The sequence below is a fragment of the Chiroxiphia lanceolata genome, chromosome 3 (assembly GCF_009829145.1).
Source record: "Chiroxiphia lanceolata isolate bChiLan1 chromosome 3, bChiLan1.pri, whole genome shotgun sequence".
Classification (NCBI taxonomy): Eukaryota; Metazoa; Chordata; class Aves; order Passeriformes; family Pipridae; genus Chiroxiphia; species Chiroxiphia lanceolata.
The window spans coordinates 22,794,376-22,866,196 of record NC_045639.1 but is presented as its reverse complement, the minus strand read 5'-3'; the positions used below and the strand labels follow the sequence as shown (position 1 = coordinate 22,866,196).

Sequence of the window (71,821 nt, the reverse complement as noted above, 5' to 3'; positions counted from 1 at the left end):
TCCAACTACTTATTTAATTTTTAAGCTCTGTGTCAGCTTGGTTATGAAATCTTTTATCCATGACATTGATATAGTTCAATCACATCTACGGACTCATATTACTTCAGGCAATGATGATACCCTGATTATATAAGTTTGCACTTTGCGAGATTCTTATAAGCCCATAAAGCTTGCTTAAGGAAGCATGGTACAAACACAAAGATGAAGCCAACCCGTCTTTAGGCAGATGAGACTCCTATAATTTTCTAGCTATCACACTGTTTTATGATTAGCCATTAAAAAAAAAAAAAAAGTAAGAACTTGACTGCCCTGAATTAATCTCTATTTTTTTTTCTCCATCCGTACTGGCAAATTAAGCACCACACTGTATGGTCCTGGTCATAAAGATCATATGTTGTGTAGTCAGTCATCAGATGAAGCTCCTATTTTCTTCAAACTCATTCAAGGTTATTTCAAGTCAACATTTACCAGACTGACCTACTTGGGTTTTGGTCAACTCTTAACATCAAGTCAATGTTTGTAGATCAAACCCTAAATAAATACTTATCACTGTTATTAAGATGATTCTCACACTTAAATCCCTAGTGAACAGCTTGTTATGAAATTAAAGAGGTATTCAGACTACTTTATCCTTCTTGTGTTTGTTGAATTCTATATCACTGTAATCTAAAATTAATTTTGATGTTTCAGGAAAGTGGTGTTTTTTCTAGTTGAAAAAGAAAGTAAAGAGTCCAGTGTAACAAAACCAGCTGCTTTTGTGGGGGAGTCTATTTGTCCATGTGCTGAATTCCAGTGACTTCAAACAGCACTGTGCAAAGTGCAAAGGTCCATCCCTTTTGAGCTGACTGAAGAACTGGGGGCAAACTATTCAGGTCTGATCCAAGGTCCACTGTACATTTCCAGGAAATAGATATTGTAAAATAAATACCATCATTGAAAATCGATCAAGACAGAGGTCTAGGAAAAAATTCATCTTCCCTCCCCCAGTTTAGCACAGCACGCAACCTCCTTGTCTTATGATGCCATGTGCAGCTTTGCAACTGTTTGCTGAGCTTCCTCAAGACTATGTTTAACTTGGTTACCAAAAGAAGGTCACGAATACATCCATGTTGCAAGTTGGTTATGCAGTTTTTGCACAAGCTCAAGCTGACTGAAGAAATAATGCAACACTGGGAAATCCAAAAGGAGAAGTTACACCATAATTTGCATTTAGGCTGCCCACATCCTCTGCAGTCTCACTACCTGGCTGAAAAACACTATTGCTGTCCCCGCTGAATGTAGAATACTGATGTCCAGTGTTAACAGCAATTAATCATTCCTTTGGGAAAAGTTCAGTTAAAGCTACTGTTGGCACTGGCTAATGAGTAATCAGTAATTAAGGTTGATAACACTATCAGTTATGCATTAAAAGGTATCCTATGTTTTTTTTCTTTCCAGAGACAAAGATCACAGAATGGCTTGGACTGGAAGGAACCTTAAAGATCATTTAGTTCCAACTCTCCTGCCCTGGTCAGGGAACTTTCCACTAGAGCAGCTTGCTCAAAGCCCCATCCAGCCTGGCCTTGAACACTTCCAGGGATGGGGCATCCAGAACTTCTCTGAGCAACCTGTTCCAGTGTCTCACCACTCTTACAGTAACGAATTTCTTCCTAATATCTAATCTACTCTCTTTCAGTTTGAAGCCATTTCCCCTTGTTCTACCATTACATGCCCTTGTAAAAAGTCCCTCTCAGTCTTTCTTATAGACTCCCTTTAGGTGCTGGAAGGCCACAATTAGGTCACCACAAAGCCTTTTTTTTCCAATCAAGGTAGGAGGAGGTTGGATTCCAGAAAACCCTTATACATCTCAGTTGGAGTTTCATATTAAGTTTATCATCCTAAGCCAGAGACAGCCCCAATGTGCATCAGAGGGAGAGGAAGGGAGGAGGCAGTATTACATCTGCCATGTCATACGATTGGTATCAACAATAAAACCCCTTCCCATCCTCCCCACAGCAACTCCCAGCTAGTCCACTTTAACCTGATTTACACTAGCCAACAGTCGTCATCAGTCAAAGAGGAACTTTAATCTAGATATGAAAGTAATGCTGTTATATACTTCTTACCACAGACATCCAAGATCAGTTTCCTTAAGTCTGTGCCACAGCACAAACATGTTTGTAAAGGACAAATACTCCATATTTTCACGCCACAGAGTCAAGCGTTCCCCCAAAAACTCCATAAGTTGGCATGTGCAGTAAGTGCTGGAAATTGTTCTTCCTAAAATACCACAATTGTTTATCATTAGTGCTATTGATGCATTTCAACTTAATAAAATGTTATAAAATCCATTACACCATTGTTAACTGTGGCTAAGAAAAGCAGTCCTAATGGCATGGATGAATCCAGCCAGACCACAAGGGATTACATAGTTTGATTTGCTTAGCCTAGGTCTCATTTCAAAAAGGCAGAAGGAAACTAAGGTTTTGAAATTATAGATATAACAGTAGTGCTATTTTTGCTTAGATTTATTAATCTACTAAGTATTTAGAAAAAAAAATTAGAACATGTAAAAACACAACAGAAATGCCCTTTATTAAACGTAAGTGATGCAAGTGGAAAATACAACCCCTTTCAAACATCTGCTAAACTATTACCCCTTTTTCTCCCCGTACAAATACTGTGCCCTCAGTAGTTCCAGTTTCACTGAGCTTCTCTGGATACATCTCCCTCGCCTTCTTGATCCATTTGGCCCAAGCTGTAGCTCATCAACCCACCAGTGTTTTATGCATAGTGCCTCATGCTGTCTCAAATGTAACGGTTTCACTGAAGTCCCAGCTTTCCCCTCTCCAGTCTACAGCCTCAAGGTTTCAAATGGAAGCTGGAGCCAGAAGAGCTCAGAGCAGGAGGAGGCAGAAGAGCACGACCTGCTCTGATGGCCTCCTTGAGCAGGACACAGCACCTGTAGCATACTTATCCCAGGACACTCATCATGGTGTTCAGACGGGGATCCATCCCCAGCTTTGAGGGTTAAAAAGCATTATTAAATGCAGTTTTGAGACTGATAAATAAAGTCTGGTTATTGGTATAACTCAGGTCTTTCTGCTTGCTTCTACTTATAATTGTCAAGACTGAAAGACAGCAGCGGAAAGCAGTGGAAGCCACTATAATTAGATTTTGGGCAGGGGGAGGAGAGAGAAAAGAAAACAGGCTGATGTGCTAAGGTTCTGAAAAATTATCAAGCAAGATGTGCCTTGTGTTAATGCTGAATAAAATGATACATCACAGCAAATTCAGTATCATAGAACCATAACTGCTTATCACACTCAGCTGTGAGAATTTTGTACTGACTTAATTGAGGTCAAGAATTAATAGCATGTCTTTTAGATAACACTTCTAAATGGCAGCATCTGTCTAAAGAGAAGACATTAATTCAAACCTTTTAGGCCAAAAATTTACAGAGAAGCAGAAAGTTCCAGCCACAGCCAGAATGTAAAATGTTATCTTGTCATAAAATGTGTCTTGATTGGCAAGCTATAAGTATGGATCAAAGCTGGAAAAACAGCTAGACACAGCAGAGTGTAGGCTTAAGTATTTAACTTACTATTTAATGTTCTTTTTCTGTACTTGTATATTGCAGGGAAACTTGCCTCCCAAAACCACCTTCGCATCCTCTTTTCCATTGTTAATACTCAGTGATGACTCGAGTTAGACCCTTACTAAAGCAAAGCTACTAAAGATGAGATGAACACAAAAATAAAATCTACCAACAGTTGAAGAACAAATTATGTTGGATTTGTTACAACATGTTAGTAAGGATTCTCAAGCTTGATTGGTGAAGAAACAGGACATACCATGGGGTGGTACTTTAATTCCAGACTATTTTGGTGCCTGAGATTACCAGATGACAACCTAGTAGACAGCAACCCAAGCCAGGGCAAGGTCTTGTACACAAGCATCTGCAGGAGTATCTACCAGGCCCAGCGATAAACTCTTTCTTTCCCTGAAGGAAGGGAGTAGTGGGAGCATAGACTTGACACCTTCCAGTTCCACATCAGCTATTGCTGTCTCAAGTTGGGGTGGAGGCCAGTAATTTGGACCATGTAAATTATATTGCACATTCCACTCCCTGCAACACGCACTCATTGTGGTAACTTCTGTCTCAAAGTGGAGGTAGTATAGGAGTAGTTACATTCCTTAAATACTGATCATCTCCTCCCTAAGGATGTGGTATACATTAAGAAACAAACAAACAAACAACACTCCCAACCAACTAACCCAAACCAACATCAGCCATTTGATGAGTCCACAAAAACATACCCTGGGCTCCACTCTCCTGGACAGCAGCAGCAGTATCTAGGACTGCAAGCAAACATAAATTACACGTGTCCAAATCTATAGCAGAAAGGCTTACATTCCAGGTGAGGAATCTCTGCTCTTCATTATGCTGCCAAAGCACCTTAACACTTGCTCCTGGCCACTAAATTTTCCCAGTGAAATGTGAGCAAGGAAGAGAGCAGCCCTAACACAGGCTGGTCAGGCAGAGGCTGTCAGTGACAGTAAAGCAACGAGGGTGATCCCTGCTGCTGCCCCACCACACATAGCCACAGGATTTCGTAGCTCATTCTGCTCCTCCTTCTCTCTGACATAAACTCCAAAGTATCACAACTTTTGTAGAGATAACTACAAAAAGAATCACTAGGTATACTTGGAAGGACTGGATGTGCAGGACAACCTGTTAGAAACTACGGATTATGTCTCAAGGAGATGGATGAAAAGGTGCAAGTTAGCAGCTGAATGATGACACAACTGAGTAGAATCCACTTGTGAATTTGCAGAATGAAGGCAGTAGATTGCAGGGAAAAAAAGTTAATGAAGTGTTTACATAAGATTGCTCAAACACACTAAATAATACACTCTGAAGAAGGTTAGACCATTGCAGGAAGTCAGGAAGATTCAAAAGTCACTACTGTAGCCAACACACCCAGAAGTGGTCATTCCTCACCAGTATTTGCCAGAGGCCTTGGAAAACACCACTACTTGACTTTATTATCAAAACAAAAAGATAAAACCATTGACTTGCAACTTGAGTCTTGCAATTCTGTAGCTCAGAGATCAGCAGATGCCAAAACCTCACACTGTCTCTGGTCACCATCTTTAAAAACAGATGACAAATGAAATAACTGTACAAAATACAACAGATTATTAGTCTGTTCCAATAGAAAAAGTGTTGAGTACCACAGAAAAACTCTCTGTACCCTTGTTCACAAAAGCTCTTTACCCCATGAGCTGTGTTGCTGAGATCCTACCAAGCCTCTTAACAATTGATCTAGTCCACATTGAATTTCAGTTGAACTGTTATAAAAATCCTGCCGTGTTTCTACAAAAGGCCATCACAATGTATGCAAATGCATAATGAAAGGATAGAAATGAATGTACAAGATAAACAATATGAATTACTCATTAAAAACAGTTCATCTGAACCTAGGTATTGTGTATACACCGAAGATAACTTTTTGTATCATCTGATCATACTGGTCAGAGAGTTCATTATGCAGGGAAACATGAGCTGGAATACTCAGATTTTTCAGTGCCAGTCTAGAGTTTCACATATAGAGCCATTTGCATGCATTCAGTTCCAGGCTAAGTCCACTCCTAAGTACATCCGTTGTCTGCAAACAAAGTTCAACAGAGCTGCCTATGCAAATGCAAGAAAACCAAATTTTGAATCTCTGATACAATGCTATTGGATTGGCCATTAAAGAAAGTAACACACAAACAAGCACAGAAGCATTTAAATTCCAGCTATTACTATCAGCTAGATTAAAAACAACGCTCACGGACAAGGTTCTAGTTTTAGCAATTCAGAAGAACAAATTCTGTTAAACTAGACTCGATCATCAAGAACATTTAAATTAGTCTTTAATCAGTAGTTTCATTACTTAACGTGCTATTTGAGTGCTTTTATGAAATGCATGGTTAATATTTACCCCCCACCAAAACTCAAATACTTCAAGGCCCTTCTCAAATTCTCTTTTAGAATTCATCTTTAATCTTTGCTATTACAGAAGTATAAGTTTGTCCAGTTTCTCTTATCTTTCATCCCCTTTCAGAGTATCAGTTGCTTACACACACACAGATACTTTAAAGGCTTAAATTCTTGAAGAAAAGATACAAAACTTTCATGCATTTCCAACATACTTTAGTAAGTAGAATGCCCATGCAACTGCAGTCCCTTCTACTCCTAGGTTGTCAAAATAATTAAAGAAAATAATTAAATAATGACATTAATCACAAGTAGCATCCTTTGCAATTACTGGATTCTTTTGCCATTGTCTGGATAACACAGATAAATATTTTACTGTATCAGGTTGTGTATCTTGCCAGGCTTGGAATTGAAGTGGTCTGAAAGTTTAATATTTTAGAGAGGCACAAATGAGTCATGGTCTCAGCTGCCTCTGCTGAGCATGAATTATGTACCAGAAGTCCAATACAGAGCCATGGCAGAGATCCTGTGCCCTGTGTCAACCCTAGTACAGCCTTAAGGGCATTTGTCCTACGATTAAGGAAACTTCTGTCCACATTCTGTTTAGAAATCTGATTCCTGTGAATGGCTTATGAATCCATGTAGACTGTTGAGTAACCAAATCACTGGTGAATAAATTATGTCTCAGGCAGCACTGCTGGTCTCTTGCTGGACAAAGGCCTTTCTACCTCTCTCCTGTAATTTCAGCCGTCAATTTTTCATTACCAACAGCACAACTGGAACTAAGAGCAGGTACAAATGAATCACTACTCAAACAGGTAAACTCCTATGACTAACCCAGGCTCCACAGCTTCTTTAGAACACTACTCAGAGTCTTTCCTGAAGTAAAGGTAGAAGACAAAATCAATTATGTTTTTATTCCCAGTTATCTCAATATTGCTATATTGTAGTTTACTAAATAAGAAACTTTATTAGTTGTAATAATTTCAGTGAGCACAACCAGAGGATGCTGATTTTTTTTTTTACCACTTCCAAAGGGTGGAGATGAGAAAATAAAACAAGTGATAATTACAGTGATACATTTTTAAATCACTAACTTGCCATTAACTTTTGTCAACTTGCAAGTCACACAAGTGCTGCCCAACTCCCACCCACAGGTTAAGTGGACACTTGGCTTGTAAACCTTCTGTTGAGTTCCTATGCTGATGTTCCTTTACTCCTTGAATGGCCAAATATGTCAGGCACAGTCCACCAAGACTGGGTATTTAAAGTCTAAATCAAAGCTAATTGAATTGTCTAACAATATTACTGAAAGGACAAATTTTTTTGGAAGGACATATTTTACTGAACATTTGGTTCTTTATTTTTTTTAAGCCACACTTCCTGGAGTCAAGCACTAAAAATAAAAATGAGGAATGAGATTATGCTAAACATGATTTATGGCTATCATGATTGTAGAGAAGCAGCTGAAAGTAAAAGCTCAAAAGTGGCATTTTTCAAATTTATTCAGACTGCATAGCAGAGTATTTGAGGTAGTCAATGCCAGCTTCTCCCTGGGCTGCCTTGGACCTGCTGGAAGTGGCCAAAGATTTACAGCAGGAAGAGGATGTCAATCTCCCAGCAGTTTTTCATAGCAAAGAATATTTTCATCTCTGCCAGCAGGAGGTAAGTGGTCAGACATAGGTGAGAACTCATGAATCAGAAAAACTACATCACAGGTAAACAGTGGCTGACTTGGCAGTAGATGTCTGAAATCAGGACAGCCTGTGTAAATGCTGTTATTAGCCATGACTGTAAGGGCAGTGCCCAGAAAGCACAAAGCCCAAGGGATGCAGAAAGGCACATTTGAGGTGATTAAGCAGGGCATCACAGAGGGCTCTCCCATCTGTCTTTTCACAGGAGGAGCTCACTGTATTTGTACTACAGAACAGGCTCCACTGAAAACAAATTTTAAATTCCATAACCCTCTCAGTAAGCTGTTTTCTGGTGAGGTAGCGTTTAATATATACAGAAATATATTCAGTGAATCATCAACATTCCCATCTGCCATTTAGTACACTCACATCATTAAGGGACAGACCTGAACATGAGTACCTGATCTGCAATACTGGTTTTTGTTGAGAAAAGTTTTGTTGGGCTTTTTTTGTTTGCTTGTTTTAATTAAAAGATCGATTAATCAGCATGACATTTAAATTTTTTTTTTCTCAAAAGCATTAATCGCCATCTAAGTTCTGATCCGGTTTTGTTATCTTGCCAAGCTGAACTACTGGAGGCATTGCAGCACAGTTAAGAGTCATGTGTTGTGTCCTCCTTTTTCCTATACAAAAAGAAAAAATATCCCTCCACAAAACAGCACAATATTTTTTTATAGGACCAGTGAATTCCTAAAACTCTGAAAGCATAAGGAATTAGAGTTTTGAAGCTTGTTGTTGTTACCTGGTTTTGTTTTAAAAAGGAAAACCAACACAACTAAGTGCTCTTTTTACAGTCAGGCTGAAATATCAGAAATAGAACTAAATATACAGCCTTCAAGCTATTCTTATGGTTCTCCTGTACTGCCCTACTCCCTCTAAAAATGAAAATCAGTGCATATTTTTGTTCTTAATCTAATTTACTCAGGCTAACAGAAATACAAACCTCTCCAGGGGATCTATTATGTGGGTTGTACTACACAGATGCATTTAGAATTAATGCTCTCAGAAATTCCTACCCAATTCACAAAGACTTTGTCCACACTAACATGCAAACCCTTACAACAGGAGAAACAAGAAAAGGTTCTGCGTCTCTCTATCAGGGCACAGAAGACTGTCAGGCAAACTTTTACCTTTGCAAAAGTGAAAATGCATATCAATTCACTACTGGTGACAGAGAGACACAAAGGAAATAAACTATAAGAGTTCGTACATTGCAGGCAGGATCAGTTTACTGCTTAGGAAAAAACATGTCAGAGCAACAACTTCACTAATGAGTTGCAATAATTAGCATAATTAATTATAATTGCTTTTGTTCCTCCCTCATTAAATGAGGGAAAGACCTTCTGAAGAGGTCATACAACATTTTTTGTCAATTATTACAACTCCTGAAATTTCCTATATCTCTGAAGGGGATGACTAGCTCTGAGAGGCATCCATCCCTGCTGCTTTTCCACTCTACTCAATGATCTAGTTTGGACATCGTCATTTGCACAGACCAGTTTCTGCAAATATGTACCCATGAAACTAGTGCCAGTGTATTGAAGGCTAAGTGATAAAAGCCTGGCTTTAGCCAAAATTTTCAAGTGTTCATGTAGGAATAACACCATGTTCATGTAGGAAAAACTAAAACACCTGAAATCAGAACCTTGACATCTGCACGCTTCAGGATTTTGTGAAACAAGATCTAAGTCGGACAGCCGTCATCACTCCCAATTGCCAGCTGCTGCCCACATGCACTGCTGGCAAATCAGGAGGTATTCAAGCACCCCTCACCTACTCAGAGCAGAGACTGACACCACAGGCTTGGCCTCAGCCACGGCTCCACAAGGGCATTCCTTCCTTTCTGTCACCTCCCTCGTGGGTGGTGACTCGCAGCAGACAGGAAGGCTGGACAGCTGGCTGGTAACCACTGCAGTGATCCCTGCCCTCCTGAGCTGGCCATGCAGAAATGCCACAGTTCAGATGCATGATTATTGCCTGAACAATGAGATGAACAGATTGTTGCCTCCAGACTCGTGTTAAATATGGAAATACACAACAGATGTAGGGTCAGTCAGTCCAACAGTTGATTATTACCTCTGGGACACACCATACGTCTTACCCAGCACTTTTCTTGTACTGATTTCGTTGGTCAAGTTGCTTTATAGTTAGTCAAGACAAACCTGCTGATTCAGCTGAAAAAACACCCTAGACAAATGGAACTGTTTTAACTGGATAAACTTGTGATCTGATCCAAAGAGCAAAGATGGAGTCGGGAATAAGCACAAGAGAGTCCCTTTCAGCAATGCCACACACCTAGACTGTGTTAAGTGAAGCATGAAACTGTACCCTGAGGATTCACCTACCCTCTTTGGCGAGTCCATCCATCCACATACCATTCAGTTTATATTTATCACAGTCTCTTCTAGCTCAGCTGTTACTCCTTGGTTTTGTCCTGTATTTAGAAGCTGCGTGTTAAGTCTCTAAATTTCACATTAACTGCATTCCTAAATTTAGTGCTTCTAGAAAGCAAGGAAGGGCTCCATAAAATGGATTGCCAACAAGCCACATACTTAAAACTGTTAGGCAAAGGTATTTTAAATCAGTCAAACCACACGAGTCTCTTATTTTATTCTATCTTCTTTGGAGCTTTGTAGTCACCATTGATACCCATTAAAAAGACCTTCAAAACAACTGCTTTTATTAATCACACTTTCAAAAGACTTCTTGAGAACTCCACACTCAAATCTGAGGGAATGTGAATGTTCCCTTCCTATTGAAAAAGAAGGAAGTTTTAAGTCTGTGAAATGGCTCTGGCCTATGTTTTATATCAATACAATTAAAGAGCTTCAGTATCTCTTTGTCTGCTCTACTGGGTTACTGGTTTAGCACTGGAAAGAAAAATCACAAAAAAGAAAAATCAGCTTTTTCTATTTAGGTGTCCAGTAGATTAAAGTGTTTAAGACATTGTCACAGGCTCTTTCTAATCTCAGAAAGTTTTTCCTCTCAAAAGTCACTGAACTTACCTTGGCTAAGATCCTCGGATCAGGAGGCTGAGGCTAAGTGTAAACTTCACTAACATACAGCCAAGCTGTCCTTAATTTTGATAGCATTGCTTTGAGGTGGGCAAGGAAGAGGTAAAGACTTTATTCTAAAAGCAAATGAGAATACAAAGAAGGTACTTCCTCAGCTGGCTGTCAGCAGATCAGAGCAACCTTCCAAAGTGTGCAGAAGTGGGATGACTGCTCACTGAAATACACACAATCTGTGATTTCAGCAGTGAATTTGAGCAGCTGCTGTTTGTCAGAGAGGCGTCCCTCGGAGTGCAAACAACCCAGGAACTATCTAGGGTCACCACTAAGATAGGCTTGTTTCCTGGCAACGCAAAACAGCACCTGGCTTAAAAATCCACACGGGGAGAAGGTAACTGCAATACTGCATAATGTGCCTTGTAAGAAAAGCAATATAATATTGGTTTTCCTTTGATTTCAAAAAGTGCTTTTGTCTCTATCACGCTCTTCTTGGGGAGATCAATAAGCCAAGGTTCTGGATAAGCCTCTTTTTCCTTAGCATTTAAGGTTGTGTCCTCGAAGGCATCTACATGGGTGAGGCAAGAGCAGCTCCAGTAGTGCTGGACACAGAGTAACAGTAGTCAAGCAGAAAGAACTACCAGTTCTTGGGCTCCACTCAGAACTGCTTTGAGAGCTGGCAGGGCTCCTAGGTTCCCCCCTCTATCCTCGATTTTCCCCATCTCCTCTTGGTCTGCACAGTGCAGATACCTGAATACACCTGCACAAAAAGGAACAGATTGTTCAGAGAAGATGCTGGCAAGAATTAAAAGGACACATGTGTAAATATGCTGACCAAGGAGACAGCAAAGCACTGTAGGTGAACAGAAACACAACAGCTAGAAAAGAAATGTAGCTACTTTGAAGGCAAGATGCTTCCATACTGTGGAGGAAGTATGAGAGAGTACGACCTCTTGCATGAGATCTCTCTTTCTCTATATACATACACACTGAATATCATTCAAAGGAAATTTTAGGAATTCAATATAATTCATTCAAATCCTATAAATTCTTTCAATAAACTGGTGTATTTTTTTTTAACTAACGTTGTGACATCACTAAATAAAATAACTCTTTAAGTTTATGTGTATGTTTAAAGAAACATTGAACATGCTTCTAGACCTGTCCAATTCCTGCACAGTTTCACAGGATTAAAGTCAAAGATATACATACATCCATTATCAAGTAATAAAAAACTTAGCTAAATTAAGGCATTTCAGTACTCGGGTAAAATAAGGGTATATCCAAGGAAACAAAAACAGGAAGGGAGGTCTAAGATGCCATGAATACCCATGATGAGTGCAACTCCAGGGAATCACTTATGAAACACACTTGAACGACCTTAGCAGGAGATTACACTCTGAATTCCAGAGGAAGTTAGAATCTGACAGGGGAAATTCCTTCCCCACTCTGTGTTGAGCTCCACATAGCCTTGAGCAAGGGATTAGCCAGGAATCTAGAAATGACACTTTCTGGTATGCCTGAGCACATGTTCACAAGAATGTGAATAGTAAGTACTTCAGAGAGTAACTGGTTACATCACCTATGGAAAAGTCAAGTCAAATTATAGAGCCTAAGCACCAGTAACTATTGTCATAATGCAGAACTGCACATTTTATCAATACCTCCAGTCATTTTAATTCAATCACCTTCACCCTTCCCCAGCCCAACAATTTATCAAAGCTAGATGAAAGCATATCTTAATGATTAGGACCAGATCACGATTCAGCTTTCTGCATAAGCCTTTCTGTTGTTTGTATTCTTAGCAGCTGCCTCAAAACCAATGTCTAGCCACTGAATATTTTCTTTCTTTTGCCAGTAAGTGAAACAGATCTGAATTGTCTTCCATTATCAGGGTGCAGCTACGCGTAGAGATGAAGCGACTGTTTTGTTTATTGAGAAACACTAAGGAGATTTAACTTGGGTCTGTATCATAGAAGTACTTTCCAAATACTTTGTTGCACATCTTCAAGCACAGGCACCAGAAACACAACGCAGGATTCAAGCAAGATAACCTCCCTGCTTCTATTAATAGTCAAGGATCACATTCACTGCTGATAGCTCCAACAGCAGCTTTCTGTATATTGCTGTAACTCTAACACCCTTCCTGACTTCTCTGTAGGTATTTTGAGTCATTGTTTGCTATACAAATCGTGGTTTCTGTTTGCCAAGTGTATTTCACTGTGTATTAAGAATAAAAATACACAATGTCAGAAAACAAACAAATCACACACCCAAAGAATTAACCTCACTACAAACCCCACATAAAGTGAAACACTGTGCTTACATAAAAGGACAATTTATTAACAGGTCCAGGGTCTTTCCTAATCAGCACACACAAATAACTAACCTGCAAATGAGCCAGCATAAGAAGTCCTTCAGAGTTTGTTAGAAATACAGATATTTGCACAGCAAGTGACCTTCCTATACAAGCTAATTTCCAATAAATAGTACTTGCAATTTGCCAGAAGACATTTACCCTCATCCTGCAATCAATCTCCCATATCTAACATCCAGATTTTCAGATTTTGTTATTTCCTGGCTCCAAAAACTGATACAAGTTCTTGGAGTTCTAGAGGCCTCTCAGATCAGGCAAGCAAACTTGTTTGGAGAAGGAACAATTTTTTCAACTGTAGCAGGGTTAATCTTACCAGCTCAGAGACAGTTAAGCCTCAGGCCAGAGGAGAGCTCTCCCTAGATAAGGGTTTTTTCTACTAGGCTCCTCCTAAGTTTAGCTATGCACTGTGAATGTCACATGACTTACAAGAAAGTTGTTCCCCAGCATGGAAATGTCCTGTAATTTCTGAGTTCACAGGTTTCCAGCAACATGTTGGTCAATAAGAGAGGAAGAAACAGACATTCATTATGCAGAACGAAAAGCTCTGTGGTTTTGGGGTTTTTTTGCATTACAATACTGAGGATTTTGTGGTTAAGACACTGATCTACAGCTTTAATGAAAAAAACCAACTAACCACAAAAAGTTCAGATCTTCAATCTGACAGACTGCATACACAAACACCAGGTGAATCTCTCTTTCTGGACCATCTAACTAGATGTAGCTATACAATCACAGAATATGCAAAGTTGGAAGGGACCCACAAGGATCACTGAGTTCAAACTTTAGCCCTGCACAGGACCATCCCCAAAAGTCACATCATGTGCCTGACAGTATTGTCCAAACACTTCTTAAGCTCTGTCAGGCTTGGTGCTGTGACCACTTCCCTGGGGAGTCTGTTCCAGCATCCAACCACCCTCTGAGGGAAGAACCTTTTTCTAATATCCAACCTAAACCTCTCCTGATACAACTTCAGGCCATTCCCTCGGGTCCTGTCACTGGTCACCACAGAGAAGAGATTACAAGGAAGTTGTGACTGCAATGAGGTCTCCCCTCAATCTCCTCCAGGTTGAACAGAACAAATGACCTCAGCTACTCCTTACACGCTTTCCCCTCAAGGTCCTTCACCACCTTCACTGCCCTCCTCCAGACGCTCTCTAATAGCTTAATATCCTTCTTATATTGTGGTGCCCAAATCTGCACACAATATTCAAGATGAGGCCACATCAGTGCAGAGCAGAGTGGGATAATCCCTTCCCTGAACCAGCTGGTGATGCTTTGCCTGATGCCTCCCAGGAACTGGTTGGCCCTCCTGGCTGCCAGGGCACTGCTGACTCATATTCCCCAAGTCCCTTTCCATTCCCTAACCTGTACAAACATCCAGGGTTGCCCCATCGCAGGTGTAGAATCCAGCACTTTTCCTTCTTGAAATTCATACAGTTGGTGACTGCCCAGTCCTCTCATTTGTCGAGGTCTCTCTGCAGGACCTCCCCATCTTTGAGGGAGTCAACAGCTCCTCTGAGTTTTGTGTCATCTGCAAACTTGCTTAGTATCTCCTCCAGTTCTGCACCCAAGTCATTTATGAAGATGTTAGATGTTACATGTACGTATGTGTGCATACACAGGTATATGTATACACACACACACAAAACTACAGGCATAGAACCACAAAAGTGGGGATAGAAACCACCTCTTGAAAGGCTTGAAAGGCAGTGGTAGTTTCTGCTTCCTGCCCAAAATAAAAATCGGATTTAAGAAGGATGCTGGTGAATTTTTCACCAACTTTGTGAGTCTTCTATTTCAACCTTGCATCTCAATTATCTTTTCTAGTTATGATTACAGTCTGACCAAGATATTATGACATCTAGCATGGTCCCTTCCATTTTTATTTTTTTGGTTAGTCTCAAGCCAAGAGGAAGAAAGTTGATTTCTTAGGTAACTACTATGGGAAAACACAGAAAAAAATTCTTCATTCATCTATGCCAAGGAAACCCTAGCTTACAAAATTCATTATTATATTCTCTGAATATAAAGCAGGCAAAATCTCTAAGCTCCAGCCAGCTTCTACAGCGTAATCAATTTGAACAAATAACATATAACAAATTTCTACTGCAATGAGGGAGATCCAACAATTTACTAAGTGAAGTCTATAAGAAGTGCCATCCCTCCTCCTCTTCACTCAAGTGGGTTCTACTTTCCTGCCGATCGAAAAGCAGAGATTATTTACGAGGACCAGGTGAAGGTCATGCTATGTGATCTATTGCCTTTGAGTCTGAAGACAGACAGAGTTTCAACATGAAAACTATGTACAAAGCAGTGTATTTCCAAAATTATTATGAATCAACTTCTAGTATTGGCAAAAATCTCTTTCAAGTCATACTGCAAAAGTAACAATTAAGATTAGCAAATTGGTCAAAGAGTACACAAGATGACAAGGCTTTGGTATAGAAGATTCCTTTTAAAAAACAAAGCAGTTAAAATGAATGACCACTTGCCAGTTAACTTCCCTCTTAAAAGAATACCCCCTCCCCACCAAAACGAAAGGCTTCAGAAATACAGATGCATGAAAATCTAAAAACAATGTAGTAATATTTTCTCTATCATCTCAGAAACAGTCACTGTTCCCACCTGTAAAACTCTGCCTCTTGCAGACCTCTCCAGACAGCAACCCCTCAAGCAGTCTCCTCCCTCTTCAACGACTGGGTATGAGAAGTGAGCTACAAATTTTTTTCTTCCAGATGCATGAATTAAGTAGTGCTGATGAATTGTAATAACACACATACAACAGCCAAATACTGGAAGCTGCTATTAAAATGTCAGAAATAAAAGTCTCTGGATATTCCTGCCTATTCCTTCACATTAAAAGATACAACCTTGGTATTACACTCAGTTCTGTATAACTAGCCAAAGTGTTTACTGATGTTCTGTAAGCCTAACATTAGAACCTATGTACTTCAAAAAATGACAGCACAGAAAGTACACAGTCAAAGAAGCTCTTAAGTGTCCCCTGCTATCATAGTTTGTAGAACCTGCTGGAACAAGTTTGTAAACAGAAGTTAAGAGATCAGGTAGAAGTTCTTATAGTAAGAGCACAACTCCAAATACGAACAGCTGCCTCTGCTGAATCGAGTTCAAATTTACCCCAGATAATTTAAAAAGCAACAAATTGGCATCTGGGGCTTTCTAGGAGAAGGTTACAATTGTAGGTCTTCAAAAAAAAAAAAAAGAAATTCCAAGAAAAACTGCAATACCAGCTGACCAGTCACTTCTGGGGATTAAAACCGTGAGTATGCAGTTCTTTGCTGTTGCTGCTGGGACGGCGGCTGTCCCTGCTGTTGCTGGAGACGGACCTGCTGGGAGTATGGATCCTCAAGAGATTTAACAAAAATAGTTGTTTTAGGCCCAGTTTTCCAGACAATACCATTTGAATCTATTACAGAGGACTCTACTGTGATGTTGTGGGTGCCAAGTATCACAAAGTTTAACAGAAACTGAGTGCTGAAGTAGTCGTTGTGTGGTTCCACCCTCTGCTCCATTTCATTGGTCATGTTGTCAATAGGAATCTGAGAACAGAGATGGAAGGTTAAAATGTCACTTCATATAAACCCGTCAAAAATAAGTTTTCTGCTCTCCATTTGAGGGAAAGAAAGAAAAAAGAGATAAAATTTTGTCCTCAATTTTCCTAGACCACTGGAATGGTGGTGCATGTTTGAGACAGCTTGACACGCTTTTTCATCGATGAGTTTTTACACCGACTCACAGAAGCAAGGTAGCCAACAAGTTTTTCTACCTGAGGTTCTAGTTTTCCACAGAGTAATACAAGTCAAACATTACACACTTCCTAGTTCTGTTTTTCATAAGCAACCAACCTTCCCCTTTCCCCCCCCTCAAAGAACCCCAACCAACCAACCAAACAAAAACCCAAACCCAAAACCCACCAGAACAGGCCTTTCACCAAATGCCACACATCAGCAGAACCTAAACTCCAGGCATGCAATCTTCAATAAAACTGTTGAGTTAAATTTAATATGTATCTCCTCAGATGCCCTTTAATTTGGACAGTCTGTCCTCACGATTTCCATAAACAAAATAAAAGAACCTTAACATGATGACAAATAAGTTCTAGAGACTATGTGGTAGAGAATAGTCTGCTCCTGGTTTTTTTTGTCCTGTGTAGTTCCATATGATATATACTTAGGTTGAGTTTTCCTGATCTCAAGCAGATGCCTAATGACTTGTTCTGAACATCACAAAGCCTCTTTCTTTGGAAGAAAAGTTGTTTTTAAAATGGTATTGGCATATAGCAGATTTGAAAATCCCAGATCCCTTCCAGGCACTATGCCTGGCTCTGGCCAGTGCTCGAATGTCAACTGTCAGGAGTGAAAGAACAACAGAACCACCCATTTGTTTCAACCTGAAAATTCTGCTAACCAGAGTCAAACAAAAGAACAGGAAAATACAGCAAAAGAGCTTCAGACTCCTCCTGGCTCTATTCTATCCATACCTTATAGTCTTGTCCAGATTTGCTCTGCAGCACTGAAGAGACATTTAGACAGACTGACTGGATTTTGCGGAAAAGGCCTGGTTTAGATCCATGCTGAACCACTCCTTCCACCTTTAGGGCCAATTGCTGATTGTTCTGTACTGCTATAGGTTCTGCTGGGTTCCTTGGAGATGGGGATAGAGCAAGCTGAAACACAAGTAAACAGATCAAAATGTAATTATAAGCCTCCAGAAAAGCAAACACGATAGAAGCATGAAACAGGACACCTTCATATAGAAAAATTTCCAAGGAGAGGTTCGTAAGAAAACCAGTAAATGGAAAAACAGAAGTTATCTGAGACCCTTTATTATATTAACTAATAAAAATCATCAGCAATACCAGATATTGTGTTTATATCAGTTTCATTTACTATACTTCCACAAAAGATGTGGAAAAAATCTTCCCCAAAAATAGCCACAAGTAAGTATATTAAGCCGAACAAAGAAGTGAAATGCAATAAGAATAAATATAAAAAACCTTAAGGTTTTCATTTTTCCCCCCAAAAAATGAGCACTTAAGTAAAACAGAAAAATATGCCCATAGTCATATATAGTCATTCTTAGTCAGTCAGTTGATACATATCACAATTTTCTTCAAGATAGTAAACCTTGCTTTTTAAAGGAAAAGCTGCCTTCCTGGGACCAGAACATTATTTAGCTTTGCAGACTCAGAATCAAGAAAAATTCCAGCAACATTTTGCCTTTAAAGCTTTGCAACCAAAGAACTGAATCCTACTTGCTGAAGTCCCAGCCTAGTGGTTCTCAATGACCATACATGATAGTATTCAATTTATTCCTAAGAGATAAACCCAAATGCTATTTGCAGTTAAGTATCTTCACTAAAAATACTGAAGCTTTGTGCCTTCAGTAGGGCTTCTCTCATGAAATAAAGATTCTGGAAAGAGAAATTTTAGGCCATGTTTGAACAGTACTTACTTTGATACTTGTAGACTGCAGCTTTTGGAAAAAGTACCTTTGAAATGAAAGGGGTACCTTCAACAAGGCAATGACAGCATTGCACAGACAAGCTGTATGCTGCAAGAAACAGAGCCAGAACAATTGAGAAGAAAATACCATTCACAGTATAGGAAAAAGACACATACTTGAGGTACTGAAACAGCAGTAATTTCCACTAGAAGTCCAGAAATATATTAATACAGTCATAGAATAACAGCCACTATGATGACAGTGATTACATTCAGCCTGTTTACGTTCTGCTTTTTATGAAGAAGGTATTCTGCTCTGGAAACAACAAGGAGGCCAAGAAAAAGAAAAATACAAATCTTTCCAGTCTTAGTGTTAAGAGTCAGCAGAGCAGGATCTGCTTGAAACACTCGTACACAAAATCATCACACACAAACTCCCCTCCAAGCAAACAAGACTGGTATCTATCACAACTTAATACAATAATTAAGTTTTAAGCCTCTTGACCACTCTTTCTTTCCCGGCTGCACTATACCACCCTTCTGGCTCAGATGAAAACAAGCAGTGCTGCTGAAGCCACGCAGCTGCCTTGGTACAGAGCCAGTGACAACTAAGTTTACAGGGTTTACCTTTGCTACCGTTTATGGGACTCATTCTTCAATTCTACTTGGAATTGGTAAGGACTGTTGAATTTAGAAACAAGGCAAACAGAAGTCAGGCATGATAAATAAACTACCCAGTTCCCATTAACATGCACTTCAGCTTTATGATGTTCACTAACAGTAAAAGACAAAACCACAGCAGCCCTGCAAAGGGGCATGTTATCACCTGGCTGTTTGCACTCAGCACACTTTACCTTGTGTCCTCTGATGACCTACACTGATAAGAGAAAGGATACATTCACAAAACACAGCATTAACCACCAACAGCTCTGGGACCAAAGCTAGGCTAGTGCTGGACCCTCCAGCACTGCGTGTGGTAGGGGGAGAATTCCTTCACAACAAGAGCATGAACAGAGAGAATGCGCTTCAGTGTTTGAATGTGAGTGTGGCGAGAGGTCTGACAGAGTTGACAGTACTTTCAGTTATCTTATCAGCATCTGCTATGCTCTAAGTATCAGAATTTTTAAAAGATTATTTTTAATCATACCAGTAAGGTTACAGGTGTCTTATCAAAAACAGTTTTGAAGTATTTTTGAAATAGTGTGTCTTTGTAGAGACCATTTGTGCCAGTTAGAGGTTGTGCTAATTAACTGAGTGTGCTTTTTGGTTTCTTGGCCATATGCCCATAGATATATGGAGTTGCCAGGTTTTTGGCAACCTTTGCCTACAGAATATACATTTAAAATAAAACTGTTACTTGCCAAGTAAGACACAGGAGCATACTTCCTGTTGAGGGATTCCACTTCCTCTAGTACATGATTAAATACAGACATCATTCTTCTTTCATATTCACTTTCAACATGAGCTGTTCCATTCGAGCTATATTCCTGGAAACTAAAAAAATAAAACTTTTTATTGTGTCTAACTTACTTTCCTCATCATAATCTGGAAGGCACACTACCAAACAGACCCAACAAGACCATCCTCTGTTACAACTTGAAATCCATTAAGGGATATCTTTCAAACTGTTTACTCTGTTTCTTTACTATTTTTTCACTGTAAGACTTGCTCTTTACATTTAAACCCTTCTAAACTACAGTTTAGCCACCATTTTCTGTCCCCACCCTCTCTCACTTGAAGCAGTTACAGGTCTAACAGACTCAGCATGCTTACTTCCCCTGGTTTTTATTTAAGCCTGCAGTGTTTATAACATTTTTAAACACAAAGAAAAGCAAGAATGCCAGTCAGAATTAAGACTAAACCTGGAAGTTTATAATCTCACGACTTGAATACAATTCCATCTCCTAGACACCCAGCTTCATATGAGTTTGATTAATACACCTTCTAAGCAATGCTTAATTCATAATGAGTAGTACAGTCACTTAGGCTGCTCACTTTTATTGCTCACTTTGTGATTTACAAAGTCACTAAGAGGTTTTATCCACAGTATTTTCCATTTAATCTCAGCCTGGGAGTTTACAACACTGATTCAATTCATGGGTACTTCAATGTGATTTTCTAGTGGATATAGGTTCACTGTTAGAAAAAGAATCAGAGGTGAGAAATTTGAACTAATTTAGTGCATATATTTTCACAACTGTGAAGGAAGCTAAGGTACACTCACAAGTGCAAGCAACAGGTAGGGGAGCTAACACAGGATGATACAAGATAAAATAGGTGGTTAAAGGAGAGATTAAAAGTCTTTTTTACTTTAATGCAAGACTATATTCAAGACAAGTTCAGTATAGTGTTCTCGAGCAAAATCAGTGCAAAACGCAGAACTCGAAACACAGTCCCCAGCCTGCCAGGTATAGCACAGAAGCAACAGATTCCTTAAGCCTGCCCAAAGTATAATTAGAAGGGTCTACTGAGAAACTTTCCGAACATTCTTTCAATTCCAGCGCTTAAAGCTCCAAGGATTTAGAAATAATCATAAAAGGAGCATGAAGTTAACTATCAAACCTACTTTGCAGATTCTGGATCCAAAATCAGAGCTTCTACTGCATGTGAAATCAAAAGGCAGCTCTGCTGTTGTCTGATATTAATACTAAGGAGTTGAAAGGCTTAAAAAGTTGGCACCTAAAACAAGAAATGCAGTGTATTTAGTGGCACTTTTCCTTGTTTCTCTAGCTTTTGTGAAGTAATCCTACAGTCATTACTTGTTTAGTAAACATGGAGCAAGAACTATGGAATTACCAAGTCTTGTGCTGCTCCAATTTTTGTGTAATAATTTGTTCATGAAGTAATTCCAAACGATAGTGTGGTAATGTTTATTTTCAAATAGGTTTTGAGCAATTGGTACATAATTTTTATGTTATTAAGTGCTTCAAAATGACTTTGTGGCAGTCTACAGAAAAGAGGATTGTTAAGCTTCAGGCTGTCTACATGAGAAGGCAAGTGGACAAATTATAAGATTTTAAAAGGATACAGTTCTACATTCCTTAGAGTTGCAGAGTCTGCATCAAAAGATGACTGATACAGATCTCCATATCGCGTAGCCAAGTTTCGGAATTCCTCCATTGAGTGTTTCATCTACAGAGACAATGTTACTAGTCAAGAACACAAATCAAACAAACAAAACACCACACATTCAGAATACCAGTACACTATAACATACAATACTGAAGGAATAAGGTAACACACTCCACCAAAATATATAAAGTTCTTGCTTCTTCACACAGATGAAAATTACCAAAATGACAGACTGTTATCCACGCATTAAAGCGACATTTCTCCTGTAACAGAACACCAACATACACTCCTTGGGTTAAAAATAAAGCAAAACAAAAGAACTCCAGCAACAACCTCCTCCATTCCCTACTGGTAAATCAAACTGCTTTAGCTTTCAAAGGCTATCCACTGATTCCTTCTTGCAGACTACATGCTTTTTAGAAGCAAACCATCTCGGTGTTTTTCATGGGATCAAAGCAGTTGCCAACACTCACCAATAGGAGTTGCAGTATGATCCTAAGGTATATATATTCTTCTGCAGTGTAATCACAGTACCTGAGGTGTTTTAAGACAAGGTGTGAAAGGCCTTGCTGCAAGTTTGAGCGGCTCACTACATGCCCACCCTTGGAAGCTGTGCATGTGAGTGTATGAGAAAATATGCGCACACACTCAGCTTCAGAGTATGACCTGCTACAGGAAGGTCATATTAACAGGGCAGGCATTTTTACAGCTACAGGTGAAAGCCAAGGCCCACTATTCAGCAAAACACTTCACTGCTACTTTTCATTTCTCCTGAAAAATATGATTGCTGAGAAGCAGAATTGGTACCCGAGTCCTAAACAGAACTGCGCGAGAGTGGAACAAGAACACGTGCCTGGTTAGAGATGCGTCCACACCTCTGGAGATCGTTTCCTGATGTCATAGCAATCGTTGTGGCAATAGCTGGTGGTGGGCTTGTTTTTAGGCTGTTGCAGGTACAAATAAGTTGAGAAAAAGCTTGCAGAAGGTCAATCCTGAGTTTCACAAATCCACACTGAAAGCTCAGAGGATTAAGTGGAGTACTAGCAGCCTGAAACACAGTAATAGCAACGTTGGCAATCTAGGTCAAAAGCAAAAAATGATAAAATAACATTGCAGTGTCACTGAACTGTCTCATCAGACAACTAAAACCTAAAGTTCAAATTCTAAAAGCTTTTTTTAAAACTACATTTAACAGGTTTGCTCAATTTAAATCATACTAAATATAAATGACACAGAAGTTACATAATTCCTAAGTCATATTGCAAGCATCCCACCCTTGTAATAAATGTGACTTAAGCTGTTACAATGCTATTAGGGCACATATTTCCTCTTTTTCCAAGGCCAAGTCATAAGGCTTCAAATGACATTAGCCCAGATAGTCTTTACTGTAAGAGAAAGTACATTGAACTGCATGTCAAACAGAAACACAAGGACTGAAAAAGTGATTCTCTACATCAGCCAGAAGAGAAAGAATTGGCTAAAGTTACCCAGAGCAAGAGGAAGGGTTGATAACCTTTGATTTTTTTTGGACTGTGAAATGGATGGGAACATTATGAAAGCCCTGAACCCTGCATTTGACGATGGCCAAGAGACACGATCCAGGGATAACTAAGGACAGTAAATAACAGAACTCCAGGAGGGTAGACAAGCCACTATTATTTAGAAAATACAGTTCTGTGAAACTTTGCTCCCTAAGAGCTTATATGACTTGTAGAAGCATCTGTGACAGCTTAGGACACCCAGGAGAGGCTAAATTTGAGCACTCAAGGTTTGATACTAGTTAAGCCAAAAATCCACTACTTATTTTTCTTAAACTCTTGGATTTTGAGAAGAATACACTTTTTTCTTTGGGAGGGGGAGGAAAGTCATCTGCAAAACAAAGCACTGGGACTTTCTCTTACTCAGAGAATGAAAGTACGTCAAATTCATGCATATCTTCCCCAGTGCTTCTTATTTCTCAGCATGTCACTTCTCAAAGCAAGAAGTTGTAAGCCATCCCAAAACCTTACTAAGAACCATTTCTTTGCTGGCAGAGAAACAGCTAACTTGTGTCTCACAAAACATCACATCATCTGAGAACGGGTCCACTACTGATTAAAGCGAGGAAACATAGCTGACTGCAGCCACTTTAAACTGTTGAGCTAGATTTCAACTGAAGAAATAAGATTATTTCATCACTTGAGCCACTCAGCCTCTCTTATCTATCACTTTGCTTTCCCTTCTCCAAGGGCACAAAAAAAATTCCTTTTGAATTGAAAACGTTTGGTTTATTCTGCAGGGGTAGTTTCAGAAAACCCTCTGTGGAAGAGGGCCTACTGCACTGTAATCGCTCTACAGAGACTACATGCTTTTAAAGGGAGTAAAGTACCAGTACTTGTATCAGAAAATCCAGACATTTTTAGTAGCACGAATGGGACTTGATTCTTGTAAATGGAAATACAAGCTTGTCTCATTAATACTGCAATTACCTTATCTGCTATTCATATAGCCATGGGCAATAAATGAGTCACAATTCTTTTTTAAAACTGACAGAGTTCTTTAGCTCAGTCAAATTCCTTGAACACCATCACTAGCTATCAACATATTTGGAATTAGTGCCACTTAACCAATGGCTGTACGAATGCTTAGTTCAAGTTTTGTATCTTCTCTAGATTACCAGCAGTGAAAAATAAGCACAAAGTTTCCAATGAGACACATGTTCCATGCCAGAAAGAGCAGGTCCTATTCAAACCTTTTGATAGCTCTACAAGCAAATACACAGCAAGATGGATGAGGACTGAGGTCAATATGCTCCATGACAAGTCCCTGTCCTCCCACATACAACTCTCATCCATAAAGTAATGGGACTACTTTCCCTCAAGCGCACTAAGTCAGATGTAAGAACATTCTGCATGCAGCAATGCAAGACAGTTGTATGTGTATCAAGGAGGAATTGAGAAATTTTCCGACAAGATCAGACACTGTCTGAAAGCTTCATCATTGCAAAACTGCGCTGACTAAACATCTGCAACAGATTTACTGGCACAGTGTTTTCCAGCTACAAAGAGGAACAGCTACACAGGGTTCATCATACACACCACTGGTTTGTGGTACCACTAGTGCTGAGTTGTGCTCTGCACTGAAACAGCAGCACCAGTGAAGCTGAAGTCAGGGGGGAGAGACCGCAAGTCTTCAGCAGCAAGACTATCGTGCACTCTGTGCACTTTGCTCCCCTTTGAGATGCTGAGTTCTACAGATGCAAACAGCGAGTGGCTCCTTTTACAGCTGATACACTCAAGCAGGTTGGGAAATTGTCCAGAATGATGCAACAAGTCAGCAACAACCAGCAATAACCCCAAATTTTCTCTCCTCTAACCCTACAAAATCTGTACTTTCTCCTCTGGACCACAACCACTCAAAAGGAAGGTACTGCACCCAGAAAAGCACTATGTGCAGCATGCAGGAAGTGAAGTCAGAAGAGACGAAGACAGGAACCCTTCAACAGAGAAACAGTCTCAAACTCTAGGGAAAGGGTAATTAAATTCCTGAATCACAGAATGACTTATTTAAGCAAGTTATTTTCCTGCCTGTATTAAATATTTACATCTAATTAGATGAGGTCCTCCCCTCAATGTCTTCTCCATGTTAGAGAAATCTTGAAATGCTGAATTAAAAGCCTTATTCACTCAGCCAACAGTTAAAGACAGACACTTCAGGAATAATGGGTCTTTCAGAGGATAACAGTGTAAAATTTATGTCCTTTCTGCTTATTCAGGGACATTTTATTATTAAATAGTAATATCTGAACTTTATTAAACACTTATATGCGAATTGTCATGACCCAGATAGTGCTAGTAACTAAAAAAAGAGAAAAAAGCAGCTTCACTGAAGATACACAAAGAAAGCTGTCTGTAAAGATTTCTTCATGGAAGCTAAAATAAGAAATAAAGCATTGTGTGAAGCTGGATCATCTTTAGTTAAGAAGCAACTTTACAGTAAGAACTGAAGGTCCTTATTCATTAATGCTTTTTTTTGTTTACATTCACAGATGTGGTATTTTTACCACTTCAGAGAAGCAGAAAAGTACTTGTATAAAAGCAGGTACCATCTGAATTCTGCCAATTTGATGAAGTTGAATTGTCTTCCCTCCTCTTTCTAAATCGGTGTTGCCTTCTTGTTAGGATTCCACAAGATCACACTGTCAAACACAAGGTAACATGAACTCAACAGGAGGGGGGAAGACAATTAAATTCTTCTCTATATTTTGAGAAGATAGCAGCCAATTTAGACAAATTCCCAGGTTTGACTATTACAACAGCTTTTATTCAGCCAAGACAAAGAGTAGAAAATTTTAAGTACTGTAACTTTAAACGAGATCTGTCACATATCATGTGATCTGATCAATGCAGGAAATGAGGGGTGGGGGGAAGAAGGAAAAACAAAGTAAAATCTAGCTAATCACACTTGGCTGAGCTACAGGATCTTTTCTCTGAAGATGCAGCGTTACTTCTCTGCAGTCATCTCAAAAAGAGTCTGGCAGATGCTATACATCTTTTAAAACTTTTCAGAGATTTAAGAACAGAAACCAAACACATGCTGCAGTACAGTAGATGTGTGCTGACCGTCAGTGATGCTATTCCTTTGTGATAGGACTTTAAAGCTTCAGCAATGCAAGAAAGTGCTGAGCTGTAGTTGTCTTCCTGCAAACCTGTCAAACACTGTTCTGCATGGGAGAACTCCTTCAAGCTGTTCAGCCAGAAGTAGAAGTGTTCTGAAGCTACTTGAGTCAGCAGGCTTTGATACAGTTCTCTGGCCATGTCATGGTTGCCCTGTAATGAGAAGAATGTTTCTAAATGGGGATGTGAAAGAAGGCTGTGGATTTCTACAAAACAAATACAAGTAACAAAACTGAACATCTCCAGAACTACTCCTAGCTTAAAAAGAGGATAGTGAAAGTTTTTTCGAACCTTTGATTGTGACAATCCTAATAAATAAAAGCACAAATCTTATTTTATGGAAATATCAGCCTGTATATACTAGCTATTTACACAAGATAATTCAATAAGATGAGAAACAAACATTGAAATTTACTTTCACCTCAGCATCTCATACTAGGTTCTGTGTAATTCTAATCCCAGCTGCGAATTTACTGAAGGGAAAAGGGAAACAGGATCTTTTTCTTCCTTTCTTCACATTGAAGAAAGAAGCACACATCAGGATGACCTGTATCACCTTCTAAAGAACAGTTAGACAATACAGACTAGGTATGTGCTCAAGAAAGTGCCAGGCCATTACTTACTTCCTTCTCAAATACTTCAAACACACAAGTGAAAAACCATTCTGATTGGATCAGTGTCCTAAATGGCATATTTCTGAATCAGCTTTCCAGGGAATTAAAAGAGAAAGCGATTTCTACTCCCCACCCCCATTCATTTCCTCCTCCCAAGTCCTACCATTTTCCTTACTTTCTCATCCAACTCAAAGAAATCACTAGCATCCCTCCAACCACAACAAACCATTTTCCTCCAGATATTTTCACTTACCATTCTGGAAGCCTGCCTGGCTATCCTGTAGGCTGTCCATCCATTGGAGGCATTCTCAAGCTGCTGTTTGATAACAGTTTTGATTTCTGTGGACAAAGCTTTCTGACTGGATACAAATATCACTGTGGCAAGAGAAACCTAATAGGGAGTGGTGGAGTGAGGGAGAAAGTTATATTTCAGTAACTAAAGAAAAGAAGAAAAAAGCCAATTCTGTTTTATTTTGGACTCAAAACTACATTGAAGATTACATATAAATTTTAACTGCAAAACTTTTCTGAGTCATATCTTTTAAGTAGTTACAGCCATCCCAGTATTTCTTGTAGATCAAAGTAACTTTCATTTAAAGAATCTTTACTCTCCCTTTTAACTGAGATATTTCAAATGCTCCAAGTAAATTAACAGAAAGCTTGTAATTTCTTTTTTAAAATTCAAATTCTTTTCCAAATAGATGTGATGAAAGCATTTTTCTCTCTTACAATATATTAAGTTATTTTGCATCAGAGCACCATATATAAATGGAGCTAACTGCCATTTTGCCTATAACCATTACTTTAGAGATAGCCCAATAATTTCAATAGCCAGGTTTGTCTAAGCAGTGCCACCTGCTGGAAAATCTAATGGAACACACTCCTTAGTTCAGCTCCATCTAGGAAATATTTTTACACTAAACACTGACGTATGCAGTCAAAAGTTAAAACAAAACTGAAAATAGTGGCTATAGATTGGCACATCAACCTGAACATAACAAATGTTTTAGCTGCCTTTTTAAATACAATTCATCTGCAGTTGTTTATACAGACATTTATCTATCAAGGGAGGCCTTACCAAAAGTTCCTGTTTCTTATCTGTGGCAGATTGTCCAATTAATTTATAGAGGTCCATTAGGTCTCCTAGGATCCCATCTGCTAGGACAGGCAGCTGCATGGCAATAGCTGCTAAACAGTGGCACATGAGAATCCTGGCATTGTCCTGGGCACTCTGCAGCTGTGTCAGCAGGGATTCAACCACTGACTGGCTCAGGTGAGGACGGCACTTGACCAGCTTCACCATACACGTTAACGTGATCTGCAATTCACACATTCAACAGGTACAATAAACATGATGTCTACTCAAAAATAAAAAAGCTAGGCACACTTACTTATCTGCAACTATGACTGCAGAAATATAGATCTGGCATTTTCAAAACCATGTACTCTACAAAAGATAAGATTTTTCTAAGAGCCCAAGCCTTTGTCCCTGAGCTTACAGCACAAAAACACATCACAAATTCAATAAATGCAGTCTTTGTCAGACCACCAGCCTTTACAGGTAAATAACTAGAAAAACTACTGACAGCAGTTTCTGAAGTGGGAAAATAAAAATAATAAAAGCCTTGTGATCATGTACATTGCATCTCCATCCCCATAAAGCAAGTTCTCTCCAAGATCTTTTTGTCCTCCAGAGACACCTCCATCCAGTGTTCATGTTTAATTACAGCTGTTCCTCTGAGAACAATTCACTTACTCTAGAGCTGAGAGATGGTGCACTATAGCTGTGCTCAGTTTCTCTAGAGCTCTGGACTCTGATTATGGGCAAACCAGAAAAATCTTCATTTCCCTCCAGTTTGTTATGCTTCCACCAGAAAAGATCTGGTGCACATCAGCTTCTCTGTTACACAAGATGTTACTGTAGCTTACAGCTGTGCTAGGGGAAGATAACAGTAATGTCACCTTTAAGGTTGCTTGAGCTCCTGGACTGTCATCTTGACTACAAAGAACAAGAAGAGCTTCTAAGCCAAAAACTGCATCTTGCTCCAAAGGCAGAAGATCTACAAAAAGAAAAGGAGAGTTATCTTGTTGTCTGTTCTGTTTTCTTACCACAGTCAGTGTAACGCTTGCAGTGCTGTTGCAGTTATGACAGATAAATATCTCCCTAATACTTGGGCCTTACCTTACTTTAGAAACAAATCTGCCATTCCATGTCTCAGGTAACTATTGAGCAGTCACAGCAACTGTGATATTTGTAAAGCATGCATAAACCTATGGACTAAGGCTTCTAAATGCTCTGTTATTCTTTTGCAACAAATTTTGGGCAAAGTGTTTTCATAGGTTGACAAACAATTCACTGGTCTTACAGCAAAAGGGAAAACAAGCATTTATTTAGCACCAGTTCTACTATGCCCAGTATTTTTTTCTTAATTAGACAAAGATGGAATCTTCCAATCATTCATAACACCATACAGAGTATTTTCTACTAGATTATAGTCCCCATTCTCCCTAACCAGCATGAAGGATCAAACAGATTGACAGACAGGTTCACAGACAGGACCAGTTAATACGTGTTAAGTGCATAAGCATGATTGTAAACAGACCCACTTCATTGTCCTTGCTTTCACCTACCTTTTTCCTGACAAGAGGCTGATATATTAGTCAGAATTCTCACACCATGAGCTGCAATGCCACGGTTAGTATGGTAACAGCACTCCTGTGCTAGTTTTACTAAATCAAATGATCTTGCAGTTGTAGCTGCTGTTCCTAAACAAAGACAAGGCAAACAGAACACAAAACTGCACAGTCCATAAACATACCACAGATCTTTAAGTACATTTCTACAAAACAACTATATTGACTACAGATTTTTTTGTTATGTTTAAATGATAGGATGAAAGTACACTACACCAGTTAGACACGCATAAGAAAGAACATTTGGGTCTAAAGGCTGATGTTTCAGGACTCAGAGAAATTTTCAGGACTCAGAGAAAATATTATGCCTGATTAAAAAAGCTGGTGAGCATATTAATTATTCAGACATGCCAGAATGACTGAAGAGAATGTATTATTTTTTTTTCCCATTTCTGCAGTTGATGTAGTTGGGCTCATAATACTCATTAGGGCTGTCTGGCTTTTAGGAAGAAAAAAGAAAATAGCATGATGATAATTCTAAGAACAAGATACCTTGAATCACTTTTAAATGTCTACTCTATTTCTCCAGAATATTGTCACAAGGCAGAAAGGTTCACCTGATATTGCTGCAGGTCATTGCCACAAGGGTGGCATAGCTTCACTGCACCTGGATAACATGCCAGCCCACTCTCACACCATGAAGCCTCCCTGCTACTCAAGAACTGTGCAAATCTATGGTTTCAAAGCACCTCAAGCAGAATGCAGGTCAGCCATTTGAGAGGCAACACACTGATTGTAAAATGAAGAAATGTTGAAGACTCAAAGGTAAAAACCCATTTCATATACTATAGGACCCAGAAAACAGAACAAGATCTGAGACCATGATTATTCAAGGGTATACAGCATCCTATTTTAAGTTTACATGTGATTAACACAGTCTGACTCTCAGCTAGTGTTCTGAAGTTCAAAAATAGTTTAAGAATATGCTACGGAGTGTTTAGATGCAACTGATCATCAGTAGAAAACCAACCTACTAGAAATGCCAAAGATAACTATCTTTTCTTACCTGGAGCACTGCTGAAGTATTGTTTAATGGCAATGGTCCCAGATAATGTGGAAAGAACAGACAACATGCCCATTTTCAAGCTGTCATAAGGAGTGTGAAGAGCAGATTCACAAAGTGCCTAAAGATCAGCAGGAAAAAAGATACAGAGATAAGAAGTCCCATAAGCAACCTGTATTAAAAATGTAGTTCCACTTCTCTGAAAAGTTTTGAGAGTCAAAATTTTCCTACAGAAAATACTATACTAAAATCAAGCAACTCTTCTAAAAGATTGAGGATCTGGCTTGCAGAAAAGTGACAATGGGTCTTTCTTATATGCTATGAAACATCAATTATAAGTCACTTATTAATTAAAAATCAGTGGCAAATATATTATCAGGTCTCATTGATCAAATACTACACAAGATTTTAAGACAGTTTCTCCAGTCTTAGAAGCATATTGATTATTCTGCCTTGTACCAATCTGCAGGGTTTTATGTAAACACACACCTTTGAAAAGCAAAGTTTCAAAAATCATTTCCTTTACCTGTACTGGTGTCCAGCAGAATACAGTTTAAGTTCCTTGATAAAAATACTAAAGTGTATTTTATTTTTAATTCATTTATAGTAGAATGTGCCATCATACTTTTGTGCCTTGCTTTTTTAGTCAACAGAGGGACAGTAATATGAGATACAAATGGAAAATACAAGTATATTCTGCCTCAGAGAGCGTCAAAGCTGAATGATAGTATCCAGTAACTGAATAAAGAAAAACAACACCACAGAATTAGTTTCACAGAACAAAAAAAACCCCAGTGGTGTTCTTATCAGGCATATGTATGGTGTAAGGTTAAATTCTAAATACATCTGGAATTTGCACCAATTAGTACTTTGTTAATCCATTGAACAGTATGGCATCAACAGACAGAGGAAGAGACAATGATTACGGTTGAAAATGAGTCTCAATGTCTCCGAGACACTGATGTTTTACTCCAGTGCTATCAGATTCCCTCTCGGAACTTTGAAGCATGCCAGGAGCACAGAAGAATTAGCAGGATGGAGCACAGACTGCTGGTTACCTCTGCAGTCAGAAGGACTGCTCCAGACATCAACAGCAGCAGCTTCTAAAGCTGATGTCTACAATTAGCGAAGTCTCCACAACTCAAAGACCAAGCTTCCCATCTGACAGACTCAAAATGCTGAAGAAACTAACTAACTTTTCTTGGTAAAAAGGTACAAGAAGCAGGTCTTGCCACAAGAAAAGGAGGGTTTGTTCCAGTCTCTGTTTTATAAACATTACTAAGTCATTTAAATATATAGAGAACAAATTTCCCAACTCCAAACGTTGACTTTATACTTCAGAAGGCAGAAAAATTCTCATTATTTCTGCATGCCATTCAGCAAGCAGATAATTCAGACAATTAGTCTTGTTTTAACCCAGCCACTGGTTTAGTTCTGACATCAATGGAACTTGTCCCTGTGCATTTCAAACATTGGGACATCTACTCTAAGACACTATGTGACAACAAAAGCCGTGTTATCCATGTCTACTCCTGACCAGACATAAGGGTATAGAGTAGCATTTTGACTGCAAAGAATCCATAAAACAATCCATAAAACAATTCCTTAAAAATACCTTTCTGGTATTAATACATTGTGAAGAACAAAACAGTTCACTTAAACAAAAACCTCTGCACGCTCCAAATCATCATCTCTAAGAATCAAGGGCAAAGCAGAACATGCTTTATTTCTCACATGATTGTTAACAAAAACCCACACAGTTTTTCCTCCCAGCTGCCTTATGCTCCAACAACATAGAACAAAAGTAGCTTCCAAGGGTAGCAAAAGCAAAGAAAAATGACCCAGAAAAAAAGTAGAGCTGTAACCCTCTGCCATTAAGTTCTTGAAATATTTACTTTTCCATTAATCTAACCTGAAGTTATTTTCTATAGTCATTTCTACCAGAAAAAGAGAAAGACAAGGAGAAAAAAAATATTCACATGCAACTGTGACTGAAAGAAGGCAGTGATGGTATCTACAATATAACAATAGTTTCCCCAAATAGCACAGGTGCACTATAAACACCGTCTAGGGTCTCTTTCGTACTATGGGAGTCACAAGGCTACTATTGAAAATAAGCCATTAATCCTAGGAAAGTAAGTCAAAATGACACTTGTCCTTGCAAGTATACCTTGCTGGATGACAGGCTTTGACAAATCCCAGAGACTCTGTGTTACACCAAAGCATTAATATGTACTCTATGTATTTTAAGATTAATATAAACATTCAGCTCTCGTGTCTATTACCTCAGATCAGTTTGTCAGATGGAAAAGTTATTTCCTTACTGTAAAATGGCCTACTACATTACACATGCCTTTCCTCATCTTTAATACTTCAATTTTGATCCTTATGTGTCAACTTGTCCAATAAAGATATTCTACGAACTGCTCATTAATACTTGGCTACTCTGCTTGGCACCTAACTTAAGGGTATGGAGATGCATGTTCCTCCTTCCTTTACCTCCCAAATTGTTCTTCTAGAAAGAACCCTAATTGGAAAGTTTCATAATTAACTTTAGCTTAAAAATGTACAAACCTGAATATTTTCTCTGCTCCATGTATGTGGTGTCTTGTTGGCCAGCAACTTCAAATCCTGGATCGCAAGCCTCTTCACAGCCTTCCTGGGGTCATTTTTCAAGTACTGCAACAAAAGTTGGATCTACAACGAAATAAATTCATTGTTTAAGAGATATGCTACTAGAAGGAAGTCTTTCCAAAAGCACTCTTGAAGAAATATTGAGCATACTCAACCAAAATTAACTTGCCCTATCTGTTTGATTGCTTGCCACGTGGCTGTGAAGCCACTGCAAGTTAAAACAGTCTGGCATTTTTTACCGTCCAGCTCTCTTGGTTCACGTACCCTTCTCTACATAACCCTGCGTACCTGAGAAGCCTCAAGATATGTTTCAATGCTCAGAAATACCACAAAACATCCCTGAGAAACTCAGTAAACACCTTATACTGTTGTAATTATGCTGCTAACCAGTATTCTGGGCATTTGATGCTAATTTGGGCATCTGTGTGATCTGCACTTAACAGATAGCAAGACAGACATACCTCGTATGTCAGCAGTTGCAAAAACAACCCCCAAACCCCCAACCAAACAAAAACAACCCCTACCCACACCTTCTGAAGCATTTAGCTCAATTTAAGCAACACTTGCCTGCATGTTCTTTATTGTGACCATTGACTGCAAATTTACAACCATGGAAAGTCAGGACATGAAAAAGCATGAACCTCCCCATCATGACTACATCAGTTTTAAGCAGTATTGGCTGCTGTTGTGCTGCAGAAATACAGCCTAAATCTCCATGCTTACTGCCATTTAAAAGAAAAAAAAAAAGTAGCACATTAAGTGTTCCAATGCTGTTTCAGTAGACTGAGATTTGGTACTATCAAAAGCATCCTCTGAAATACAGAAATGAGCCATACCAAAAGTTTCAGACAGATCAATGCTATTAGTCTAACAGTAACAGGCACTAGCTTTCCACAGCTGTACAGGACTGAAATAAACAAATAGACTTTCATGACTACAAGGATTAGTGAGATGAGTCTCAAGTGTCACTGTGTTCAGATCTGCTATATAAATCACATCCACAAAGCTCATTACCAGAGCATAAAAGCATTGTACTTTTCCATCACTGCTTTCCCATTACTTGGTGTATAGCCCTAAATTTAAGCAACAGATTCAAATTCTCGAAGTTCTTCAAGAAATACATTTTAAACACATTCTGTGCTATTGAAATATTCATTTGCTTGCATGAAAGAAAGACAAAAGGCACCCCCACAACACAAGACAATATACAGCAGTGAAAAGTGAAGCCTGGTTTCTACAGGCACAATGAAATGTTTTCAGAAAGTCAGGGTGTTTGCTTTTCTGAATGCTGATAGATCCTAGCTGATTTCAATCTCAGTTGATTTAAAGAAAGACAGGTTATGATCTGTAAAAAAGGGTTAATGTGTTTGATGGGGTTGTCTGGAAACAGAACCATCTAGAATTTGAATTTTTTTCAAATGAACTTAGTACTTACTGCATTAGGAAGAATTACCTGCTTAGGAATGTCAACCAAAGAAGAAGCAGCAAGCAGAGTAAAGGTGTGCAGAGTAACAATGACCATCTTGGTAGAGGGGTAGGATGTCACCAGCTGCTGGAGCAGCTGCCGGGAGCTGGAGGCCAAGCTGGCATCATGATGCATGTGCTGCAGAATAGGGATCAACTTCAACTTCAAATCCACGGGTGTGGCCAAACCTGCAACAAGGAAAAGAAACAGGCAGAGTGTCAGTCCTTGTACTGAGGGACACAGCATGTCTACATTGCTATCACTGCTGAATGCAGACTGGGCAGACACATGCATTGGCTTCAAATAGCTCATCTCCGGGGCAGGTGTGTAACAACAGCAGTATCAAGCACTTTCATGGCTGTTTGAGAAAGCTGCTCCTTGACTCAGTGCAGGTAGCACACATATTAACTCATCTGAAGCAACCTGTGAGAGTCTATGTAAGTTTATTCACCTACTGTAGATAAGCTTTTATTCTGTACCAAACAGGTGCTTTGAGAACTTAGATTTTAAGAGGACGCAAGAGCCAGACATTATATTACTGGTTAGCTAATTTAATTTAAAAATTGGACTTATCTGAGTACAAGGGCAACAGCATTCTGGTATCTAATATGTAAATATGAATAATAAAGAATTTTCAGAGAAATTAAAGCTTTTCCCTTTTATCATTCAATATACACATGTACCTTGAATCATCTCACTGATTTTATTACATATTCCGACAGCAAAATCCCTGTAGAGAAAAGAAAGTACCAGGTGAAATGAAAAATAAAAAATTAAGTAATGAAAATTTTAAAAATTAGATTTAAAAATCAAATGAACTACTAAATATTGTGTTTTAACAATGAAAACCTTCCCCAAAAAGTGCCTGCCAAGACCTAAGTCTTTTCAGAAACTCGGCACAAGGGTATGATCAAATGATAAAATGGAAGTTTTCAAAAAAATGTGTCAAAATGACAAGCAGTACTACATTTTGGTCCCTAATATAATTTCTGTAAAATAATCCTTGATTAAAGCTGCTATTCCAGTTTGAATTCTCATATTTATGAGTTTTCCATTTTTGAAAAAAACTAATGTTAAACTTGTATTCAGGTTTCTCTACAATACTATTATTGCACAAAATTAAATGATTTGCTATAAAAGACATTGTTATCACTAGAGAAGGAAATAGTAAAGTTTGTGAATGAGTTCATGAAATTAAAAAAAATCTTACTTAGACTGTGCAGAAAAGTTGGCAGCAGCAAATATAGCAGCTTCCACTTCCACATTATCATGGGAATCCAAACTCTGACGAATACTGTGATGTGCATTCTTCCTTTCTGGAATAATAGATGCCATGCTGCCCAACATCCTACAGAAATAAATCACAGAAAAACCAGGAAGAACGATGTTCAAGAAGAAAAGTAAGATGAAACCAAATAGAAATGTAAAATGACTGCTAAAATACTATTTTTTCTATAAGTACGTGTGCTCTTCCACATCTATTACAGAAACAAGCAAACGCTAAAAGTAGGCATATAATTAAATGGTAACAAATTTTGTCATGAGGGTTATGTCAGTGGTTTGACAAAAACTTAATTACATTATGATACCTCTTATCTTGAAATTGTACAGTGAGAAACTTACCAAAAACTCTTTTAAAATTAAGAGTGCACTATGGCACCAGGAATAAGCATTTTTGAGATGCTTTTACATTCAAGCTCTGATATTAATACAACAGATTTAATGCTAAAATGTACTGATGGCTATTTTCAGAAACACATGAAGAACATCATGAGATATAAATTCAAAAATGTGGTAGTCTAGGGCGATATAAAAACACATTTAGAGAATTACTAATTTAATTTCTACTTTTTTCTATCCCTCTTCCTAATTAAGACTGCAGAAGTACAGAAGTAAATGTCTGAACAGTCATAAATTTTAACCACATGCTATGAAAGAGAAGTTTCCACAGTAGTTACTATGATCAAGTAATCAAATATCTGACTTTCATAATTTGTTTCTAAGATCTTTCACTGATGTGGGATAAGGTTATTAGTAGGAATAGTGCAATACCTTTTGTGTAACTGCTAACAAAGCTGCAAGTCAATTTATACTTTGTTATGAAAAGATACCCTTCAGACATATTTAGCATAATCCAGTTAAAAGAAAAAGGAATGCAGGATGGTAACACTGATGGTAATTTTAGCAAGAGTTCTGTGCAAGTATTTACACACACTTATCTAGCAATAAAATTCCACAAAGTTTTGGTTTAGCAGATCTTTCTTTCTACATGTTCTTTCTTACTGACACTATTCAAGGAGGACAAAAACAAATCAACAGAAGATTTTAATCTGAAACTGCTGAACCAACAGCCATTTTAACGTTTCCCTTGATGCATCCTGTGAATTTATTGGTAATTTAAGTATTTTTTCAAACAGACTGGATTCCTGGGACTTCTATCAGTCTGCTAACTCTCAATGCCAGCCAACAACTGCAAGCGTATGTTAGAATACTATAGTGGAACTACAAGAAAACATGTAGTCCCATTGTATTTAACGATTTCTGAGACCAGAGCATGAAAGCACAATCTCAAATGAAATATCAACAGAAAAAAGAAGTGGACACATGAGCTAATCAATCAAACCCATTAATGCCTCCCATCTTTCAACAGTGAAATCAGTAACAGTTCTAAATGGAGAGAAAAAAAGAATATAAAGGGAAAAAGAAAAGTGCTCTTCACATTGACATTCACCTGCACAGGGGTTGGAAGATGCATGGAAGATGCACTTAAGACGATGATGTTGGACAGTGCTGGAGACACAGACACCAAAGCAGCAAGACAATGACATTAAAGACAGGTTTATTTTATTTGTTTTCCCATTTGATTCCTAGGAAGTCCAAAGCAATCAACAATACAACAGCACTTCCTTAGAAATTATTGATCAGACCAACAAGCAGTAAACTTCTAGGACAACGATGAACGAAAAACAGGTGCAAGTATAACAAGGTTCACATAAGCTTTGGTTACTAGTTAACAAAAATTATTTTGACATGCAAGGAAGCACTTTCCTTTTGGTCCTGGTCTAAATATATCATAGGTAATGTATGATATATTGCATATGGCTACTGTCTGGGTTATGCATACAACAAGGTTCAGTTTTCTTCCTGTGAGCACACAAAATTTCAACACTGCAAATTCTGTTTTACCTGAAGCCATCCACAAAATTCTCACCATCGTACATGATTAATAACTTTGTTCTTCTGATCACAGATCTATATCATTCACCCCCTTTAAAGACAGATGTCTTTGCTTTTAACTCCATGAGCAATGTATAAAAAGCCTTCTATATTTCATTCATAGAATCATAGAACAGTTTGGTTTGGAAGGGACCTTAAAGATCATCTGGTTCCAGTGCACCTGACATGGGCAGGAACACCTGCCACTAGACCAGCTTGCTCAAAGCCCCATCCAACCTCGCCCTGAACACTTCCAGGGATGGGGCATCCACAGCTTCTCTGGGTAACCTGTTTCAGTGTCTCACCACCCTCCCAGAAAAGAATTTGTTCCTAATATCTAACATAAATCTATTCTTTCAGTTTAAAGCCATTCCTCCTTGTTCTATCACTATGTAGACGCCCTTGTGAAAGGTCCCTCACCATCTGTCTTGTAGTTTCCCTTCAGATACCATAAGGCTGCAAATACGTCATTCCAAATCCGCCTCTTCTCCAGGCTGAACAACCCCAATTCTCTCACCCTTTCCTCATAGGAGAGGTGCTCCATCCCTCTAATCATCTCAGTGGCCTCCTCTGGACTTTCTCCAACAGGTCAATGTCCTTCCTGAGCTGGAGAACCCAGAGCTGGACGCAGTGCAGTGCTCAAAGTGAAGTGTCACCAGAGCAGAGTAGAGGAGCAGCATTCCCTCCCTGAACCTGCTGGCCAGGCTACTTTGGATGCAGCCCAGGACACAACTGGCTTTCTGGGCTGTCAGTGCACACTGCCAGGTCATGTCCAGCCTCTCATCCACCGGCACACCCAAGTCCTTCTCGGCAGGGCTGCTCTCACCCCCTTCACCCCTCAGCCTGTGTTGATACCGGGGGTTGCCCCGACTCAGGTGCAGCACCTTGCACTTGGCCTTGTTGTTCCAGTCGAGCACAATGATAATTAGCTACAGATATGAAGTAAATTAGGATCATTTATGTAATACATACCGGAGTGTAATAGCCCGAGCAACTGGATCATTGCTATGAATTACTGAGAAAACTCTTTTGACAAATTCATCCACATTTAGGATCTTCTCCAAGTGCTTCTCACTCTGCTGAGTAACTTTCAGCACACACAACCTCAGGAAGTTGTTCCTATTAGAAAATAAACACGTTTCTTTGTCAGGCTATTTTATAACAAAAATTCAAGGACTTGAAACACAAAACTATTTTAAAACAACTTCTGAAAGAAAATTAAAACAAGGAAATGTCTACGCCTCAGAAATGTTTGAGTAGACTGATGTAATACAAAAGAGACTATTAGTACCCTAGTGTTTTATTTTCTAGTTCTGGTAGTGTCAGATTTAGGCCCAATTCCAGGGAAATGAACCAGCTGGCACCAGTGAGGAGGAGTGTAAGCAAATGCCTGTCTTGTGGACACTTAGGGATCTAATTCTTCTAGAAAAACACATCCAAGACTAAGGCAAGAGAACTTAATTGCCACTGTCGGGTGTGAGTGAATTTCTTTCCCTTCTTGGAGACAGCAGTGAAGATTCCACATCAACATTTAACTTTGTAACTTATTCCAAATTAGCTCCAATTCCATTAGATACATCACTTAGACAGCAGGCACTTGGAAAAGCTATACTTTGAGCTTTGTTATTAACATTGCGTGACTTAGAGACAAAATTTGCACACATGATCATTCATCTTTTTATGAATTACAAATCTGAATGTGCCTGTGAAGCAGATCTTACACCAGTGAACTTAGTCAGGAAGGGAATCAGGACAGATGAAAAGGAACTCTGTCATTGACTACTCACAGCCACTTAAGCCCACGAAAGATGGGGAAAGCAAACTTCAATCGAGCACAATCTGTCCCCAAAAGCGAGTCCTACCGAACGGAAATTTGAATGGAGAGAAACTCACCGATGGCACTTACCCCACTCTGAAGACATCAGCCAGCTTTAGGAACGCCGAATTGATGAGAATAGGGAAGGGATATTTCTGGAAGAGCCTGGGAAAACGAACGACGGCTTCGCACTGCTCCCCCAGTTTCCCAGACCTGAGGCCTAAGCGAGAAAACAGGAATTACCGCAGACATCTCCAGACCCATATCCTCCCTCCGCCCTCGCTGTGGATAAAGCGGCACAGCGCCAAGCTCCCACCCCGGTCCTGCGACAACCCCGAGCCCGCGCGGCCTCACCTTTGTCCAGCTCCATCAGTGCGGAGTTGGCGTCCAGCTCCTGCTCTCCATAGCCCGCGTCGGCCAGGAACGACTTGGCGCTGGACGCCATTCCTGCCCCTCGCCGCCGGCCCCGCGCAAGCGCACTCGCACTCCCGCCGCCGCTCCATTCCCGCGCAGGCGCGTGCCGGCCCCACCCACTGCGGCCGCGGGAAAGGGCAGCCCGGAAGCCCCGCCCCCCGCGCCTCCAACTCCCAATCAGACGAGGAGGGCGCGGCGCCTCGCGCTCCCCACCGGCCAATGAGGGCGCGCCGCGGGCTTGGCGGGCCGGTCGTTTTGGCGGGAGTTGTATTGGCGCGCACCGGCCGTGTCCGCGCGGCCATGCTGTGCCGCGCGCTGCTCCGCCGCGCCGCCGCCGCCACCACCGACCGTGGGTACCGCGGCACGACCGCTCCTCATCCTGACCTGCCCCCGCACCCCTCCACAGCCCCTGCGGCGGCCTCGGGGCTCCTGGCGCCCGAGCCGGCCGTGTCTGGTGCGCTTACGGTCCGTCTGTCCCGTTGCAGGTCGTTCCCCGCCGCTTCCCCTGCATCATCTCCTAGATGGCTACCAGTGCAGCCAGGAGGATGACCACCTGTCTTATGGGGAAACGGGGATGCCGGTCCCTCCTTTCGGCTGCACCTTTTCTACAGGTAAAGTCACCTTCTGAAAACCCTTTTGGAGGCCAGGGTGTGGGCACTGCTGTCAGGTTTTTTTTGTTGTTCCTGTTTGATTTTGTCTCATGATTTGTTTTCAGACTTTTCTTGTTTTAAGGTGAGCTGGTAACAGTGTACTTGTTTCTAGATGTGATATACACTGGATAGTGGTGCTCCTATATATACTGATGGAAAGTATTTCCTTAAAGAAGCAACTACAAAGCATTTATTTTAATACCTCTTTGTTTCAGCTGTGTCTATTTCAAGGTATGTCCTCTTGGTGACAGTGCGAGGCTACATAGGTGAAAAACTGGGCTTTGTTCAAAATAGATAAAAGATGTAACAGCATGGAGAACAGTTTTTAGAAACCAAAGATGGATGCATGGTGGATGCATGTCACCAGGCTGATAACACACAGCATTTCTCCCCAGTGAGCACATACTGAGTGGAGTAAACATGGAGGCTCCCGGATCTTTAGGGCAAAACTCTTTCATTCTTAGTACTCTAGTTTCAACGTGAGCTCTTACATTTTTCCAAGGCAGCTTCCTGCTTTTCCAACTCAGATCATGAAAACTACTGGAGGCTGTAGATGATACATAGCATAGACAGAGAAAACTATAACTAGAGAACGATTATAACTGGTGAAAGAGGCCACTATCTCAAAAGTTGCTCCTGGAGCCATTTGGTTGCCCATGTACAGTTACTCCTGAAGGGAACGTCTAGCAAAAATGCTTGCCAATATTTCTGCATTTTGAATACTTCAGTTACTATGTAAATACTGTTTATTTTGCAGTTATCTATTTACTGTGTACTCTATTTAAAGAGTCTGTATCCCTTCACAAAGAACAGGGGTATGAGTATGAATTAGCTACATAATATATTATGTTTCAATTTATTTTCAGCACCGAATTGGGAGCATGTACTAGCAGTTGCAAATGAAGAAGGATTTGTTAGACTCTATGATACTGAAGCTCAAGCTACCAGGAAACTCGTCTTTAAAGGTAAATGTTGAGTAGAAGGTAATCTTCATTTGGTATTACAAGTATGGGATTTACTGGAATCAAAGTAAGCTTTTTGCAAGTCATTAAAATATTAGGCAGTATTTAAATCCTTTCACATTCTTTGTTGAGTCTTCTTAACAGAGTAGGAGCATGAATATGCTCTTACAACAGCAGTAGTAGGTGAATTGTTCTGTGTTGTTTCTCATGCCTAAGCAAACTGTTGACAAGATTTCTGATTTCAATGTCTGATGTCCCTTAGTCTTCTGCAAAATATTGTGCTTCAATGCACTGAACTAACCTTGACTTTTGTTTTCCTGTTAGAATGGCAGGCTCACTCAAATGCTGTATTTGACCTTGCCTGGGTACCAGGGGAACACAGGATTGTAAGTAGTCTTTTGCCTTCTAACTTTATTTTTAATGCTTCGGCACCTGTGTACAGAAAAAGACTAAAGCTTTTTATTTTTGCTTCTGAAGGTCACTGCTTCAGGAGATCAGACAGCCAAGGTGTGGGATGTGAGAGCCGGCGAGCTTCTTGGCATATGCAAAGGTCACCAGTGTAGCCTCAAGTCAGTTGCTTTTTCTAGATTTGAGAAAGGTAAATGATGATATTCCCTATTTGTTCCTCTTTCTCTCTGGCAAAGTACTTCAAAGGCTAAAAAAGGGCTTTGGAAACTACAGGTACAGGATATCACAGGCTGACTGACAAGGGACCCAGCCAGAGAAGCAGAACTAACTTGCTGGAACTTGATGGTGTCGTGATGCTAACATCTGCACTTTTCTGATCTTGAGCAAAGTTAAGATAGAATATCTACTTCCATACATAAATGTGTGAATATGCTTTTCATAAGTAGATTTCTCTAGAGTATTAGGAAAAAAAAAAAGGAATAGGAAAAGTAAGAAAACTAGTCAAAAAGTATGGCAAAACAATGGCCTGGTTTTCGTATTTCTAGGACTGGTATCCCAAGTGTTGAGGCAGAAGAGCCAGAGTGCACAGATGTCATTGTACTGGATTCAGTTAATTAAATTAACACTTTTGGAAACTAATAGCACTCTTTTTCTCCCTCTCAGCTGTCTTCTGTACTGGAGGCAGAGATGGAAACATCATGGTTTGGGATACCAGATGCAACAAGAAAGGTAAATGAACTTGCAGATATGTATGAAAAAAACTGAGTATCTCATGTGAAAGTACTGCTCAGAGTTACTTGTTGGACTAATGCTTTTGATTACAATATAGGCAAAACTTCAGTAAAAGGGAAGGATTGTCACATAACTACTGCTTTAGTACCGTAAAGAGATGGAATAGGTATCTCTTCTATGTATAATGCATTTTTCCACTTTGTAACAGTCTCAGGTTTGCGGCACGATACACATGCTGGCTTGATAATATCCTGTGTGTTGGTAAGGAGATGAGGGGGTACAGAATACATCCCTGTTAGGACAGCACAAAAAACAGATGAGCTGGGAGAGTCTGCTTAGGTCAGAGCCATCTGGAGGGATGAAGAAAAGCTGGAAAGGCTTCTGCCAGAGAGGGAAAGAAGGCAAGAAGTGCAGAAACAAAGGAGCTTGTGAGTGCTGGCAGCAACTGAATATATTGTGGGAAGACCTACTGTAAATGCAAGGGTGAGCTCGTTCTGCTCCTCTCTGTTTACTGGAGCTTCTCCTTCCCCAGTCAGGTTATACCCTTATGTTTTTTCCCAGTTTCCTGCTCTGTCAGAGCAGCTTCCTTGCCTGCACTGCCAGAACATGTCTTGATCTTCCATCTGTCCCAGATTCCCTGGCTCTTCAAATGGACAAGTGGGGGAAAAGAGAGACTCCACATGATTGAAGTGGAACATGTAGGGGAAAAAAAAGTAAGAAAGTTGCATTACTCTAGTAAAGCAGTAAGTTTCATAAAGTGAGAAGTAGCAGACAAAAGACTAAATAGAAAATTATAAAATAGAGTGGAAAAGCACTGCGAGGACAATTCTGCTTGGAATGAGTTGAATGCTCCAGACCAGGATGCATGCTGAAAACCAAACCAGGGGGTAATGATTTCTAAAGGCAGCCTGCTCAGTTTTAGTTTCAGTGTCCATGCTACACTGACCTCTGTAATTTTTTGCATTATATGTTCCTGGTGCTTACTGTGTTCTCATCAGTTTCATATATAACTAACAATTTTTGTTTTCAATTTTTGATTTTAAAGGTTTGTCTCAGCCACCTCTTAGGACTAATCCCAAGCTGATGCCTGTTTTATTAAAGTGATAAATTGCATGGAAAGGGAAATTGCATGGAAACTATTAATTGAGATGCCTTTGTTTCTTTCAGATGGATTTTACAGGCAGGTGAAACAAATCAGTGGTGCACACAACATGGCTGACAAGCAGACTCCTTCCAAACCTAAGAAGAAGAGGCAGAACTTAAAAGGACTTGCTCCCTTGGTGGTAGGTATCTGGGGAACAAACAAAACGTAAGCCTCTCTTCTGGGGACACTGTTATGCATAGAAGTCTTCCTAAGTAAACATAGCGAGAAATATGTGGCTTGTATGTGGTAAATGCTTCCATTTATCTTTGCAGAAGTAGGTTTTTGTGTCATGGTCACTTGCTGTGGCTAATTTTAGATTTTGTTTAGTTGTCTAACAACCCATGTGCCATCAAAGCCAACTTTGTGCAAATGCTGTGTGAAAATACATCTTTTCTTCCCAGAGAGGAAAGGAATAGCCAGCATTTTGAAGGGGAGGAAATGGGGAGGGTTGTAATATTTTTTTTTTTTCTGTGTTTTTCCCCCCCTAATGTGACCCGACAAATTACTGCCTTATTGGAATAAGACCTGGTAATATTTAATCTATTAAACTTTGCGATAAAGGCAGCTCTCTTATCTCTGACCTGAAAGGTATAACCTCAAACTGCTGCCCAGACGCTCACCGCTCAGTGGCAATTTCCCTGGTGGGAGTGTTTGAAGGATTGTTGTGTCCTAAACGACATCTGGTATTTCCAGGTTCTCCTGCGTGGCCAGAAGGAGGAGGTTTTCTCAGTATTCACTTGGCCTTGAACTAAGCAGCAAGATCTTGCTGACCTTAAAAGAAAATAAAGATCTTTTTTCTTTTCTTCTTAAGGATTTCCAGCAGAGTGTAACTGTGGTGCTGCTTCAGGACGAGCACACTCTTATCTCTGCAGGAGCTGTTGATGGGTAAGGAGGGGGGATGCTTCCTTGTCTGTGTACTCTTCTTAGTGGCATAAAAAGATTAGGGGATTTTTTTTCTAAGATCACTCAGTGCACAAGGCTAGAGCTATTGCTAGGTAGAATCAACAGCTACACTGTCAGTTTGCATTGGCAAAGCTGAATGCTGCTTTACTTCCTTACTGGAGATTGCAGCAGTGGACAAATTGTGCATATATGGTAAATGCTCGTTTTGGTGTCCTTGGTATGAGGCAGAATTAGAGCAATTCTTATCTTTCTCTCTTGGACTTCTGAGACCACACACAGACTATTGTTATACAGCTGTTTTGTGATGTGAGTGGGTGGTTGGTGCCTGGATATGTGTAGGCGTGCTTGAGAAAATGTTGCCTTGAGTTACAAAAGATGCGTTCTTTTAGGTGCCAGATCCATTGCAACATCTTGGAGCTCAAGCAAACTGTCTCATTGATAAGCATGGAAATTACCCTCTTGGATCAAATTCTTTAGCAGGTTCCATGTGCTCAAAGCCTTTCTGGGGCAGATAACATTGACTTTTCCGCTCATGACAGAGGCTTGGTCCCCAAGAGCGAGGGAAAAAGGGAAAGACTTAATTTTTAAAACTACAGACTAAAACTACTTCTCACAAATGTCAGAATTAAAAGGCATCCTTGTATTACCTTTTCCTAGTTGAAGAAAGTTGGCTTGCAGGCTCTTGTTTTACCTTGTGTTAGTTACAGAAGGCAGTGCTGCCTCCTCGTCCATATCCAGCAGAGCGCTTGTTTTGCTTTCAGCACATCTCTGCGCTGCTTCTGCTCAGTTCTTGTCTCCTTAGCACTGGACACTCCTCAGGAATGAGCAACCTGATTTCCTGTGCTCTTAGAAGGCCCAGTCAGCATTTCAAGAGAAATTTTGAAGTTGGAGACACTCGTGCTTTTCTATTTCAGTGTGATCAAAGTATGGGACTTGCGTAAGAACTACGCTGCTTACCGTCAGGAGCCGGTGCCCTGCAAGTCTTTTTGCTACCCTGGAACCAGTACTCGCAAACTTGGTAAGTTATTGGAGATGCATTTGTTGAAGTGGAAAGTGAATTGAAGAAGTACTGACAGTGACATCTCTTATCTTTTAAGCCAGTTATTGATCAGACTGGCAAACTCCGCGGAGTATTTTGATTGCCAATACCAAATTTTCAAGTTTAAGAATGAAAGTGCCCCACTTTTATATTGCACCAATGATAAAAACTTGCAAAGTCTTCAGTAGTACATTTTCATAAATGGAGATAAGGGAATAAGTTATTCCTTGATAAGGAATTTAGCTAATCTTTTTCATACATGAGTAAAATTCAAATTGAACTGCTTTCTTTGCATTATATCTTCCAAAGACAACAGACCGGACTGGGTTTTTACATTATCACTGTCCAGAGTCAAACTATTCTTGAAGCTGCTTGTTATAAAAAGGATAGCACACCTGTACATGTTTCTCTGTCTTCTTTGTATCTTTAGTGCCTTACAATGCTCTGATACCACACAGTAGTTCCTGATGATTTGTCTAATCAACTGTCTTGATGTGCTAATGGTCAGTGTCAGTCCCGAGGACATGAGGGAAATCCTCGAAGAGCTGGTTGTGAAATAATTTGCCTGCAGGGAAAGATTTTTCTTGAATCTGAATCACTAGGAAATCAGAGGATAGCTTATTGTATCAAAGCACAAGGGTTTCCATTTATTTTTCATCTCTGCTTCTACAATTGGTTGTTCCTGTTATCTCTTTGAAACCATCAAATAAATCACTGGCCTGCTCTGAAGGTGTGATTCCTTTCTAAATACCACCCTGAATTGTTATGAGAATATGTAGATGTTATTCTAGAAACTTTCCTTCTTCAGCAAGTGCTCTGTCAAACATACACACTTTACAATGACAATCTCATACATGTTAGAAATCCTTTCCAAATTTCACTCTCTGAGCATTTCTTTGAGAACTCCTGTTTTCCAAATTTTTTTTCTTACAAAGAACTTCTCTCTTTGTCTATAGGATATTCTAGCCTAGTTTTGGATTCCACTGGTACTAATCTGTTTGCTAACTGCACTGATGACAGTATCTACATGTTCAATATGACAAGTTTAAAGACCACTCCAGGTAAGCATATCTGTGGAAATAGCTGCAAAAAATAGATATTACAGAGCATACAAAGGCAAGTCTGTCCCTCTGACTTAGAGAGACAGAGATCAGGTTCAACACTTAGGAAACCTATTCCATGCTTTTATCTCTAAAGCTGTATGGGAGAGATTCATATTTTGTGTTAAGCCATCCACACAAAATTAACAACACAAAAACTTTTATGAGTGCAGATACTGGTTCACCCAGAGACTGAAGGTAGTTTGCATGTTGGCTGTAGTTCCCTGGTGAGGAATGGCCAGTGTCCAGCTGCTACCCACCTGAAGCAAGTTTGAATCTTCTGCTTACTGGCTGTCATAGGTTTCTCAGAGTCTTAGATATGAATCTACATAAAATGATCACCCGATACATTGTATTTGGGTATTTTAAGGTGCCTTTTAAATTTAACTTCTACCACAGTTCCTGGGAGGAAGGATCTCCAGCATTTTTAGATTCCTTCAGCTCTACAGCTGTGACCTTTACATGCACAAGATTGCCCACAGCCTTTGATACACTAAGCTGCTTTGTCATAGGCCAGTGACTGCTTTTCAGAAAGTGGCAAAACTTGTTAGATGCATTCCAACCAGACACATGACGTATTTTCCATTGCCTTTTCTCAGTCTCTCAGTTATCTGAAATTAAATGAACAGTGTATCCTTCTGTCTGCTCTTCAGGAAGGCGGTCTGGTGGGTGGGAATGCTTCCAGAGTGGAGAAGTGGTGCAACTAGTAAATATTAATAGCTTGGTTGTTGAGGTTAACCCCGGGTGCCACTGCCAAGATGTGGAAATGGCCTCACTGGCTTGTTCCCTCACGGGAGCAGGCTCTCACCGAAGCACTCCTCAGCCTCCTCACACAGCTCTTGCCTTCTCTGTGCAGCCAATTAAACCCAGGGAGCAATCTCCATTCATCCAGCTGGATGGAACACGTGCAGCCTCTCGGTGTGCAGTGGTTCCCACAGAGGGCAGCGCCTGCCCGCAGGTTGTGCCTCTCTCCGCCCTCGCCAGCTTTAATCACTGTTCCAACTGCTTTTATCCAGTACTGAAGCAGCTTTATTTTGCAGAGGGGGACGTCAGAAAATCCTCACTGTAACAGGACTTGCTGCCTGGTTTAGGAGGGGATTTGCTGTCTGGTAACTGCTGCACTGAGAGATCTGTGGGCAAAAAAATTATGGAATTTTTCAAAGACTGCCAAAGGCAGCCATGTGTCCTCTGGTCTGTGGGTTGTCTCCTCCATGAGAACTACTACTAAAAGAAGGCTGGAGGAGGGAGTACCAGCCCCACCTGGTGCTACACTGGGAAATTTACCCTTCCTGCCCCAGTGAGAGGACAGGACATGGTGTGGCTAAGTGTTCTAGATCCACACTGGGGTCTTGTGCCAGCTGCCGGCTCTGAAGGTCCTCCCAGTAGGGGGAATGTCAGCAATTTGCCACCTACGTGGAAGAAGGCACTTACTGTGACGGCCCTTGTTGATGTAACTGGACTGGTGATGGCGGCGGAGGGAGGAAGAGACAAGGACCCTGAACCAGAGTAGTGAGGCAGCCCAAGTGATGTCTGAGTCTGCTTGTGATCCAGGTCAAGCTAAAGCTTTAATTAAACTGCCACTGCTTTGTTTGGGAAGCCTGAAGGGCTCCAGCATAATAAAAACTTCCTGCCACAGGAGCCCCAGAGCAAGGGAGCAATGCGACCACTTTCTCCAAAGGATTCGTGGCTAGGCAGGAAAAGCCTGTAAGATCAGCACTCCTTGTGCAACTGACTCCAGGGCTGTGCATTGAGTGGGGATTTTATTCATCTTTTTTTAATTTTCTCTTCACAGTGGCTGTTTTCAGTGGGCACCAAAATTCAACCTTCTACATCAAATCCAGCACCAGCCCAGACGACCAGTTCCTGGTCAGTGGTTCAAGTGACTGCAACGCATACATCTGGAAGGTGAGGCAATTGGGTGAGACCCAAGCATGCAGCCTGGAGCTGCTCTTGCTTTTCATGTTCACGGAGGACACTCCTTGCCTCCCAGTCCTCCTCAAAGCAGCATGGGGTTAGCCCTGGCATGTTGTGCCCAGAGTGTGTATGTTGCTGTCAAGGCTCGATGTAACTGTTTAATGTAAAACAGAGGTGGCCTGCTGCCATCAGTACATCTCTCATTGCTGCTGCTTATTGCAAGTTGCTGTTCTTAATCTGTTTTAATGGGCATTAAAATCCTTTTTCAATCCCTTTGATACAGCCAGCTATGACAAGTGGACAGACAGTTCTTGTTTCATATTTAACAATAGAACTCATTAGCAGAAACCTAAAAGTTTAATTGTTTTAAAGGGCACTTTTCCCCCCCCACTTCCCCTTTTTCCAGGTCTTGCTTCAGACATAGCTTTTTCTTATGCTTAATTTACAGTAGTTAAACCCTTCATATTGCAGCAAGTGCTCAGCCAGAGCCTTCAGCAAAATTCCAAACCACTCTCTGACAGCTGAGAGGCTTTGTCACTTGACATCTTGCACTGACGTGTAGGAAATACAAATGTCACCAAGATAATAGCAGGGACCTCAGAATAAGGCACGCTTCGAGTTCTGTTCTCCATACTGGACACCCATATGGGAACAGAGTAGACTTCTTATAGAAGCGGAATAGACAGAAACCACAGGTGACTGCCTATTTCAGGTTTGGGGTAATTTTTAGGGAATGTTGACTTGTTTACCCATTTTACAATGAGTTTGAAAGTAAAATACAAATCTTACAGAGCAGAAGGTCAGCCTGCTGAGATTGCAGTTTGAGCATATAGCCTCTTTGATTAGAAGAACATTTGTAAGCAGCTGGGTTGCTTACTCATTAGGAGCAGGAGGGTGGTAGCATGACTATTCCTATGCCAAGTGGGGTAATTTTAACCTTCCTCATGTTCTAGTGCAAGTTCAGCAAAAATACCTGTGCAAACTTGAGTTGCACGTTCTGCATTCAAGTGTTTTGATACTTTCTTGGAACACACATTGGGACACAGTTGAGAGTATTCAAGGATGTCATTACATCTCAAAATTTAAGCATTTAAGCACATTTAAAATGCATTAATATACAGAAGGCTTCTGTTGCTGTCGCATATGAGTGACAGATCATATTATATATTTATAAAATTAATTGTCAGATGATTACTTTTATTTTAATCTCATAGCCATGTCGGAAAGTGGGACTTCCAGCAAAGTTGTCTCTTTCAAGATCTGTCCTATCCGAGGCTTCTTAATGTAAATGTTGATAGATTTTACTGACTCTGAAACATACATATCTTTTCATGGGATGAGGACTTATTTTGCTGTGAAAAAAACATGGTTAGATATTACATGTGCAATTAACAGGTAATGTTAGAAGGAACTTAATGAAGAGGGCTAGCTTTCCAGATCTAGAGAGGGATGAAAGGCAGAGGCCTTGTCCACTCAAATTATTTCTTTGAGAAACTTTTGCAGCAGTGCTAAGTTTGTGTTTGGGTGAGCAATTCAGAAAGAACACTGTGGGTAGAAGTTATTGCTGACGAGGATGCTATTTCAGTCTATTTTCATATATAAATCACTTCCAGGCAATGAACACTTGCTTTATTGTGTTGGGTTTGGTTTTTGTAAATTACAAGTTCATTGATTAATGAACTGACTCTTGAACAATCATAAGATTTTAAAAGCAAAGAGCAGAGGTTTTTCTGCAAAGATGGTACCTAGCTGAGATACCTTCCTGGTAATAATACAATACCATTTATAGATGTGTACTTTCATTGTTCTCTCCATCCTTTGATACAGATCACTCCAAGGTGATCAACTTATGCTTTAGTCTGTCTCAGAACTGGAATGTACGTGCTTCTGTATCATGGTGCATAAAACTAGATATGCCATTTTATGCTGAATCTTGAAGATGGATATAACAACTGTTTCAGTGAGTAGAGTAACTAAAAAAAGTCTCATTTCCTTGGCTTCTCTTTTTAACTTTTCTGCAATAGGTCTCACTTCCCCAACAATATCCTGTCAAATCAGACAAAAAAAGCAGCATGTGCTGTGGCTAATCCTGACTTGACATGCGCAAACTGACCAACTGTCTTCTGCCAAACCCAGTGGACACAGCTATAACTATGCGTCCTTCTTCACTTCACAATAATGTATCTTGGGGATAGTTGGTTAATTTACACTAGTATAGCATAAAACCACTGCATCCCAAAAAGGGTAATTGTCTTACTCTGCATTCCTTTCAGTGATCAGTGGCTACTGGACAGCTGCTGTGGCTGTTATGAGTGTATAGCAAGACTGCTATTAAATGTAAGTGAAGGTGTTCTCTGCACCAGGGTATCCTGTTCTTTGTTCCCTACATAGGGATTTCATTTCCATGGTATTACATGTTTTAGCAGAGAAGAGAATACTCTGACCAAGGCATTTAGTGGCTATTTAGTCAAGTGATTGTCTCTACTATGCCAGGGAAAAAAAGTGTCCTATTAAGATGAACCTCTTTGTATCAGAACAACTTCTAAGATCTGAAGCTGGATATTCAACTGCAGTTTTGCAGGCTTTTGTTGGAGGTGATCCGCAAGAGAAAAATTTGTGTGTAACTCAAAAGCCTTTCCCGACGTCTTGCATCTTCCTTTGAAACCTATGTATGTATGTCATGTCTACTCCTTTTCCCACACAGTAAAGGATCTGTTCATTCACTTAGTCATTTATTCAAATCCCTTGATAAATCCCCCTTAAAATGTCACATCAATGATGGTGACTCATAGCTCCAGAAAGGATTGCCTGCTGAAAGCAAGGAAAACTTGGATAGAATCTCTGTGATTGTGTAGGGGGGTGTGTGTATGCATGTGTGTTTTCTTCTTTGGGCCACTTTAATACTGGCTTCAGCTCTGTCTGTTACTTACAGGAGCTGTAGTCAAAGATAAGTAGCAATACTGTAGAACAGGAGAAAGTTTGTTTGGTTTTGTTTTTGTTTTTTTTTATTGAAGAGTGTAAGAGAAATGGAGATCAGTTGAATGAGCAAAATTTAGAGAGCTTTTTTATGAACCCTTAAGAAGATCTCTGGAGCAACTGGTTGGCTGGAGGAGGCACAGTCACACAAATGCTAGTGCAAAGCCAGTGAAGGTTCATCTGTAGAATTTTGTTTGTGGCAGTTTCATTTTATTATTAATCCATTGACCTGTGATTGGGAATGTATTTGCCTGTCCTGATTCAAATTATGAGCTTCCCAAAATTTAAGCATCTTACATAGAACAAGTAGAGGTACTTAATACCTTAAAATACTTGTGTTGTGTTTTGGGCTGACAACTCTGGAGGCAGAAATCCTGTGTGTAGCAGGAATTGAACAAGTGTTTCCAGGCAAGTCAGTACATCTCAGTGCTGACCAGCTGCTTCACCTCTAGAAATGCAACATGAACTGATTCTTAGGGCTCTGTCAGTTGTTGCATCATGATGACAGCCGGAGTGCGTTTGATTTATGCATTTCATACAGGGAAGATGGAAAGTATTTACATGCTTCACAGGTGGTCTTAGAGATGTATATTAGGCTGCATGCCTTCTGACTGTATACTTGTTTTTCTATGGAATTTTTAAGGTTTCTGAGCCCAGCCTTCCTCCATGGATACTCCTCGGTCACTCTCAAGAAGTTACCTCCATTGCTTGGTGTCCTTCAGACTACACTAAGGTTTGTTTCCTGGAAAATGGTCTTTCCCATGAAACAATACATGTGATGTGGCAACATCTGCTTTCAAAGTTGCAGCAGCATTTGTTTATTTGGGAGAAAATTTTCAGTCAATAACTTTTAAAAATGTTCATTTTGTGGGACAGTAATACAAGCTTGTCATATGACTACAACGTATCAGAGCTTTTTTATTATTTTCAAATAATTTAGGCTATTTGAAAACTCCTAGAAAATTGCAAATCAACAAAGACCTCTCCTAGTGAGAGGTTATGATACTACCTATAAGAGACAAAACTGAAATCCTTTAATCAGGGCTTTTGTAAGCCAAAAGCTTGTTTTGTTGTTCCATTTTTTCATCTTGCTTTCCTTCTGACCATTGATACATCTGCTAGTCTTGTACAGAGTGGCAAGAAGTTTTGAATGCCCTTTAAAAAACATATGGACTCTTTTCATTGTGACCTTTTTTCAAAATCTGAGCTGTTTTTATGACAAAAAAACCTACAGTGAAATTGGGTCAGTAATTATGCACCAGGTATTACAAAAAGGAAAACAACTGCAGTAGGAGGTCAGTTCAAATGTTCGGCCTAGCTCAAAACGAGAAGTAACCCTGAAAAGTCCTGGAGAGTGTTGTAGTAATAGCCAGAGTTTCTTTCATCCTACAGTGTTAAGCCAGTCAGTCACTTTTCCTACCTTGCATGGCAGCACCAGGTCTTCAGAAAAGCATTGCAATGTAGGGGGGTGGAAATCCTGCAGGCAAATGTGGAATTGTTCTGGTTGCGTAGGATGCACAATACGAGAACAGGCATTTTAGATGAAATCTGTGATCTAGAGATAGCCCAGCATCCTGATCATGATGTGTTGGAAAGGCAGACCAATTCAGCCTTTAAAATCATTGTTCACACTGGTGAAATAGTCAGCCATTGTTCAGATGCCAAAGCATGAATTGGAAAATGTGGTGCTAAGACAGGTCAGGAAGCTGCTTGGAGTGATTTGAGAGGCAAAGTTGCTTTCTGCAGGGACAACATTGGTGTGACAAAGGTCAGAGTAGAGTCACTTTCCCATTCAGATTACTGTGAACTTTCACCACAGCATTTCCTTTTACTTTCTGCTGATTCCCGATTGAGTCACCAGCTAATCTGTCTAAAGAGAGCCATAAAATGTGGGCTAGATTGGTCCTACTGCTTCTTCATTTGAGATTGCACAGATCCTTTTGGAGAGCGTGGTGCTGCAGCAGGAATCTAGACCAATGTTTCTAGAAGAGTCGGTTTCTCTGCCAGATACTCCTGACATCTGACTCGGAAGAGATAGCGCTTAAGGCCAGGGCAACAACCTTCCAGTGTCACCTTCTCAGCTGCAAATGTTTGTCCTCGAGCAGAAGAGGTCCTGAGCAACAGACACAGAATGAGGTGCATGTGCAAAAACCAGCATGGCTGCTTTTGTCTTCTGAGTGATTGAAAACTCAAAATGTGCCATGACTCTTCCCGAGCAGAGCACTTCAAGGCAAACTATTGATGGTGACTGAGATTTCTCTAGCAGAAAGATACAAATGCGGCAGCCTTGTCTGTTTTAAAGCAAATCCTGCTCTCTAGTATGCTAATGAAACAGAGCTATTTTCTTTGTTTTATGGTCAAATCTTGTGTCCCCTCAACCAGGCTTCAACATTGTTCATATTGGCATGGTGTATCAGACATAGCTGTTGTAGTTCACAGTCATCTATAGGATGTGCCCTGGATACCCTAATATAAACCAATTTATACCATAGATTGCCACGTGCTCTGATGACAACACTGTGAGGATTTGGCGCTTACGACGTCTTCGTGAGGAGGAGAAATCAGCATCCAGAAAAATCAATTTGGTGGGCTGGGTCACTCAGAAAAAAACAGAAGAACAGCATGGAGCAGGTAAGGCCCCTGAGCTATTTTGCTCTGCAGCGTGGCTTCTGAGTTTTGGCTGTTTTCTCTACCAACAAAAGCCTTTGGCTTATCTTATTATTCTTCTGGGTTTTTTTTTTTTCATATTAGGCAATAATTCATATAACCAGACAAACACTTCTACTTGTAAATACTTCTGCCATCAACAAGACAAGCTGGCTGAAAGAGCTTACAAGTATGGCCTAGTTTGTATGACCAGACCACAAGGCAAATATTCATTGATACAGTTTCTCAGGCAGCCAGATCTTCAGTGGGTTTCAACAGGGTTCAATAATTGAACAGCCAAAGGAGATGTCACTGTAGCAACAAGTCACACCTTTTTTTTTAGTATCAATTAATATCAGAGAGCAGTAAGATCATATGCTTTTTCCATTTTACCCAGGAAAGGCGTGACAGTACACATACAGCCTTGGAACTCTGAACTGTTTCCTCCTGCCCACTAGTTCAATTGTGCACAGATTTCTTTGCTGCAGATACTGGTATTGTATCTCTTCAGCTTCAGTCGGTGGTACTGACTGTATACAGGCTGATGCTGTGTAGTGAAAAGTACTTAAAAATACAATCATGATGTGATTCTAGTGTTTCATAATTAATCAGTTCATCTATCCACATGTTAAGGCTAGTGAACAAATGCAGTACCTTTCCTCAAAGCCTAGGCAATCAGGCAAGCTATGCAGCATGCTCTCACAGCTAGCAAATGTATCTGGGCTCTGTAGAGAAAGTAGTCACCAGGTAGGTGGTACCCTAGACCAGAAGAATGGAATCCTGGATCTTAATACTACTTTGATTTGTCTGAAACCTGCATTTTATTGCAGTAGAGTAGGTGAAAGGAAAATAACCACCCTCCCTCCAAAGTGAAATAAGATGAAGTTCTCTGTAGAGTAGCTCTGAAACTAAGAATACAATAGCTTCCCAGCAGCTGCTGGTGTGACTTCCTGCATTCCAGCTATCTTTTCTAGCCACCCTCCAAATGAATTTCAGCTTGGCTATCACAAATAAAGGCTGAAGGTCTTCAAATCCCACTGATGGGATAGCATTACCTCTAACCTTTTGCCAGTGAGTAACAAGTCTAGCAGGAAGTTTGCAGGACAATAGGAGGGAGAGTGCCAGGTCTGCTTCATAGCTGGTAAATGGTTTGTGTGTGCACACACTCTGTTTCAGAGAAGGCTCAAAAATCTCTTTGTGTAATAGTTTCAGCAAGAGAGGTAAGCATAAGTCTAGTCCAGAAGCATGGAACCTAAAGTACTTGTACACTAAAACTTTACAAGTCAGCTTTGGCAATTATACTAGAAAAATGACTTATTTCTCCTTGCTCTTGCTGCATTAAAGTAACTCAGGAGGGAAGAGGAAACAGAGACACTGCAAACACAACAACAGGCTTCCTGCTGACCTTGGCTCCTGAACACAAAGCACGTGCTGTTAGAATATGGGAGTTATCTGCAGAGACTGATTCAGAGCTGGCAAGCAAAGTACTATTTCAGACCTGCTGGAATGAATCTAGGTAGTTCCCCACCCATTTCTGTGGAACAAATTGTGAGGATGAGGGTGGATATTGACTGTTGACCTATATCGTCAAATGTAGCAAGCAGAGTTTCCTTTGCTTTGGCAAATACTTCTGTGGTTTCTCTAAGGTGTACTACTTTCTCTATATTTTTGAGTACCCAAATTTCTGGAGCACACCTGTACATGGACAATTTGGAGATTATCAATCTGGAGATTGATAATATCCCTCTAGGAGATTTGTGGCAGAGAACGTAGGAAATATCTGAAATAACCTGCTTTGGTGAGATGCAGATTGACTGCAGGTATTTACAGTATTGTACTATGTGTAGTGGCAGCATAAGTGGAACCAGCTTGAACCTGGCTTAGTAGAAGCCTGAATCATGCACGCAGTCTGGGAAAGAAAAGCCTGATCTTTGTATTCTTTATCTCAAATTTGTGTTTACTTCTTGCCATGGCACTAATCCAATTCCCAGGGTAGCTCTTTTTCCATTATCCAGCATGCCCAAAGCATAGCTTTCAGACTGGTTTGGGATTGAAAATGCTCGTATCCAACTAGTCATGCAATATTTCTGCTATATGAATTTGTAATGGTCATTATGGATCAAGAGTTGCTGAGCTTGCTACTTTCTTCTGCCTCTAGGAGCTTAGATTTTTGAATGCAACTAATTCCCCATTTGAGTTATTATTGTCTTGTAAGTGCTCATTAAAGTAAAGGTTAAGAGAAACAATCTTAGCAGTTACTTTCTCTTAGTCCAGATTGAAGCAAGTTGTTACAAAGTAGCATATTTTATCAGGAAAGGAGCCTTTAACTCTGTTCTGGATGTTAAAGTTATTTGTACTGGGATCCTTTAATGTGGGATCCTTTAATATGGGATCCTATTTAATTTTGCTCTGATGCAGCACTACTTGTATTTTGGATACTAGCTAATACAGTGAAAGGAAGGATCAAAAGAGGCTTAGTATGGTATATGGTGTATATATATCAAAGAGTCGCTCACTGAACATGTTATTTGTGAGACAGCCCAGCACCGTAAAGAAAATGGCAGGTTATTCACACTAGACTTCTCGTTGTTCTAATGAAGTGCTTTATAGCACAGTGCAAATGCTGCATAAGAGGAGTTCAGTCTGGTATACGGGAAATGTTTAGTGCCCTTGTGCTCAGCAGTGGAAGAGCATAAAGTAACTAAGGCACTATGCTGTTTAATTTCACTGTAAGTTAGATGAATGAGAAAGCAGGCATCTAACAAACCCACTAATGTGTTCTCTGTTGGAGTGGGCTGGAAATAAAAAGACCAAAACCAAAATTTAAAGAATCCCCTCTAATATTGCTGCAGACCAAGATGTTTGCTTTATATGATTCACACTATTGCTATTGAGGTCCTTATGGCCCTATCTATGACTACTGTTTTAAGAAGCTGGATGTTCAGAACTTCTTTTTTACAAGCAGAGGTGTTTACATCTTGGCTAACCATCTCAAAAGCCACTGTGAAATATCTGTTTGGGTATCATTTGTTTCAAAGAAATAACTTACTGCAGTGACAGATTTTATTTCCTTTGGAATTTAAGTCCTTGTTCATGAGGTGAAGAATTTCTCACATTTCCCTTGGTGTGGTAAATAACTACCATGTCCATATTAATATAGCATTGCAGAAAATCCTCCAGCAAAAAGACAAGAAAATGAAAGTTCTCACACTTCTAACATTTTTAAAATATGCAACTATTAACATCTGACTAGGTGCATTATTCATATAGTAGGGCATCATAGTGTAAGGCTTCCTTGGTATTGTAATTAGCTGTAGGACCTGCTTACAGTACCTTTGTCCCTCAACTCAGTTATGCAGCAGTTAAAGATGGCAGTGCAGGTGGAAACCACCGTTTCCGGACCAAATTAGTGCAAGGCTCCAACAAAGCTTGGAAGGTCTGTTTTGTCTGTTCGTTTTGGCTGTAGCTCGTGTAAGAGTACTTATTACAGAAGGGATAGATGTCAAACATTGCAGAAATGTACTGTATTATACTTACCAATATGATGTAGAATTTTATATTCTAGCTGAAATTAGAGGGTTTTATACAATTTCATAGTTAAAAATGGTGTGTCTGAGGTGCAGGGTCAGCACTGAATTCATCTCCTAGTTGGAAGGGGGCTTTATAACAGGACTGTCTTTAATCTGCTGTTCTGCATTCCTCATCAGACTGCTTATTTCTCCCTTATCAGGACAGCCAACCAGCCCACAGAATACTCCTGCCAAGGCCTTCACAGTGGGCAGTGCATGTATTTCCTCACCACGTCCAGCTGCCTGTGCTCCCATTTATTCTGGAGACCTTCCGCTGTCAACAAACACTCCGACGGCTGCTCTCAAATCCCAGACGGCCACAGCTTCCACTCCAGCCAAGCAGACTGAAGCCAGCCCATGTGCGTCTCCCAAAGTGATCCCTTCCTCCAAAATGTCCATTAAACGCTGGGTTACAAGGACTCCGTGCTCTTCTCCTCCAGAAGTGGGGAAAAAGGCTCCTTCTCCTAGAAAAGCCCTGGCAGAAGTCACCCAAGGTCTCCTGGAAGCTGCCTGCCCTCCTAAAGCACCACACACGCAGTTCGAAAAGCGTGCCAAGAGAAGGCTTGACTGCAGCAAGGAGGATGATGTGGGGCACAAGTGTCTGCAGGCCTGTAGCTGTGTGACTGAACTGGACCATGCAGCTAAGAAATCCAAACTGAATTTATGTCACTTCATTGCAGACCAAAAAGCTTGTGATGAAGACTGTCTCAGCCAGGCTGACTTGGGTAATGACTGCGAAGGCTCCAGCCACAGCCCAAAAGAACCTTCCTTTTCTGGAAGCTGTATTAATCCATCAGGTGTTCAAACTTCCCTCCATCTTTTCAGATCCCCGTGTGGGAAAGGCACTGAGGTAGTAGATAAAGAGAATAGTTCTCCTGAAAGAAGAAATTGGCTGTCTGCTCTGGGAGAGAAGCTACGAATTGGCAGACCTGGCAGCCAGAGCATGTCAGACAGCTCCCCGTCATCTTGCAGTCCTGTTGCCAAAAGACAAGAGTCTGTGGCAGTGGCCACTTCACCGAAAACTGTAAGTAGGGCATTCAGCAACAACTGTCATGAAAGAAGTTATCCCTAGTTGTCACTCCTCCCTTGTTTGTTCTCTCTTCTTTGGACACTCAAAGAATTATCTGATCCCTTTGACTATGGACAAAAGGGATGATTTCTGGCCTAATAAACCAGGTGCATTAATGCTGTTATCTACTAATTCCCTCCATACAGGAACCAAATTTTTAGGATAGTGGTATCCCTATTTTAAAGGGACTTAGGGCACACAGGAGCTCAGAGATCCTTGCAGTCCCTTGGTAGATGTTTGAAGAATGTCTCCATCATCTTGAACACAGCTCTAAGAGGCACAATAATGACATCACCTTCCCTGGCAGATCTGCTATATATGTGTCCACAGTCACATCTGCCTGTTTGTGTTACTGGAAAGCCACTTTTAGCATCAGAGGAAAGAGCTAAATTCTAGCTCAGGTAGCAAAAGAATTTATTACCCGTGTTATAACTGTGGGGTTAAATAATGCCTTCAGTTTCTTCAATGGAAAACTAGAAAACAAAGGAAAGAAATCAAGAGAGGGCAGGATTTGACCTACATAATCCTGCTTTTGATGTATGGGAAGCCTTGCACGAAACTCATCCTAGGATCTGAAATGAAAGTTAAGCTTGAGGTCGGCTTGAGGTTTTAATGTACGAACTAGGAAATTATAATTATATTTTTCTAAAACAGACCAAACTTGGCTCGTCTTGGTGACTTTGAGTTATATTTTGGTAAATGTCAGGTAAATTTTCAGTCATCAAATTTTAGTTCTACTCTCAATTGAATATCTAGAAGAATATTGATGCTAGAAGTTAAGGCTTATTTTGGTATCTCATTTCTTACCTGACTTCACCTTTTCCAACACTTTTATCAGGTATGACATGGTTAAGCCACTACTCCTTAAGTTATTCCTAGCAACTGGACTCTTCATATTGTGGCTGTACCAAGTCTTGGTTATGGGAAACCTACAACTACTTGTGCTTTATGCTGTACGTGTTTAAACACAAGACAGAAAGTTTTGCTCTAGAGAGAGATTACTATATAGGATAATTACCTTTCCTGCCCAGTATGCTCTAGTTCAGATTTTGGGATTCTCCTGTGTTGTGCTCACAGCCTGAGGAGGTGCTTGGAGTACCTAGCAGCATTCACTGAATTTCCTGTATCTTGGAAATCTGCAGCTCTCTTATCTGCTGTAGGGAAGCTGAAACTGCAGCTGGACTGCATTTCTCATGGCAGTAGGACAACCCTAGGATTTAGACAGTGTTTCCTGTAGGTAGTGTCTTACCTGTGAGACAGATTGTAGCAAAGAACCTTTCATTTACTAACTTAGTTGGGAAGCTGAACAAACTGGAGCAATGATGGAGGGGAGACTTTGAGACTCCTGCAGCATATGAATGTTAACCTAGAAATGTTTCATGTTGTTTTTTGTTTCTGTTTCTTGCTAGGCTGCAACCACTTCAGTTTCCATGAGGAAGATCTGCACATACTTCCACAGAAAGCCACAGAATGAAGGAGCATGTGGCGGTTGCACCTGATGGATGTTGACACTGAGGTATCAAGACCAGACTTAACAACGCCAAAAACGATGCACTGGGATTACACAATTTGTTGTCAGACATTCATAGACTTGAAGTTTTAGTCTTCCTGTTTTTAAAACTGTTAACAGTTGAAGTCAGCTGAATGTGTAAAATGTACACAATACTTACTAATGGTCTCTTACTGACTTCAGATATGTAATTTTTTAATAAACAGTGTTTTTTACATGGCAACTGTTATAGTCCAAAGACAGTAACAGCTCTGCTGTTTATTGTTGACAGGCACATATAGCTTGGCAGTTTGTTACTAATCTACTGTTGAAATTGCCTATACTTAAGAATAGCGTGTAAATCATTACACCCTCCTGAAAAGTAAGTGTTGAAATGTATGTAGGGAAACTTACTGGCAGTAGATCTGAGCGTTTTCATGCTGAATGGCATTTCTAGTTATTCCTCTAGTACTGCAATGACTGCCTGCTTCCAGCAGGGATATTAGGAATGTGTTAGTTAAATCTAAAAGACTTTAAACACCCCATGTCCATCTGATGGTGTCTGTAGTCTAAGAAGAGACAAAGTATAATCAAGTATGTAATGCCTGTACTCGCCTTGCTATCCCCTTTCTTCTCCCACTCTGGAAACTACTGTATTTACCTACTTAGCTTCCTCTTGAACCATTAGCACTACAGCTCTTGATACCAATAGTTTATCTGAAATAAGATACTGGCAAGATGTGTTAGAAAAATTAGCTTGATGTATCCTAACTAGACATCCCATAACAGCCCATTGCTCAGTCAGCTCTTACAGATTCAAACTGTAGCAAAGGCATTGTAACTGCTTATAACATAACTTCATAACAGTTGCATAATACAGTAGTTATAAAATAATGCTTTGTAAATTGGGGAGGGGCAATTGACATTTTAGAAAGCACTTGAGAGAGTTTACATATTAATATTAAATGCTTTACCATTGTAAGTCATCCCTGATGCTGAAATGAGATCACTGTCCTGCTGGTTAATGACACTTAACTCCTCAGCCATGCTTTTCCCAAGGGTAGCTGGTAGAAGATCCTTAGGTTGGAGCATTTACTCTGTGTTCTGGTGTAATAGTTCCTATGAACTTCAAAACAAGGCAAAACCTCGGAATCCCTAGTAATTTTTTTTTACTGCAGAAGAATTGGGGTATTTCAAGGGAATATGATCCAACTACCTTGTGTTTTCCACCTCAGATTTTCATGCCTACTTTACAGTAATATTAAATAGTGTAGTAGCTGCAAGCGATCAGGAGACATGCTGGTTTGTGTTTTACGTTGTAGATTGTATTTTGCAAGGAAATAAATGACTTGAGAGCAAATGGCTTTTGTGAAAGGTCTGTTACAGCTAGAAAGTGAAAGTAAATGTGTAGTGGGCTTTTTTAAAAAAAAAAAAAAGTAGTTATTATCAAGTTACATCTTTTGGCAGAAGCACTCAAGTACAAATAGGGGCCAGAACAACTTTTCCTTGTTTACTGAATAACAAGCCACCATCTTGTGAAAGGTAATGTAGTGCTTCAGGGATTTTTTTTATAGTTCTTGTAAAAAAATGGATTTTTAAAAAGTGATTATCTGAATATATCTAGTATCTTAGGCAAAACAAGAGTATAAAAAAATCCACTGGCTTAACTTTAACCTACTTCTGGATGTTAAAGTAGATGGAAGTAGTAGAAACATAACCTAAAATAAGTAGGTTTGGTATTTAATTCTGTCTTAATTTTAATTATTAGGGCAGCTGTGTAGGGTACAACTTCCCTTGCCTAAACCAGGTTTTCATGCAGGATTCTTCCATGCAGTTTGTAAATAACAGATTGCAGAATAAAGAGATGTGAACCCTATTGAAGTACATGAGAGTCATCAGACACTACAACAATAGGATTTCATGTTTCTCCATTCTTTCATAATATTTTCCTTCTCCAGAAATGTTTTGCAGCCAAACCATTATCTCCTGTATCTCATAAATAGCTGTCTAGAGATGATTTACACTAATGGGTTACCACTTGCATGAATAATATTCTGTGGGTATGTGAGATTTTCTCCTTTCAAATAGTACCTGTTTAGCGGAACAACTTGTTTTATGGACCACCAGGCATTTTTCTTTTTTCCTTTTAGGCTGATGTCAGCCTGGTTGAGAGTCTAGCAGAATTAACTGAAACATGTTTTCTATGTCCAGCTGCCTTGATCTTATTGTGATAAAATCAAATTGCAAAAGCATAGAAAAATTGCTGATACAAGTATGCCAAGTGGTTCAAGGTAACCAGTACTGTCTTTATCTGAGAAGCTTGATTAACTAAGCATTCAAGGAACTGAGTTCTTGTTTTGAGTCAGCAAGCTATACCTCTTAATTTTTCTTTCCTTCTAAAGGATTTACAGAAACTCTGACCTCCATGTTTTATAATCAAATTAAGCCTTTAAAGGTATTATTCTCAAATCCTATGTCTGTATGTAAATCCCACCGTTTTTAGGTTTTTCTATGCAGATGATAGTGCTTTCTGTTGTTTTGTCTCTGTCCTCAGTGCTTACCCTCTGCTGAGTGGAATTTAGGACTAACCACACCAGTTAATGCTGGTGCTATTTCCAACAGTCGTTATTACTGCTTTGTTGGAAGTTATGCCTCTCACTGCTCAGCTCTGAGCAGTCAGCCAGCTTAGTTCAATAGCAGCTGGAGCAAACCTAGCTTGCACAACTGAAGAGGCAATCCCAGGATCTGTACAGATGCACAACCAGCAAGCCTTGGTAAGCATTTCTTCTGGTAACAGCACTGACTTAAGAGTCCCTTGAGGAAGCTAACCTCAAAAAAAACTCTTAAATTTAATTGCCTCAGTTCCCTGACTCAGCAGCTAATTATACTGAAGCCGTTGAGGGTACAGAAGTGAGAATGTGTGGACAACTTTGCCACCATGGGACTGTTCTGTCAGACTATCTCTTGATGTGTAGAGTTGGTCACTTCTTGTCGGTCAGAAAGTGCTTAAGTCTTCCTCTGGCACCGTTGTATCTGCAGCCACTGAACGTGGCTGAAATCTCCAGTATGGACCATCTTACCTTTGAGTGTCCACACCACCTTGTAAACTGCTTAACTACTGAGGTTACAGAAAAACACACTTTTGTGGCATTGAAAAGTGTTCTAGTTGCTATCTGTATGTGGCATATAATTTCTTAAGTTTTGTTTAGAAATAGATGCTTTTCAGCCGGGGATTTGCCAAAAGCATTTGGTAGCTGGGTATTCAAGAGGTTCCTCGAGGTCAAATATTGAGTGTTTCGTCACCAATACTTGTTTGGCAGTAAATGGGAAATAGCATTCATCTTCAGGTCCATTACAATCAAATTTCATTCTTTCCCTCCTGAAGCTGATGTAAAGTTTTCCAAGTGAGTGGAAATTATCACTTTCTCTACACAGAAAAACAGAACCTTAAGGTTCACAGTTTTTCCTCTCTCTGATTTATGTATGGCCCAGTCTACAATAAATAAAATACATCCTACTACTCTAGAGTGTCCATGTGTTGTCCTTCAAAGAACAGCTTTGCCCATAACAAAGTGCTCTCCATCTGCACCACACAAAATGCCAAATACAATGCAAAGCAAGGATGAGGAGAAAGCAAACATGAAAGAGACCATATGTACTTTCTTTTAAAATACCTTAAAACATTTCATGCCAATTGTTTTATAGAATAATGCACAGTTGCTATGAGGACAGCATGAACCCAGAAGGGCAAAAGCAAAATTATAATCAAAGATAATCTTTCATTTTTAAGCCTCAATCTGAATTATATATTCTTCTACCTGGCATAGCTAACTTTCCATCCTAATTTGTGCATTACAGAAAAATTCCAAGGACTAAAAGTACAGCTAGATAAAAACAGGAAGACCCATTATTCCAGTCTTGTGCAACTAGACAAAGACTCACAGATCAGAAAGCATTATGTATAATGGAGTCCAAATACCCTCTTAATTTTTCAATATGGTATCTTTAACTCTGCTTAAGGTACAGCAGTTCTTATTTTTGAGGTTGTTCAGTCTTGATTCAAAGGCTTTGCGTGATTACGTGTACATTATAATCATACATAAATTATTTTAGTGTTGAGATACTGTGATGACTTTTTGAATTTGTTTAGCTTTGCCTTTTACCCCTTTGCTCAGATTACTCACTTTTTGATCTGGGTTAAAGATATTTCTGCTACTTTAGATCTAATTTGTAGAAAACCCAAACATGAGACAAGTGCTTCTTGTTATCCTCTTTCACAAGCTAAGGAGATCCTACATACAAAACCCAAAATATTTTTCAAGCTTGAGTAAAACAGCTAAAGAAGTGCTTCATTCCTTCATATTAAGGTGCTATAGCAGTAGCTCCACTTATATGAACTGCTCTGTCTTTCCTTCACCTCAAGGACTCAGCTTTATGGTTTGCTTCTCCTCTCTTGTCTAAGGAATGACGGAATCGTTCAGTAAAGTATCTTCAACCACCCACTTCTGTACCATGCCTGAATATTTTCATTTGGGTTATAAATTATATAACTCCCTGGTTACCTCATAAGTGTGCTCTCATGGAGTCTTGTGAGTGTGGCAGAGGAGATGGACATAAATCCAAGCAGCAAAGACAAGGCTGACCTAGTGGAGTTGATCATTCTTACATCAAGTGTGATGAAATGTCACAATACTCTTTATCCCTCTAGTTGTAACATCATCATGATAAAAATATCGGTCTATTGTTCTATTCCTGTTCTTGCAAAAGGTGTTAAGTATCCAAAACCCAGACTAATAATAGTCCATGGGACTGTAAAGCCAGTTTCACCGTGCACTCTAGCAACAGCAAGGTAGGCTGCGTTGACAGAAGTTTAGCAGATATTGTCAGGGTGTATTACTGAATTATTCAGTGTCACCGTTATTTTTGTTCTGCTGATTTTCATGGATTCACTGACGGAGGAAGTGACAGTTTGTATACTGTGAGATCAAGAGATGTGTTGGATTCTTAAAAACAACATGGGACTGACATAAATGCAATCAATGAGAGCTTGTTTGCTTGAATAGACTGATTTGCTGCAGGTAGTTGACAACAAAGGGATTATATGAAAACTGGAAGTGTTACATCATAAGGAATTGGCTGTTTGTAAACATACAATTTTTAAAGATGCAGGACTGGAGGTATAAAGAGAAAGCTGATGTTTGCACAAGTTATTAGGGGAAAAGCAATCACCGTAAATATAAAAGAACAAAGTACATTGCATAAGACATACAACTGACAATATTCATCCAGTTGTTACCTACTTAGAAGAAAGAATAGGGCTTGGGAGGCCCATGCTACACCTTTGTATCAGACCCACGCCTTTATACTCTTATTTTTTTCCTCTGTGCAATGGGACAATTGTCCATGCTTTCCAATTCACTCTGATTAAGAGAGGGTGTGAGTTTGAAGGCTGTTCCTGACCCTTCTCTTTGTGAATGCTCTTCTTCCACCTGTTCTGATTTCACCTAATCTGCTCCCGGAAAGAAGTCAGTTTTGACCAAGTATTAAGATTAACCAGAATAAGCCTATTTTTCATTAAGTTGTTCAGAAACAGCTATTCTGAAGTAACAGCTCTACAGTAACTCCATCACGTAGGCGAGTCTTCAAGAAAATGATGTGAGGCTGCTGAGGGAGTGGTATAACATAAAATCAAGGGTACTCTCAAGCATGAAGGCAGCAGGAAAAATTTTCTGCATGAAAATTAATTTCTTAATTTTCTTGTCTCAACACCCCCAGCCGTATCAGGTAGAAAGTGTGACATGGAGAGGGACTCTGGCGGTGGGTCACACAACTGGTGGTTTGGCTGTTGACGTGCTTCTGCCCATCCAAGGCTGGAGGGACTGCTGCTGCTGCACCTGCTTCCTGGGGGCAGAGCCCTCCTCACCTTTCTGTCCCTTGCTGATTTGTGCAAAACTGTGCTGCTCCACTTTCCCACTGCACGCAGCGCACGGTATGGGGGATATTTCCTGCAGTCGCTGTATTCTCGGGCCCAGTGGTTCTCCCAGGCCGTGCCTGCATCCCTGCACCTCCACTGCTCTGAGCACAGCCCCTCATTGCCTGTGCAACCTCCCCCCATCTTCTGTCTCCAGCGTGGCTCCGTGGCCCCTCTCGGAGGGACTGTGGGTCCCCTACTGTGCTCACACAGCTGAAATGCTCCAAAGAGCCTGTTCTGGCTGTGCTTTTGTCTGCTTGCTGTGCACCCAGCAGGGACACCACCTTGGGCCACCCCTGCCAAAGGGCATGCGTGCAACCTTCTTTTTCATTTTCTCCCTGGGAAGCAGAGAAGAGTGAGTTTTAAATATAATGCATAGTTCAATGCTGCTAAACAGAGCCTGTCTGATTGCAGATGCAGCTGGAGCTCCTGGCTTAGTCCTGGCACAAGCAAGCTAAGGACAAAAGGTCTTCGTTCCTCTTACGCAAAGAGACAATTTCTATGGCAGCTGAGGGCAGCATTAGTATTCATGCCTTGGCTGGGCTGGCAGCAAGGCAGCTAACTTGATATTAACTGTGGCACAATGACTGGGCTTTATGGGCTGCTTCTTAATATATATCACAGGTAGCCAACCAAGTGTCTCTTTATCCTAGTTTCCTTGGGATACCTGCTCTCCTACGTGTTCCAACAATGGGCTGTGGGTTTTTCTTGTAATGGTGGTGGGTTTTTAAGAGTCACAGGCAGGTTCCCTGCTTGGCTCATTTGTTGTCATGTTGTAATTCTGTATTGGTTTATTTTCCAGCTGACAAAAGTTCCTCTTAAACTCAAGTCATCTGTGTTTACAAATACTTAATTGTGTAATATACTAAATCTTTTTCCCAGCATTTGAACGGGACCATAGATTAGCTGCTGAGACATTTCCACATTATATGCATTAGGAACGTGTTACCCTGAATGACTAATGGAAATTATTTCTGCTCCAGGAAGCAAAATGATGCTGAGTGAAAGAGTGAAGAGGGTTTATATGGAAACAAGAGTATATTCCCCTTTGCTTAGACCCGCTGAAATGCACCCTCCCCTTCCCCCTCATCATGTGTCTCACCACAGCACAAGGGTGTGCCAGAACATGTTCCCACAACCTTTCAACCCATTCAGTGCAGCCTGCAACTTTCCTGGCTATTTTTGTGTACTCCACTCAATGATTAAGTGCTTGGGACTGTGATAATACATCCTTTCACCATCAATGCCCAACAAAATGCACTCTCAGCTGCTCATAGACAGCTTTTCCTGTTCTTCTTCCTAAAAAAAATTGGATTATCTGTAGATCATCCTTCTCATCAAAAGGATGTAAACTTGAAGATATGTTCTTCTTGGTAAGGACTTCAGCTCTTAGTAATCAGGTATTATTCATGTCGACAGTAGGGTTTCTACATCTAACTGAAGCCCCTTGCAGACTGCCTTTGCATGTTGTAAACAAAGTGGCTCATCTGCAGCCAAAGATTAACCACCTCTGGGTCAAAACAGGGCATCTATTTAATTATATGAAGCTGTAGCACACAATGGTTTCTTTAACACCTCTGGTTCTATAGTGGTATTTTAGCTTTGCTTCAGCTTCTCAGTCTCTTTACCAAATATGCTATAACCCTGCTGATGATTTATCCTTGGTGGAAAGGCCCCTTTCCCCTCTCGCATCTGACAGTTTTTCCATTGCTCAGCCACACTCGAGTGTTGTGACCTCCACTCCCTTAGCAAGATTAATTCAGTCTCATATTGACCAGGCTAAAGAGCTGCCATCAAATCACTGTGGTTCATCAAACTTGTCAACACCAGAACAGAGTCTCCTGTTCTGGGGTTGGGTGTCACAATGAAACAACCCCAATAAAGCATCACAATTGCTCCTGCAATATCAACTGACAGGGAGCAAGGCATATCATCTCCATCACGGCTGATGGACAGCTCACTGACAGCTCACAACCCAAATCACCTCTGCTTCACATTATACCCTGGTGAAAAATAAAACAACGAAATGGTAGCATTACCATTAAACAAAGTAGGGGGGCATCAACCACTGCAATGCAGACAAGACATGACAGAATCAGAAATCGGAGCTTTTGGTTCCCACCTTCCCACTCATCTTCAGGAGTGCCTGAATCCTGTAGGAGCCTTCATTCCCTGAGCTTCCAGGCAGGCTCTGCAGCAGTGTTTGAAAGCAGGAGTTTGTCTTCCAAGGACCCTTGGCACCAGTGAACGTTTCAGCATTAAGGCCTGACTCACTAAACAGAGCTGGGGTTAATTGCAGGGAGCCAAAATGAGGATCTGGCCCTACACATCCCTGCAGAGACAAGTGATTTTTCATGCCAAGGTGACCTGCTAGGAACAGGGTCAGGTAGAATAGGAAAGCGCTCCCCTGATGGGTTACCTCTGGTTCTGCAGGACATATCCACTGAGTCCCACAGGGCAACCAGGGGAAAGTCTATATCCAGAAGCAGGAAATGAGGCTGTTTTGGGACCTGCCAGCCACAGCCAATATGAGTTGCACAGTCAACGGGCTAGACTCCCAGAGATATAAATCAGCCAGGCTCAACTGACACCACAGCTTTGCTCGTTTACACTAACGGAAGGTGTCGCTCACTGTATTTCAGGTGTTAGATTCTAATTTATACTCACTCTATCCCACTAGGATAAAGTAAATCACATTCATTGGCATACTCTTGGCTGAAGAGGGTATGCGTTATGCCTCTGGTTTGATTTTAAAAACCAAAAGCAAAACCTTAACTTAGTCCTTCCAAATTACAGTAGGAAAATGTACACCAAAACCATACTGTAAAAATATTTGGAATGTTAAAAATAGACTGGCATTTGAATAGCTGTTGAAAGGGAAAGCACGCCCAACTAAACCTGGCATGACCAAATCTGTTTATTTTCCATACACATCCAAACAGGTTCAGCACACGGAGAGATCATTTCCTCATAGGGTCTCTGTATCCCAGGTACCACTGATGGCAGTTCCTAGTGTAACTGTAGCTGGTTTTCCACTGCTGTCACCTGCCTTCCTGGCCTGGCATTCAGTCTGGGCATTGTCGTCATCAAACTGGAAACTTTTTCACTGAAGGAAACTGTGAAGGTTGAATTAATGAGACCAAAAATCTTACCTAGGAAAATACTAGCATCTTCAAATTTTAGCCTCTGAAATTCTTCTATGATATTTTAAAGGCAGAACTTATCGATTTGTTGAATCATCAGACAGATCATTGCATGAAAACATTTGCTGCTTTCTCAGCGTCCTGTGTTGATGCACTTGCACACTGCTCATTTTCCACCACTGAAGTATGCTGTGCTATATCAAACATTCATGTGTAAGTCTCTGCAGCATCCTTTCATGGCAAAATAATGATATCTTAGAAGCATATTTTTCTAGCTCAGTTCTAAGTGCCAATGTGTTTTTTATACATCTGCAATCAATATTCATCTTTAAATATGAGAGACCTACAGCACTTCTTATGAAAGCATTTTGAAGGGCCAGAGCACAGTGTAAGTGGAAGGGTCATATTATGGAGAGGGGAATTGATACCAAGAGGAGTGATGAACTTAATGTGAAGCCACTGGACAGGCAGAAAAGCAGTAGATAAATAATCACATATTATTCTTGTTCAATTTAAGCCTCAAACCATCATTAGCAAGAAAGTGCTGCTAGTAGAATTACTAGCACATCTTCTCTGATATTTTACATGACCATATTTATGTATGTTTCTAAACAAGATCTCTGCAGCAGACTGCAACAGTCAGCTTCACACTTTTTCAAGGCAAAAAGCTTCACCTTTGCTCTTTCTTGCCAGTATGCCTCACTTAAATTGAGCCTGGGTTTTTGATGACTGCCTGAGGTGGTTTCTCTGTGTGCTAGAAGAATCATTTCAAAAGGCTTACTTGTTCTAAAGTGCACCAGAGGAATGTGGGGAAGTGCACTGGCAAGGGAAAAGATAATCAGTGCAAACAAAAAGAGCAGTTTAATCTTGCTCAGCTGTATCTCAGCTGCAATTCTACTTTCTCTGGGCAGCTTTGACACAGTCATGATGCAAGCGGATGGCTAGGAAGTGCAATCTGCAGTAGCACCCAGCCCCACCTTGAAACAAGACCAAAACACCCACAGAAAAAGGAAAGGCTTGTTTACCAAGCCATAATACAAACCAAAATTTTCCTCTACCGTGGCTGCAATTTTTTGGTAATCTCTTACATTTCTGTGTCTATCGTGTGTAGCAGGAAGCTATCATCTGCATTCAGCCTTATCACAGGTAGTGATTTTGCTTGGTAAGCCTGTGGATGAGTCATTAGATCCACCAGCACAACACTGTGTGCTGCTTCATGCCAGGCACACCCTGAGGAGCCAAGGCAGCAGGGTGGCCATTACCTGAGGATGCCCGCAGGAAAAGAGGCTCGAGTTGAACCCTGTCCTGGCCAGCAGCAAGTTGTTTGACATTTGTGTCTTTGTTTTTCCTCCTTTGTAAAGTTATTCCTCTCTATTTCATCTATTGCTGGTGGCATCTCCCACGTGCAGAATGCTTTAAAATCATTGCATAAAAGGACATCTGTGGAGATGCACTTTCCTCTCCAGGGTAACTGGCAGAATGAGAAGAAAACATACTGCCCCCAAATCTGAAAAGTTAATTAATTAGAGGCTTTCTGGCTCAGAGCTGGGGAAGCCAAAAAAGTGTTTAGTGGAGAACTCTCCTTTGTTCTGGCATCTCACTGTGGGTAAGGGGGGGGAAACCCAGGGAAAGATCACTACAGTTTGCTTCAGAGGATGACTTCTTTATGGTGGATGTTTTATTATACTGGCTAAGGCTTGCTGAAGCTCTCTAGAAAAAGTCATATCTCCCAAATAAACAAGTACCTAATCACTAAAAAAACCTCTCACTCTTTGCATGTTCTTGCAGTGCTGCCACAAGCCACACAGAAAAGGAGGCTTGGGCCAGGGAATCCCTCTCCACAATCCTCATCCACAGCAAGTTGTGTCCTGGTGTTCCCAGGAGATCATCTGACTCTAGCAGGCCCTTGCGAGCTGCCAAGCAGCAGTGTCAGCACTGCCCTGCCTGCATGTTGGGCTTTGCTTTTAGTCTCACTGCTATTACCAGAACCTACACTTGGACCAAAACAGGTTTC

General features: G+C 40.3%; 2 protein-coding genes across 3 annotated transcripts; one reads left to right on the top strand and one right to left on the bottom strand.

Moving 5' to 3' along the window:
* Window positions 1-14,337: 14,337 nt before the first annotated feature.
* Window positions 14,338-40,143, bottom strand: INTS7 (integrator complex subunit 7). Of its 2 annotated transcripts, XM_032682820.1 has the most exons (20): window positions 40,033-40,143; window positions 39,769-39,898; window positions 38,835-38,981; window positions 35,857-35,994; window positions 35,330-35,376; window positions 34,635-34,834; window positions 33,122-33,244; window positions 30,551-30,668; window positions 29,482-29,616; window positions 28,813-28,910; window positions 27,929-28,168; window positions 27,104-27,241; window positions 26,183-26,389; window positions 22,435-22,629; window positions 21,538-21,641; window positions 21,076-21,144; window positions 19,871-20,003; window positions 18,520-18,618; window positions 17,546-17,731; window positions 14,338-16,604 (listed from the first exon to the last, which is right to left on the bottom strand). In XM_032682820.1, exons 1-20 carry the CDS (start codon window positions 40,121-40,123, stop codon window positions 16,317-16,319), a joined length of 2,886 nt encoding a protein of 961 aa, XP_032538711.1. In that variant the 5' UTR covers window positions 40,124-40,143; the 3' UTR covers window positions 14,338-16,316. The 2 variants fall into 2 exon arrangements, with proteins under 2 accessions (XP_032538711.1, XP_032538712.1); XM_032682821.1 differs by lacking the exons at window positions 39,769-39,898; window positions 40,033-40,143 and adding an exon at window positions 37,378-37,513 and having other exon boundaries at window positions 38,835-38,946.
* Window positions 40,144-40,409: 266 nt separating this feature from the next.
* Window positions 40,410-64,214, top strand: DTL (denticleless E3 ubiquitin protein ligase homolog). Its single transcript, XM_032684354.1, has 15 exons — window positions 40,410-40,441; window positions 40,578-40,703; window positions 41,609-41,707; window positions 42,029-42,090; window positions 42,182-42,302; window positions 42,776-42,841; window positions 44,012-44,127; window positions 44,800-44,873; window positions 45,806-45,909; window positions 46,887-46,991; window positions 48,823-48,935; window positions 52,564-52,653; window positions 54,413-54,551; window positions 58,297-59,159; window positions 60,614-64,214. Exons 2-15 carry the CDS (start codon window positions 40,667-40,669, stop codon window positions 60,701-60,703), a joined length of 2,079 nt encoding a protein of 692 aa, XP_032540245.1. The 5' UTR covers window positions 40,410-40,441; window positions 40,578-40,666; the 3' UTR covers window positions 60,704-64,214.
* Window positions 64,215-71,821: the final 7,607 nt, after the last annotated feature.

Excerpts from the sequence above, each read along its gene's own strand:
- INTS7 (XM_032682820.1), bottom strand. The coding sequence starts at position 40,123 with ATGGCGTCCAGCGCCAAGTCGTTCCTGGCCGACGCGGGCTATGGAGAG. Across the intron at positions 33,245-34,634 it reads TGGTTGACATTCCTAAGCAG|ATCCAACTTTTGTTGCAGTA; the intron begins GTAATTCTTCCT and ends ATTTCGTTGTAG. Across the intron at positions 21,145-21,537 it reads ACTCTAAGGAATGTAGAACT|ACAACAGCAGAGCTGCCTTT; the intron begins GTATCCTTTTAA and ends TATTAATATCAG.
- DTL (XM_032684354.1), top strand. The coding sequence starts at position 40,667 with ATGCCGGTCCCTCCTTTCGGCTGCACCTTTTCTACAG. Across the intron at positions 44,128-44,799 it reads AAGGACTTGCTCCCTTGGTG|GATTTCCAGCAGAGTGTAAC; the intron begins GTAGGTATCTGG and ends TTTCTTCTTAAG. Across the intron at positions 46,992-48,822 it reads AAGTTTAAAGACCACTCCAG|TGGCTGTTTTCAGTGGGCAC; the intron begins GTAAGCATATCT and ends TTCTCTTCACAG.